The 72089-nt window shown below is 31.6% G+C and overlaps 4 protein-coding genes, 1 long non-coding RNA gene and 1 other non-coding gene across 24 annotated transcripts; 4 read left to right on the top strand and 2 right to left on the bottom strand.

Annotated features, from left to right (window-relative positions):
- Window positions 1-12956: 12956 nt before the first annotated feature.
- Window positions 12957-13063, top strand: LOC121212801 (small nucleolar RNA R71). Its single transcript, XR_005908175.1, has one exon. It is a non-coding gene; the product is annotated as a small nucleolar RNA R71 (small nucleolar RNA).
- A 13194-nt stretch (window positions 13064-26257) lies between these two features.
- On the top strand, window positions 26258-28267 carry LOC107913538 (B-box zinc finger protein 20). Of its 2 annotated transcripts, none has more exons than XM_016842159.2 (3): window positions 26258-26640; window positions 27497-27910; window positions 28015-28267. In XM_016842159.2, exons 1-3 carry the CDS (start codon window positions 26455-26457, stop codon window positions 28153-28155), a joined length of 741 nt encoding a protein of 246 aa, XP_016697648.1. In that variant the 5' UTR covers window positions 26258-26454; the 3' UTR covers window positions 28156-28267. The 2 variants fall into 2 exon arrangements, with proteins under 2 accessions (XP_016697648.1, XP_016697649.1); XM_016842160.2 differs by having other exon boundaries at window positions 26269-26640; window positions 27497-27905.
- Window positions 28268-29128: 861 nt separating this feature from the next.
- LOC121212176 (uncharacterized) lies at window positions 29129-30350 on the bottom strand. The gene is made up of 2 exons (XR_005907372.1): window positions 29828-30350; window positions 29129-29621 (listed from the first exon to the last, which is right to left on the bottom strand). It is a non-coding gene; the product is annotated as an uncharacterized lncRNA (long non-coding RNA).
- Window positions 30351-31926: 1576 nt separating this feature from the next.
- Window positions 31927-42358, bottom strand: LOC107913537 (kinesin-like protein KIN-7D, mitochondrial). 2 transcript variants are annotated; one of them, XM_016842158.2, is made up of 25 exons: window positions 41636-42358; window positions 41400-41497; window positions 41019-41108; window positions 40781-40833; window positions 39584-39649; window positions 39423-39476; window positions 39132-39191; window positions 38812-38890; window positions 38638-38705; window positions 38404-38460; window positions 38208-38312; window positions 37770-37874; window positions 37451-37558; window positions 37225-37356; window positions 36956-37135; window positions 36296-36511; window positions 35582-35719; window positions 35109-35228; window positions 34935-34985; window positions 34748-34795; window positions 34440-34586; window positions 33048-33791; window positions 32457-32586; window positions 32256-32372; window positions 31927-32183 (listed from the first exon to the last, which is right to left on the bottom strand). In XM_016842158.2, the coding sequence occupies exons 1-24, from the start codon at window positions 41974-41976 to the stop codon at window positions 32287-32289; spliced, it is 3276 nt and encodes a 1091-aa protein (XP_016697647.2). In that variant the 5' UTR covers window positions 41977-42358; the 3' UTR covers window positions 31927-32183; window positions 32256-32286. The 2 variants fall into 2 exon arrangements, with proteins under 2 accessions (XP_016697647.2, XP_016697645.2); XM_016842156.2 differs by having other exon boundaries at window positions 31927-32173.
- Window positions 42359-53444: 11086 nt separating this feature from the next.
- LOC107913536 (D-ribulose kinase) lies at window positions 53445-56951 on the top strand. Of its 12 annotated transcripts, none has more exons than XR_005907369.1 (10): window positions 53445-53628; window positions 53846-54087; window positions 54251-54390; window positions 54500-54752; window positions 54870-55002; window positions 55279-55370; window positions 55634-55911; window positions 56340-56409; window positions 56494-56714; window positions 56822-56951. XR_005907369.1 is itself a non-coding variant. In XM_016842154.2 (10 exons), the coding sequence occupies exons 1-9, from the start codon at window positions 53562-53564 to the stop codon at window positions 56694-56696; spliced, it is 1464 nt and encodes a 487-aa protein (XP_016697643.2). In that variant the 5' UTR covers window positions 53445-53561; the 3' UTR covers window positions 56697-56714; window positions 56822-56951. The 12 variants fall into 12 exon arrangements, 9 of the variants coding, with proteins under 9 accessions (XP_016697643.2, XP_040940432.1, XP_016697644.2 ...); XR_005907371.1 differs by lacking the exon at window positions 56822-56951 and adding an exon at window positions 56052-56152 and having other exon boundaries at window positions 56505-56575; XM_016842154.2 differs by having other exon boundaries at window positions 55282-55370; window positions 56505-56714.
- Window positions 56952-60809: 3858 nt separating this feature from the next.
- On the top strand, window positions 60810-65508 carry LOC107913535 (subtilisin-like protease SBT3.9). 6 transcript variants are annotated; one of them, XM_041084496.1, is made up of 12 exons: window positions 60810-60982; window positions 61072-61163; window positions 61569-61666; window positions 61762-61917; window positions 62002-62113; window positions 62672-63215; window positions 63394-63491; window positions 63584-63823; window positions 63913-64027; window positions 64098-64320; window positions 64406-64839; window positions 65162-65508. In XM_041084496.1, the coding sequence occupies exons 1-12, from the start codon at window positions 60896-60898 to the stop codon at window positions 65258-65260; spliced, it is 2298 nt and encodes a 765-aa protein (XP_040940430.1). In that variant the 5' UTR covers window positions 60810-60895; the 3' UTR covers window positions 65261-65508. The 6 variants fall into 6 exon arrangements, with proteins under 6 accessions (XP_040940430.1, XP_040940429.1, XP_016697639.1 ...); XM_041084495.1 differs by having other exon boundaries at window positions 61738-61917; XM_016842150.2 differs by having other exon boundaries at window positions 60811-60982; window positions 64406-65508.
- The last annotated feature ends 6581 nt before the right edge of the window (window positions 65509-72089 follow it).

Genomic DNA, 72089 nt, shown 5'->3' with positions numbered 1-72089 from the left:
ATACAGATCTACACAGCTAGTCCTTTACCCTTGTCACTGGAACTCTCGTGAGCTTATTAATCTAAAAGAAATATCATTATTATTATTAGATCATGAATCTATCAAAACTTATCATGCATGTAAGAACCAGTAACACACAAACAATTCCAACGTCTATGCATGTAGTACGATAAACACGTAAATTACTTCGATATTAACCTAAAAGTTCATTAGTAATTACCAGTGAGTTGGTACTAATGTAGATAATAGCTAAACACTACGAACTTTCCCTTCGGTGAAGTTCTTTTAGACTTGGGTTTTCTAGAGAATTACAAAAAAAAATCAAGAAAGAAGAAGATATAAACGTGACTCATGATAGCCATCGATACTCTTATATACTAAACAACAGAGACAAGGTTTAGTGGAGAAATCAACTAATCCCACTAACTCCTTTGATTCCTGTTATTAATCGCACTTAATAAGTTTTAAGTTTATCGTCTAATTCAATTCTAACTAAGTCTTAACTAAATCCCAACACGGACTATTTAAGTCTCAACTAAACATCCAGGGTAGGTAGATAGTTAACAGAAGAGTCCGCCAAACCCCAATGTTCACCAAAACTAAGAGTTTGCCAAATAGCAAAACACGCAGAAGACCCTACTTAGCCAGAACACGATACTTTACTTATTCGATTCTACCCTTAACTTTACCAACTATATTTCGAACCATAATAGAATACTAAGACTCCATCGGGTGGACTGTTAGAGGTTTGATGAGAGAAGATAGTCACTAGAGTTCTACATGAGTTAAGTCATGTAACACCCCTAGCCTGTATCCATCATCAGAATAGGGTTACGAGGCATTATCGGACTTATACACTAGCATTTGTACAAAACCAAGTCATAAATTTACATTCCAAATCAAAACTTTTCATATTTAACCATAAAGCCCCTAATATGAGCCTACGGGGTCCAATACATGCTTTGGAAATGGTTCAAGACTAAACCGGCAACTTTAGAAATTTTACCTTGAAAATAGGGGCACACGCCCGTGTGGCCAGCCCGTGTGGAATTCTGACTTGCAATTTCTTAAGTATTAAAGGGGCACACGGCCTGGGCACATGCCCATGTGGCTAAGCCGTGTGGTAAACTGATTTTTCACCATTTTAAAGCCATTTTCTCATGATTTTGACACACGACCATGCTTGAAACCCGTGTCCTTCACATAACCAATACATACGGCTGTGTCCTTTGCCCGTGTACTATCCTGACTTCATATTTAAGCATGTAGGGGACACACGGTCATTTCACATGCCCGTTGGTACGTGATATTTGCGACAGGTTTTAAAGATTTATAATTAATCATTATTGAAACTAACTATTATCACGATGAAGGCAAGTGTACCTATCGAACAGTAGTATAGCTTTAGCAAGACCAGATTGTCGAACCCAAAGGAACCAAGAAAACTAGTAATTACTTCCTTTTTATTATCTAGACTAAAATTAAGGGGTTTGTTTATCTAAACTAATTAACTAAACTAATGATACACAGAGAGAAAATTGGGAAAAAGCTTGAGAAAACTCGATTGATTAAGACAATACCCAAGGAAAAATCCACCTAAACTTCACTTGTTATTTGACTCTGAATCAGACGATCTATTCATTTGACTTGATCCGTAGAAATCCCTAAGTTATACTATTATCTCTCTCGAGACAAATGACGTCTAACCCTAGGTTGATTAATTGTCATCTCTTTCTAATTAACGCCCTAGTGTTGCATTAGCTCGATCTATTATTAAGTTTCACCCTAATCCGGCAAAATCTTATCACCCTATCCCTAGCGCAATTAACTCTGCTTAATTACGACAAATTTACTCTTAGACAGGATCTTTTCCTCCTTTGAATAAGAGCATTAACTTAAATCAATATCCTGAAATATTAAAACAAGAATTAAGAACACATAGTTAAGAACAAGTCAAATATTTATCACACAATTCAGATAATAATAACAAGATCCATCTTACGTTTCTTTCCCCTTAGGTATTTAAGGGGTTTAGTTCATAATTATAAAAGAAAACATCTCAGAAGAATAATGAATACAAAAAATAAAGAAAACCCAAAACCTCTGAATGGAAATTGACGTTAGATCTTCAGTCTTGACGATGAATCCGGCTTCTGAGATGGACCAATAAGCTTCCCTTGAGTAATTCATTGCCTCCTACTCCGTGTGTGTCTTCTAAGTGCCTCCTCAGGTGTTTAAATAGGCTTTAGAATGCCTAAGAGCCTTCAAAAGTGGCCTTTTCCGAATAGGATTATACTTGGGCTCAGCAGGGACACACCCGGGTGCGATTTCTCCAGCCCGTGGTCAAGGCTGCTGAATAAAACATGAAATTAAATAATTAGGAGCATCGAATTCACCAAATCCAAGGATAAACCATCCATAAATGTGCCAAGCATGGGATAAAAATATATATAAATTACGGTTTATCAAATACCCCCACACTTAAGCGTTTGCTTGTCCTCAAGCAAAATCCTCAACTCACAATCAAAATAAATTCTTCTCAATTTATAATCCCTATCAATAATATCTCAAAATAATCCATAAGTAATCATACATTGAAAATTCAACTAAAAGTACATCAAAGTTTCAAACATTCCAAGTTGAGCATTTTATCATGAAAACACAGGTGTCCCTCATCATCTAAGTAATCACCTTTAATCAAAATATCACAGAGTTTAACATCCTTACTAAAGATTCACTTAAATCATTCGAGGTGTTTAAGGACATCAAATAAAGCACTTATTAGTCAATATGAAAAGTTATTACAATAGGCTTGCATGAAAATCAAATCTCCACCACTATATATTGAGATGATACATCAATCAAGAAGATCGTTAGAGGGTTGTAACGTGGCTTTGGTTAGGGGGTGTCGTCAGAAGCTGAAAGAAAAGGTTAGAATCGATATCGAATTGAACAAATCACCTAACTGGTGTGGTCAGAAGCTGAAAGAAAAAGGTTAAAATCGAGATTGAATTGAACAAATCACTTAACTAGAAAAATAACTAATTATCAATTGAATACAAGTGAGCTTATTCTTAGAATATGGAATTAACACTCAAGCTAAAAAATAATGAATTATTACTAATATGTATGTAAGTATTGTTTCTTTTTTTTTAAGAATAAGTCAAATAACATAGAACTCAAGTGTTGCAACGAAGAATAAAACATAGCTAAGCAATTAATTCAAATCAAATCTCGACAAAAATAGGGATCAAATTAGGGGATTTCAACAATAATGGGTTATGGGTTAATATTGAGGGTAAATCAATTGATGGCTTGTTAGGTTCAAAGGGGTTCACTAAGGGTTAATTATGAAGGTAGGCTTTTGTGGAGTGAGTGGGTTAAACCTAAGTGCCTTTATCATCTCGACATATCAAATCAAATGGTGTGATCTTGACATGCATAATCAAGCAAGTTCTAGAATAAAAAATCAATGCTGACGTACTCTGTAACACCCCTATAACCTGTATCCGTCGCCGGAGTGGGTTATGAAGTGTTACCAATTCAAAACACTACATTTGTACATTCACATTTACATAAGTTCATTAGCAATTATATGCATAGCCAAACAAAAATCAAAGATCGAAATTCAGACTTATACCGACATTCAAAAGTTACCATATTCGCATGGCTTATATACAACAACTTCTCAAAATATCATTCATCTATAGTCTATTCTATACATGCCATACTAGATCCAAAACATAATAGTACCAAAATGATAGAGAGTGTGACGAGTTGGTGACGATCCCCGAGCAAGTGGCTAGAGTCAACAGTCTATAAAACAAAGAAACATAACAAATGGAGTAAGCTTTCATAAGCTTGGTAAGTTTTAAGCAATGCAAACAAATAAACTCAATTATACTTCGATCATTCAATTTCTCAAGAGGCCATTTTCTAGGTATATTGCCATTTGGCCGAATATACACAAGCACATAATGCACATTTAGCATTCTTATTTCACTTAATCTGAATTCATATAACATAAGTAAATCAAATACTTTCGCATACTTTCACACCTTGACCGAATGTATCATGATCATAGATATAGTTATAACATTTATTCGCATATGTATCACATTATATACTTATGATTCAATTCAAATCAAACTCACATATAAGTACATAATACGTACCTGGCCAACTTAACTTTTTGAATGTATTCATTTGTCGTTCTAACACAAGGTATCTTAGTCTTAGACTTTTATCAAATCACCGCCATTTAGCCTGCTATGTTTTAAACCTGAATTCATTCATCGGCATTTCACCTGCTAGGCTCGAAGCCCGACATCATTTCACCGGCATTATAGCCTGCTAGGCTCGAAGGCCCGAATAGTATCTCACCGGTATTATAGCCTGCTAGGCTCAAAGGCCCGAATAGTATCTCACCGACATCATAACCTGCTAGGCTCAAAGGCTCGGATAGTACCGTACGATATTCAAATCAACAAATTTCATATAACACAATCACACCAAATTAGGTACTAGCATCATTCGAATATATCATCCTACATTTTATTCACTTTTATTTCATTTCATCATTCACAGTTATCATTTGATAGTTTACACATAACATCTCACTCATATTCATCTAACACTTATCATTTGATCATAAAAGCATATCACATTTTACTTCCATATTATATTTTCCATTCAGCCATATATATACATTACAAGTAATACTTAATTATCATAATATGTCATGTCATTATCGAACATTATTTATGTTTAACTACTTAAAACTTACCTCGAATATTTTCGAACAGTCTCAGATCGGCTATTCAAGTACATTCTCTTTTCCCCTGTCCAACCTTGGTTCTCTATGTTCTTGAGCTAATTCAAACAAATTTAACTTATTAAAGTCCCATCATGCTAGCTTATGGCCGAATATGACAAGAAATTTAATAGGTCATATAGCTACTTTTAGCTCAAATACAAAATGGTCATACACATTTTTAATCACATTAAGCAATTTAATACAATTAATTTAACATTTCCTCATGTACACCTTTATGACCGAATACACATATCAAATAAGTAACTTACCTTAACACATAACCCACATAGCCAAAGTAAATATAACCCTAATGACCGAATCTGTATATCACCAAAATTCCTATGACTTAACCTTTAAAATATCACCAAAATTCCTATGACTTAACCTTTAACCTTCATAGTCGAATATTCATTGTATACCTAGTTCACATACACAAACACAAAACTCATATGGCTTATCATATTTTCATATACATATCTTAACCATATAGCCGAATATATAGCTCACCAAATAGATATTTATTCACGTTTCCTTAACACATATTGATCGATTAGTCCATGCATTAGCATTTGGCACATTCGGTCATTAAAGCAATAACCTATTTAACATTCAAGCATTTTATACTAAAATTTCTCCCAAGGCCGAATTCATATACAACCTTTAATACTCATACAAAGTTTATATTTTAAATAATTTATACACACACCATTAACCTAATATCAATTAACTAAGCACTTTAACAAATTTTCTTTAACTATACACACATTCGGCAATTACAAAGACAATTTAACAAACCTTAAATTCAACTTATAACAATATATACTCAATATTCAAATCATTTAACATCACTTCATCATAATTTTACATCATGGCCGAATGCTCCTTTTAAACCAATAACAAAAATTGAGTCATGGGTTATGAAAGGAGCTTAGCAATTAACTCAATTTCACATAAATTATCAAGAAATAAAATCAAACATACCTCTAATTATATTCACCAAGGCCGAATATCAAAGAGCCTTTTGTTTTACCTTGTTCTTTAGATTTCGACAAATGAAAGAAAGAATGGATGAAAACTTTGTTTTCATCACCTATTTACTTTTATTAATTTATATATTTCCTCTTATAAAATCATTAAATATTATAATAATAATATGGAATGCATTTAATATCCATTAAGTTATTATTTTACTAATACAAAATACATATATTACTTATCATCTATCATCATTGTCGTCCACTAATTTAATAGTGGTCCATTTGACATGCAAGTCCTCCTTGTAATATACCATGCATTATTCGGCCCTCTAAATACTACCTATCACATTTTTAAGTTTTATCACACAAGTCTTTTTTAACAATTCCACATCCAAATGACAAAATCAAAGCATGAAATTTTCACACATGTAATTTCACATATAATAGACATATTATATAACATTTAATTATTTTTGTGACTCGATTTTGTGGCCCCGAAACCACTTTCCGGTTAGGGTAAAATTAGGGCTGTCACAACTCTCCCCCATTAGGAATTTTCGTCCCCGAAAATCTTATCAGCAATAAATTAGGGTATCGTTCTTTCATGGAGTCTTCAAGCTCCCAAGTAGCTTCTTCAACCCCGTGTTTGACCCACAACACTTTCACTAACGAAATTGTCTTATTCCGCAATTCTTTCACCTCGTGAGTCAAAATACGAACCGGTTCCTCTTCATAACTCAAATCAGACTGAATTTCTATCTCTGATGGACTAATCACATGTGAAGGGTCGGATCTATACCGTCTAAGCATCGAAACGTGAAAAACATTATGAATCTTTTCAAGTTCAGATGCAAGATCAATCTGTACGCTACCGGCCCAATTCGTTCTGATATCTCATACGGTCCTATAAATCTCGGACTCAACTTGCCTTTACGGCCAAATCTGAGTACCTTTTTCCAAGGGGAAACTTTAAGAAACACTTTGTCTCTGACTTGATACTCTATGTCTTTCCGTTTCAAGTCCGCATATGATTTTCGACGATCTGATGCTGCTTTCAGACTTTCACGGATCACTTTTACTTTCTGTTCGGCATTTTTAATTAAATCAACTCCGAAGATCTTATTTTCACTAAGCTCGGTCCAGAATAACGGTGTACGGTATTTACGACCGCACAAAGCCTCGTAAGGTGCCATCTTGATGCTCGATTGAAAACTATTGTTATATGCGAAATCAACCAAAGGCAATTATCGTTCCCACGAGGCACTAAACTCAAGGATGCAACATATCAACATATTCTCGAGTATCTGAATAATTCATTCGGATTGACCATCGATTTTAGGATAAAAAGCGGTGCTAAAATGTAACTTAGTACCCAATGCTTCTTGCAATTTCTTCCAAAACCGTGATGTGAATCTCGGATCTCTATCTGACACAATAGAAGTAGGTACTCCGTGTAACCTTACAATCTGAGAAACATACAGTTCGGCTAACTTATCAAGTGAATAATCTGTACGTACGTGGATAAAATGAGCCGACTTTGTTAATCTATCAACAACAACTCAGATCACATCTTTCTTGCTCAGAGACAATGGCAATCCGGATACAAAATCCATCATGACTCGATCCCACTTCCACTCGGGTATCATGATCAGCTGAAGTAATCCCGAAGGTACTTAATGTTCTGCTTTCACTTGTTGACATATCAAATAGTTCGAAACAAAGTCAGAAATGCCTCGTTTCATACCGTGCCACCAATACTGACGTTTCAGATCATTATACATTTTCGTACTACCCGGGTGAACTGACATTCGACTGCTATAAGCCTTAATCGAAATCATCGGAATAAGCTCTGAATTTCTTGGAATACATAATCAATTTTTGAACCTCAAACAATCAATGCTATCAATCAAAAACTCTAAATTATCTTTCGAAACACATAGTGCTCATGTTGCAATTAAATCATCATCACCTTTTTAAGCTTCACTTGTTTGTTGCATCAACAACGATTTTGCTTTTAACTCCACTATTAACACATCACCAGCGGACACAGATAGGTGCACAGTCATTGCTCCCAAAATAAACAGTGATTTACGGCTTAAAGCATCAGCAACCACATTATCCTTTCTCGGATGGTAATCAATGACAAGCTCGTAATCTTTCAATAATTCTAGCCAACGTCTTTGTCTCAAATTTAAATCTCTTTGAGTCATCAAGTATTTGAGGCTTTTGTGATCGGAATACACATGGCATTTTTCCCCGAGCAAGTAGTGGTGTCAAATTTAGGGTTTAGGGTTTAGGGTTTAAAGATTTCTGATAATGATATAGAAGACCCCCGATACTTAAAATGTACATTACCCTCAATGTACAAAGATAGATATATAATAAAATATAGATATATAATCATAAGACAGGGAGAGAAATGAAACTTCCTGAATGATGGATGAACTCCTTAAATTGGAGTTATAGAGAGTGGAGAAAAATATTCCGGTGGTGGTAGAGGTTAGGTTCTATAAGTGCTGCGCCAAAAGAATATTATATCTTATGGTACCTATGGTCATGGTCGAGCAGGGCATGACAGTCGTGGAGAACCTTTTCCACTGAAGTTTTAAGTTCCTAAGTAACAGTGAGCTTTGGAGCTTTTTATAACTGTGATAGAATCAGGGACTTTTTAGGAAATATAAAGAAGAATAATTACTCGTAATGAAATAACCAAAATTATAAATTGTTAATAAAAATTATAAAACCTAAAAATGAAATATTATCAAAGAGAAATAAAATAAAAAGTACTTTCAGAAGATAAATAAAGAGAAAAGTGAAAATAAAATGAAAAAAAATAAATAAAAAGTTTTTAAACATTATCATCGCTGGATAGTTTGCAAGGTGGTGGTAGCGATGAGATATGAAGGTGCTGACAAATCTGATGAAAAGTGGCATGAATGTGGTTAAAGCACTAAAAACACTGCTGCTCAAATTCAGTAAGGAGCTTAGAGATGTTAGAGTATAAAGCTGCCAGATGAATTAGACGATGGATGGGTGGTGGCTGAGACGGTGGGTCCTCATATCATGGAGGGGCATCATCAGTAATGTCCTCAGGGTCCTCCTCCTCGGTAGACTGAATGAGACGGTACTGAGGAGGGTTAGTTCTACGTCGTTTTTCGATCATCCTCATATGTAGCATGCTTGAGATACCTTGTGGGGACATCTGGCTGATGAGAGAGAGGGAGGATGATTGTGTCACTGTGTTGAGAAGCCCGAAGTGCTGAGTCAATCGAATCATATAGGGGCCAATAGAGATGACTCATTTCCTATGCCACTCCGTTTGATGGCGAATGGCGAGGGCAATGAAATAGCTGAGGTCGAAGACACGCTTATTCTCCACACACCATTGAAAGTAGGCGTCGTGAGTGTTGACCATGCCGGTGCTCTCTCGTCTCCCTGTCAGAGTGTGGGCCAAGATGGTGTGTAGGTACGTCAAGGATGGAGGGAGAGCCGATACCTTGGAGCGGCTAGGATCATAAGTGGCCGAGGCAGGGATGAGGGCATTTCAGCACTTCGAGGGAGAGTAGTGGATGTGGCGGTGGAGGGTATTGAGTTTATTTTCGTCCATGAACTCCTTCGTATATAGCCCTAATACAATTCCAAACTCTGGGACGCTCAACTGGCGCACTAGACCACCAAGGTGAAACTGGACCATTCCAGGATCGTCGAAATTTGTCATGACGACTTGAAGATGGAAGGTCGAGTAGAGTTCCATTAGGAGCTCAAGGTATGTCGGCTCGATGTTCTCAAAGAAGAACCCCCACGGTTCAGTCATCAAGAGGGCTCGGACCGCGTCAGCCATTTGAATTTGCTCAAGTGCGGCCCACTCAATGCAACTGCCCACACCTAGGGGTCGGGCCTGTAATATCTGAAATAGTTCCTTATTGGGTCCAAAATGAAACTGGAGGAACGGGTGCCTAATCTCTACGGTAGGACCCGAGGATGACGCTACTCTTTTCCTCTTCTTCGAGGTGGGGACAACATTTTTCTTACCACGGCTTGTCATGATATCTGCAATGGCAAGACGAAATAAAAAATAAATTACTCTCCAACAATAGCATGGAAAAAAATGCATGGTAAAACTAATAGAGATACTTTATAGGAGTCATGTACGAAAGAACAACTATACTAAAATAATGCAATTAGAAATATTAAGTCATTACTAAAAAGAGGAATACGAGAATAGTGCCTAGTGAAGGAATGCATATGAGAATGATAAAATGGAATAAAGAATGGCAACACAAGAATGAATGTACCATAATCAATTACAATAGCAAGAAACAAAGAGCATAAGCATGGTTATTATTAGAACTATGAAGATTAATAGCCCAAATAGTCAAATAAAATAATAAAAAATCATAACCTAAGTAAAAGAATTGAAGGGAATAGAAGGAAAATAGTGAACAAACACAAGAAGGAAGAGCTTGAGTCGTCAAAGGTGGCGCTATGGTCGGCGCTATGGTCGGCGCACGGGCGTGGCAGGGAGGGCGTGTGAAGTTTCAGCGGCTAAGGTTAAGGATTTTGGGGAAGGGATAATGAATAATGAGGGGTTTATATAGATTTTGGGGTAGACAGCCGTGGGGTACGCCCGTGTGCCATAATTTTTTGCCCGTGTGTTTCGTAATTTTTTAAATTTAGGCACGTTTAAGACTCGCACACGCCCGTGCTCTTTGGGTGTGTTGGTGTACACAGCCATGTCGCATGACCATCCCCTACTTCGTTTGCCTCTCTCACGCTCGTGTTTCAATGAGCACGCCCGTGTTGTTTTATCAGTCTTGAGCACGGGTGGTGGGCACGGACGTGTTGCACGCCTGTGCTAAATTCTCAGTTTCAACCATGATTTCTGGACACGGACGTGTCGCACGCCCGTGTTGGTTTGACAGACTTGCCCACGGCCACGTAAAAATTTTTGCCCTATTTTCACACAGTCGTATTGTACGGCCATGTCTCCTCCCATGCTGTTAGCACGGCCTAAGGCACGCCTGTGTGCCTGGTCGTGTAGATTAGAAAACCTGTGTTTCAGTGACTCAGTTAGTGATTAGATGTTAAAAACTAAAATTTTAAATAGGTTAACATTGTTAGTGCTCGGTTTGCCTCCCGCGAAGCGCTTATTTATAGTCTAAGCTTGACTTACCTTTCTGTAATGGTCATGGTAATGCGAGGAGTTTACACTCCTCATCCCTGCTATCAATTTTATCAACGTAAGGCTTAAGCCGAGTACAGTTTACCTTAAAATACCGAGTTTGAGATGAATTACCTCGACTGTACCATATGGGAAAATACTGTGTATCGTAAGAGGGATTACTCCGTTAGGTTCGGAAGTGGCAATAGGAGGGTCTGCTACATCTAGCAGTACTTTGTCTCAAACCTTAAGTTAATTTGGTGCAACATTGAGCTCGTTATGGCGCGGTTTTGGTTTATCGTGTGTCCTCGGTTTATGTGTCCGCCATTCATCTAGTTTTTCAATTTGTAGCCTTCGTTCTTCATAGATAGGTCATTTGTTATTGTTTGAACATGGCTCATGTAGGTTCTTCTAACTTATTTCCTGCAAAAGAGGTTGCACTACATGGTCGGTTTTAGTAGAATAATTTATACAACCACCTTCAATTTTTGATGTGTTACTCGTATTACAAGCTTGAAAGGTGATTGTTTCGTCTCCCACACGAAGTGTGAGTTCACCTGTGCCAACATCAATTATTGTTCTAGCGGTTGCTAAAAAGGGGCCTCCCTAAAATTAAAGGAATATTATTATCCTCATTTATGTCTAGAATAACGAAATCAACTGGGAATATAAATTTGTCAATTTTAACGAGTACATCTTCAATAATCCCCCTAGAAAATCTGATTGTTTTATCGGCTAATTGAATACTCATCCTAGTTTGTTTGGGTTTCCTAAGACCTAGTTGCTTGAACATTTCGTAAGGCATGACATTGATACTAGCCCCTGAATCAGCAAAGCATTATTAACATCTAGGCTACCAATTAAACAGAGAATCGTAAAACTCCCTGGATCTTTTAATTTTTTGGCCAGCTTATTCTGTAGTATGGCTGAGCAAACCTCATTTAGCTCCACATGCGGTGCCTCATCCAACTTCCGCTTATTTGTTAAAAGCTCATTTAAGAATTTGACTACGTTTGGCATCTGTGAAAGAGCTTCAATAAACGGTAAGTTAATATGTAATTTCTTTAATAATTTAAGAAATTTACCAAATTGTTCATCTGTGCGGTTTTTCTTTGTCGCGTTGGGGTATGGCACACGAGGTTTGTACTCTTTACTTACTAGTTTCTGGTCATTGTGGTCCATCTCACCTTTACCTTTACTTACCACAGTTTATTGCCTCGGTTCTGGTTTAGGTGCAACTAACCCTTCCTCATCTTGAATGGTAATTGCATTGAGTTGCTCATTTGGGTTAGATTCAGTGTTTCTCAGCAGGCTACCTTGTGGTCATTCAGATATCAATTTAGCTAGCTAACCTATCTGAGTTTCAAGCCCTTGGATCGACGCTTGTTGATTTTTAAGTGCTGTCTCGGTATTCTAGAAACGAGTTTCTGACACCGAGATGAATTTTGTTAGCATCTCTTCAAGGTTCGGCTTTTTCTCTTGCTGGTAAGGTTGTTGTTGGAAGCTTGGATATGGTGGTGGTCTGTGATTCCCTTGGCCTTCCTATGAGAAATTTGGGTGGTTCCTCCATCCTGTTTTGTAAGTATTACTATAAGGATTATTTTGAGATCGAGGATTATTACCCATATAATTTAGCTGCTCGTTCTCCATGTTGTGGCCATAGGGTGGGTATTCTGAATTGTTGGATCCACCTCCGTTTGCTTCGCACTGCATTACTGGGTGAACCTGCGATGAACCAAGAAACTCGTCAATTTTTCTGTTCAAAAGTTCTACCTGATTAGAGAGTATGGTGATCGAATCGACGTTAAAAACGCCGGCTGTTTTCATTGGTTTTGTTTTCATGACTGGACACTGATAATTATTCAGTTACATCTCTTCTATAAATTAATAAGTATCCTCAGGTGTCTTATTATTGATAGTTCCACTAGCGGCTGCGTCAATCATCTGTCGAGTCGAAGGATTCAGACCATTGTGAAACGTTTGAACCTATAGCCAGAATGGTAACCCATGGTGAGGGCACCTTTTCAACAGATCCTTATATCTCTCCCATGCATTGTAGAGTGTTTCTAAATCCATCTATACAAAAGAGGAGATATCATTACGTAATTTGGCTGTTTTAGCCGGCGAAAAATATTTTAATAAAAACTTTTCGGTTATTTATTCCCAAGTAGTGATTGACCATTGTGGTAACGAGTTCAATCATTGTTTAGTCTTATTTCTCAATGAAAGGGGAAACAACCGATGGCGAATGGCATTATCAGAAACGCCATTGATTTTAAAAGTGTCGCAAAACTCTAAAAAAATTCGTCAAATGAGCGTTTGGGTCCTCGTCCTGCAAACCATCAAACTGAACAAACTGTTGGATCATTTGAATGGTGTTAGGTTTCAATTCAAAATTATTTGTAGTGTAATGAACCGAAAGTTACAGTATCGGAAATTGAGTCTTGAGTACTGTTTCCGTGAAATTTATTCATGAATATTTATTAGAAATATTTATGAATTATAGTTGAATGGTTATTTAATGTTTGGTTAAGTTAAGTAGCTTGAATTTAGAATAATGACTAAATTGCATACGGTATAAAAGTTTAATTATAGATTAAAGATTAGTAAAATGGACTAATCTAGCAATTAGACCCTAAGTGCCATGTGTGTGAATGTATGATATAACATGTGTAATAGTTGGTATATATGTGTAATAGCTATAAGATATTTTATGTTATAGCTATTACACATGTTAATTTTATATTTATTATAGGTTAATAATAATATAATATAGTATAATGAATAAAGAATAATGAGTAAAGAAACATAGAAAGAGTTACGGAGAGCAAACGTGAGAAAGAAAGAAAGAAAGAAAGAAAGAAATAGAAAAGGGAAATTTGAGGATTAAGGCCCTAAAGCTTGATTGGTAAGTTGTTTTAGCTCATTTTCTTATGATTTTTATGTTTATGGATGCCTAATTCAAAGTTCTACATGTATGAGGTTAAAATGAAGAAAAATAGAAAATTTTTAGATATTGATTTAGTTGAATAAATTGAGGTTTTATGGGTTAAATTGATAGGAATTGAAGTTAGAAGTGAAAATTGAGTGATTTATTAAAAGAATTCTAAGTTAGGTTTAAATAGGGATTAAGTTGAATAGAGCTCAAAATTTATGTTTTATAATGAATTTTATGAGTTAGAAATTGTTAATGAGTTGATTAAAAGAGAATATGAAGCTTAAGTTAAAGAAAAAAAGATTAGTAATGGAAAAAGGGCGAAATTGGAATTTTTGTAAAAGTTTGATAGAAAGTGAAAATGTGTTTTATGAATTAGTATATTGATGATTTTTAATTGTATGATTGTTAGTAGCAAACGTAGCACCGGATACGTCATCAAAGAAGGGAAAAGAGAAAGTGAACGAAGATATCGATTAAATTCGATAAATAGTGGTTTGTATTTCTATAAACTAAGCTTAATAGTTATTGCTATATTTGATATTTATATTATATGAAAATATGAATGAGGTAAGTATTCTTACCATATTGAAATGAATGTGATTTTGAATACCCTATTAACAGTGTCGGGCTAGTCGGATATAGTTCACATGTCATAGGAATTGGAAGTATTGGGATATTCCGACATTGAGTCGATGAGACACTATGTGTCGACTACTGTTAAAGTTCCGGATTTGTTCCGATGAAGCACTATGTGCTTATCCCGGAGTGTGGGTTGGATCCGTGTATCCGTTAGTATCCGAGTTATGTTAATAAGGGTAAATAAAGTAAAGGTTATTAAAGTACTGATTGATATTGAATAATAGCAATAATGTGTTTGAATTACCATGTTTTAAAGTTGATTAAGCTATTGTTTATAGAAATACCACTGAGAGTATTCTCAGCGTACGGTTTGTTTCCGTGCGCAGGTTAGGTACGAAAGTATAAGGACTCAGCATACAAGCCGATCCCCGAACTCAAATTGGTGAAGTTTCTATCTTTTTGGAAAATGGTATTGTACCTAGGATGTCTTTTGGTCATTTTGAAAGTATCTAAGTTGTTAAGTGATATTTTGGTATGTTTTGTAAATGTTACCAAAACCTTAAGTATGGTATGTTTTGATATGTTAGTGAAGAGTAATAAGAGGAATTGTTGGTAAATGTTGTAGAGAGAAGAAATGAAGATGTTATAAACTTAGTTATCAACATTTTATACTAAAACAGATTTGGACAGTAACAGTAGTCCAACTTTGAAAATATACCAAAAATAGTATAAAGTGAATTAGATGATGAATAAAATATGTAATTGAAGCTTAATGAATCTATTTTTATATGGAAGAAACAAAATAGGTAAAAGAGTTGTATTTTATGAGATATTTACGTTTTGGTGAAACAGGGTTAGAACAATTTCTGGATTCCCTGTTCTGACTTTAGAAATTCACCATAAATTGTGTATTAAGAATTAAGACTCAAACTTTATTTGTATGGATTCCTTATTGAGTCTATTTTTAATTTAAAGAAATGGCATAGTCATTGGATTTCTGTACAGGAAGAAATTTGATTCGTAGTGCACAAGGGTCAGAGTAGCCGAACCCTGAAACAGGGGAGACTTCTTCTAATAAACTGTACTAATTGGCCTGACCAAAAATTCTAAAAAAAAATTAACAAGTAGATATATGCGTCTAGTTTTAGGGAAAATTTACGGAATTGGATTTCGAGTTTCGTAACTTGAGATATGATTTTTTTAGCGACCGTGACGCAGATGGATAGTTTACTACGAAAACTGTTTAAGTGCTAAGATAAGTTTTGTAATGTCTCCTGCTTGACTCCGGCAACGGTCTCGGGTAGGGGGACGTTACATGTAGCAACAACAAGCCTAACTATACTTGACTCAGTTCCTATTAAAGTAGGTTTAGCATAATCTTACATAGTACGTGGAGCAGGATTCTGATTAGCAGCAATCGCAGGAGGTAGCGAATTTTCTTGGTTTTCAGTCATATCCTCGGTTGTGGTTGAAATATCGTCCTCTTGCTCTTCCTCTGTGTATTTTAAGCTTTGCCTTATTTCTCTTCGATTTCTGCGAACTATGCGATCGATCTCACTATTAAACAGCAATAGTCCCGACGGGTTTCTTCTAGTCATATACTATAAAAACCTGTTAGGAACGAATAAAAGAAAAATTAAAAATAAAAATAAAAATTTAAATTGCAAATAAAGTAAAATTGCAAATGTAATAAAAATCGAGTGTTCCTAATATCTTAGTTCCCTGGCAACGGCGCCAAAAACTTAGTACGTGATATTCGAGATAGGTTTTAAAGATTTATAATTAATCATTCTTGAAACTAACTATTATCATGATGAAGGCAAGTGTACCTATCGAACAGTAGTATAGCTTTAGCAAGACCGGATTGTTGAACCCAAAGGAACCAGTAGTACTATAAATTACTTCCTTTTTTATTATCTAGCCTAAAATTAAGGGGTTTGTTTATCTAAACTAGTTAACCAAACTAAGGATGCACAGAGAGAAAATTGGGAAAAAGCTTTTGGGAAAGCTCGATTAACTAAAACAATACCTAAGGAAAAATCCACCTAGACTTCACTTGTTATTTGACTCTGAATCAGACGATTTATACATTTGACTTGATTCATAGAAATCCCTAAGTTATACTATTATCTCTCTCGAGACTAATAACATCTAACCCTAGGTTGATTAATTGAAATCTCTTTTTAATTAACGCTCTAATGTTGCATTAACTCGATCTATGGATCCCCTTATTAGGCTTCACCCTAATCCGGTAAAATCTTATCACCCTATCTCTAGTTGTGCAATCAACTCCGCTTAATTACGACAAATTTACTCTTAGACAGGATATTTTCCTCCTCTGAATAAGAGCATTAACTTAAATCAATATCCTGGAATATTAAAACAAGAATTTAGAACACATAATTAAGAATAAGTCAAATATTTATCATACAATTTAGATAATAATAACAAGATCCGTCTTAGGTTTCATGCCCCTTAAGTATTTAGGGGGTTTAGTTCATAATTATAAAAGAAAACATCTCAGAAGAATAATGAATACAAAACATAAAGAAAACCTAAAACCCCTGAATGGAAATTGAAGGGAGATCCTCAGTCTTAACGATGAATCCGACTTCTGAGATGGACCAATTGGCTTCCCTTGAGTAATTCCTTGCCTCCTACTCCATGTGTGTCTTCTAAGTGCCTCATCAGGTGTTTAAATAGGCTTTAGAATGCCTAAGAGCCCTCAAAAGTGGCCTTTTCTGAATAGGACTATACTTGGGCTCGGCAGGGACACGCCCGTGTACTATTACTCTAGCCCGTGGTCAAGGCTGTTGAATAGGCACGGGCGTGTAGTCTACCCATGTAAGTCGTGCTTCGATCCTGCCAAATGGGCACGCCGGTGTGAGGAAGTCCAGGCCGTGTTAATTTCCCACGTAGGTCTATTTTCTCCGTTTTCGGCCCGTTTCTCGCTCTTTTTACTCTCCTATGCTCACCTAAGTATAAAACATGAAATTAAAGAATTAAGAGCATTAAATTCACCAAATCTAAGGAGAAACCACCCATAAATGTGCCAAGCATGGGACAAAAATATGTATAAATTACGGTTTATCACCCGTGGGCTTACCGTGTGTCACATACGGCCTAGACACATGCCCGTGTGTCTTACCTATGTGGACGAAATATGGCCATTCCTAGCCTCATTTCTCACCCCAAACCAAATCATTTACCTGCATAAAACCTTACAAGTATATACCAACCAATTACCAATATTCGAATTGATATGTCCCTATTTTCAATCATGCTTCTAAACTTACCTTTATATAAAATTTGACAATTTATGTTCATAGATGGTTTTACTTAACTTGTTTAACCAAAAACAACTCATGATACAATACCATACCATATCATCATTAAAACATACATTACTAGCCATTCCAATGGCTAAATTACAACCAACATTTTAAGTATTACTTGTCTACATTAGTCTATACATGCCATTATATTAAAATAAGTCTAACATTTATACCAAAATCAAGGGATTGATAGTGTGATGATAACTCCGACCCCAAATCCTACCTTCATGAGCCTTGAGTACTATAAAACAGGAAAAATAAACCTAGTAAGCATAAATGCTTAGTAAGTTCATATAACCAAAATACACTTACCAGTCAAGATCATCAAGTAATACATACAATAAGTAATGTATCCATTAATTTAGCAAACTAGCAAATATGGCCTATACACAAACATTCAACCAAATTGGTTAGTACAAAAACATTATTATGCATAGATGAGCTCATCAAGTCATTTCTTCTTATTTCACTTGTTAATACATTTTCGTTGAATCTTTGAATTTCTGATGGACCTTTCCTTTTCTAATTATACATCCGAGGTGCACATTCTCTTTTCAAGTCGTACACACGAAGTGTACATACCCTTTTCAATTTGTACACACAAAGTGCACATAACCTTTTCAAGTGTACACATATAGTGTACATTTCCTTGTCAAGTGATATACTCAAAGTATATCTTTCCTTTTCAAGTGGTACATTCCTTTTCATGATGAGATCAAAGGATTATTCTTTTGGAACAACCTTTACTGCAACATATGCAGGATCTCAAATATACGGTAATCTCCTGTCCAATCGAAATTCAATATTCAAACGGATTCATGTAATATTTCATCATTTTCATGTAAATTACAAATCAACATTGGTTGATTACATGTACATACCAATTACAAATCACGATGCACATAATTAACTATCAATTCAACACACTTACATGCTTAATTTAGTTATACAAACTTACCTTGACAATTGATCGTATCTACTAATCTGAAATTCTTTCTTTCCCTCGATTTTTTTCTTTGCTCGACACTTCTGGATCTATATAAATAAATTTAATCATCAATTCTATGACTTTTACATTCAATCAAGCCCATTTCACATTTTAGCAAAAGTACTATTTTGCCCAAAAACTTTTAATTAATTCTAATTTCGTCTCTAGGCTCGGAAATTGAAATTCATCCAATTTACTCCTTATTCGAAGCTTATTCAAAATTCTAATATAACTTTTACAGCACATGTATTTCATAAATTTCAGAATTTTTCTAAGAATTTCACTACTTTGCAATTTAATCCCTACACATGCTTTCATTAAAAACCACTTTGTAAAAGTGGTTTGTCTATTAATAATCTTTCATTTTCTAGCAATAACTTTCAATTTACAGCATATTCATCCATGGGTAATTTTCTAAACTTTTGTTTTCTTTCAATTTAATCACCCAAATAAAGAAATTAAGCTTTCCTGATCTAAAAAATATAAAAATTACTAAAAACGAGACATAGAACTTACCAATTCAAGCTTGAAAAGTTTCCTTTCTCTCTCCTAGGGTTTCCATGTATTTTATGAAGAAGAAGAAGATATAAAATGGGTTTAATTCTATTTAATCTTTTATAATATTTTATTTAATTCAATTTCGAATTTAGTCCGTAACCTTTTTCAATTTTTCCATGGATGACTCATTAAAAATATCTACACATTTTTCATCAATCGTCTAATTGTCATATAATGACTTCTCACTTTTATTTCTATAGCTATTTAATCCTTATAACTACTAGAATTCAACTATGACATTTTATTCAATTTAGTCCTTTTTGCAATTAGACACATAATTGATAAAATTTCTCGATAAAAATTTTCATGCAATATTTCTATAATAATACCTATCATTTTATAAAATTTAAATAATTTCATTTTTCGGACTCAGATTTGTGGTCTCGAAACCACTATTCCGATTTCACTGAAATTGGGCTGTTACAAGTCATATTAGTCAGAAGTGTAATTATGTCCAAGTCTTTTACAATTTGTTATCAACAAGGCATGTACATAAGTTAATATTGTATACAACAACTCTTTTAATGTGAGTTTACAAATGATTGTATTAATTCTTTTTACACGATCATTGAATGAGTTTTTGTAATTGAATTGTTTGACTATGGAAAATGATTTTTATTGGTTGTTTATTGTCAAAATATATTTCTTAATAACTGTAATTCTACATAAAGAAACCATAAATGCATTAGGGCATTCGGTGTAACATTTTTTAGCTAAAATCATTGATGATCCAAGTGAAAGGTGTTACATTAGATGTAATAATGACTAACAAAGCTCTAAATTTGAAAACTATACTAAAAAGCTAAGGAAGTTTACTTGCTTTTGTTGTTTACAAGGCTTTTTCTAGGGTAAAATCTCGAGTTAGGGGTGAAAAGACTAAAAAAGCTATCAAAATAAGAATAAAAATAATTCTAGAAAAGTCCAATGTCGTGGTCTTCTTGGATAGGATGAGATTTCATCATTTTTTTTTAGCTTTTTCATTGTTTCACATTTTCTAAGTCAATTTTTTCTCTCTCGAACTCGATTCAATGCTTACAAAAAGATATTACAAAAACTTATTTATTCAAAACCACTAGAAAAACATAAAAAAAAAATTAGAAATAATTTAAAACTCATTTTACAATAAATAGTTGTAAAACAAACTCGAACTACAACTAAACAAAATTACTAAAAAAACAATCCAAATGTGAGTGAATTATGGCCTAAAATGTGTAACCATATTCTATCATCAAGTAGCTGCTAGGGTTTTTCTCGGAAATTGATTTTTGGTTGGGCTTAACCATTGGGCTTTTTATTGTGTATTTTTCTAGGCTTTTGACCATTCATGTGTAAATTTGAGATTTTTTTCCTTTTACATATAATTAAAAATATTTTTTAATTGATTGAAAATATAATATAAATATTAAAATAATAAAATTAATGAGATTTGAACTAAAAATGTTACCAAATTTATTACAGAAAAGTACAAAATCTACGAAAATTTCCAATGTAAAAACATTGGAAACCAAAAACAAAATAAAGTCAATTTAAAAACTTTAGTGGGACCAAACATAAAATATTAATTATAAGGATTAAAATAAAATTTTTTAAAATTTATAAGACCTAAAATATAATCTGAAAAGTTTAAGGGCATCGGAGGCTTGCTCACCCCTTTAAATTTGCCCATTTTCAGGTTAAGTCCTCCAATAATGATGAAATTTGATTGAAAACCAAATCCCTTAATCACCTTCTTTTTCTCCTAGCAAGAGGATGAAAATGAATATCTCCAACTCTTAAGCATACCTCCCACTGTTTATGGACTTACAAGAAAATCCTAATACTGATTGCATAATCTCAAAATAAATAACAAATAATAAAACATATAATTTAAAATTGTCTATTTTTAAATAGAGTGATAAATTAATACTCGTAACATTACAACGATAGTTAAGATAATACCACAACACCGAATATAATTGTATATATATTTTAGAAGAATAATATATTAAAAAGAAGGAATGAAGCAGAACATTATCAACATGTAAACTAATTCAGCCTACAAGTTTATCCCGTACACCGGTTTTAACATTCGTCCTAAATCCAATATCAACATGAATATAATTAGAATACAAAAACAAAGACAAAACATAGAGGCGTGAAATCTCAAGTAACACGATGCGCATGTAATAAAATTGCCCTAGGCAATGAGTGAGTGCAGAAGCGAAGATAAATGGTGGCCCTCAAATTTGGGAAATGAGAAAATTTAATTAGATCTCTCCAAATTTTTGAAAGTTGTCATTCCTCTCTTAAAATTTTAGAAAATTTTAAAAATTCTCATTAATTTCTCAAAAATTTAAAATTTTTTAATTAAACCCCTAAATTTTTTCTCATTAAACTCTTAAATTTATAAAAATTTTCACCATATCCCTCAAAATTTAATCCCAAGATCCACAATGGAGTGAGCAATCGAGATAGCTTCTGATATATCATCTTGCATATAATAAATTAATAGAGGTGAAATTCAGATTTTAAAACTAAATTATCTCTAAAAATATTGCTCTTTCAGAGGAAGTTGGCTGTTTCATACACGACGGGCCAATTAATGGGCTGCTTCGGGGTATTTTGGGGGCACAAATTTGGGCTTACATTGAAGAAGAGTTCGGGCTTTTACTGTTTTTATTTGAAGTTTTTAGCGATTAATTTATAGTTTCAATGCTCAAATTTAGAAATTAGTTATTTTATTTTAATTTTGATATAATTTAATTTATTTATTTTTATAATTTCATTAATTTGTTTATATATTTTACACCATTAATATTTTCAATTGAAATGCTCACCTTTTTAACTCATCATTGTAACATGAAATTAGACTAATTAATTATATTATAAAAATAGATAATTGAATTATATTAAAATCATATGAGCTAAATCTCAAATTTGAATATAGTAAAAAGATCTTAAATTATATGAATTTTCCAGATTTTCTGCAAAGTTGGGAGACAAAACTTGAATCCCGAGATTATACCTACGATTGTTGCGGACCATATCAACTACTCGACAAACAATACTTTAAAAACTTCTCTTTGAAAAGCTATCCTCTTATATATCCCCTCATTAATATAAATAATTCTTTCTTATAACAAACTATTTCCATACAAAGGGTGAGTCCATGACCCACTGCAAAAAGCATTCTATTTCTACCTAAGAACACAAATAGGCCATATCTTTTTAAAAGTAGCGGTGAATTTAGGGGCTTGCAAGAGTCCCGATCCCTTTAAAATAGAAATTTTTTATTTAGACCCTTATATAATTTATAAAATTTTAAATTAGTAATAGTAAAATTGTATTTTGCCCTCCTAAAATGATAAATTTGATTTAATTCTTTAATATTTATAAAGATAAAGACTATTAAAATGGTAAATTTACATTTTTACTATAATAAAAATATACAATTTAATTCTACCCCAAAATTTTTTCTAACTTCGCCCTTGCTTTAAAGGCAATTAATATTATTTCAAGGGTATTTTCATCTTTTTCATACTTTTGTTTATAATTTTCAAATAAAACAACTAAAAAATATATTATTTAAGAATCAAACACAATAACAACACATCCGTATAAAAAAACCATTGCCACTCTACTAATAATCGTTTGTTAATATATTTTTATAAATATATTCTTTTAATATAAAATATTTCCGTACACCCAAAATGTGAGTGTGATAAAATCTAGTATATATAAAATAGATGACTAAGTTGATGTCAATAGTGAACTTTACATTAACTTGATTATGAAATTACTAAAATACCATTACTTTGAAGGTAATTAATATTATTATAAATGTATTTTTGTTATTTTGTACTTTTGTATAATATTTTAAATAAAACAATTAAAAAATTATTTCAGAATCAAACACAAGACCAATAAATTCAAATAAAAATCTTTTTACGGATCCACTCATAATCATTTGTTATAAAATATAGTATGCTATAAGTTTCTAATGGTTAAAATATGCTATAAGTCCTTGTACTTTTTCAAAATTAAGAATTGAGTCCCTATGCATTTATTTCATGGAATCTAGTTCTTCTACTTTTCATATTGCAAAATTTAGGTCCAATTATTAACACTGTTAATTTTTTTATTAAATTTGTTGCTACGACATTTTTTAAATAAAAAAAATCACTTGGTAGCCATGTAATTAAAAAAATAACTTTGTAATTAGCAAAAAAAAAACTATGTTAATAGTTGGGCTTGAATTTTTTGAAATTTAAAAAATAGAGAGACTAAATTTCATAAAATAAATGTATAGGGACTAAATTTATAAATTTTAAAAAGTACAAGAACTTGTGGTACATTTTAATTATTTCTAATTTTTTGTACTCTTCATAAATTTAGAATTTAATCTTTTTTTTTTAATTTTGAAAAATATTTTATTATTTTATTTTTTAGATTTTAAAATTTAAATTTAATTATTGACATTGTTAATTTTTTGAAATAAAATGAATACTTATATAATAGATATATAACTGAAAAAAAAAGTTATAATGAATTTAAATTTAATAAAAAATATAATTATATTAATAATTAATTTAAATTTAAAAATAGAGAGATTAAATTTTAAAAAATAAAGAGTAGTACAAAATTTAAAAGCATATTTAACCTAATATATACTTCCGCATGGGGGAAGGAAGTATTAAATTTAGTGTCAGATTTCATCTACCTACTGGACTAGAGCCTACAGGCGAGGAGGAGACTCCATTTCTGGCTTTCCTACTTAACTTTCTAAATTTAGTAATTTAAAAGTAGTTTGTGTATTGAATAGACGTAATCGTTAGTTGTTTCGAAATTAATTGGATTAATACAAAATTTTAAATTTCGATTCGATTTTAAAAATAAGTTTAAAATTTTATTTTAGTTCGATCTAAATTTAAAATATTAAATTTAAGTTTAATCGGGTCTATTCATATTAATTTTTTTAGATTATTATTTTTATATAAAATTAAATTTAAAAAATATAATACATTAAATATATAAAAAATATTAAAATAAATATTTTTTAACAAATTGAAAATACATTAAAAAATCTTTATATTTAAATAACATTAATATAGTTGCGACTTAGCAAACAAATATCTTTAAAACAATAGTAAAATTAACAATAAAACAAAAGTTATATAATATTCAAACAATAATAACAATATAGTAGCGAAACGACAACAAAATAACTGATTCAAGCCAAAAAATCCTACCAAGACTCGACCCATTTAGAAAACGAGTTTTATTTTTCATCCAGGCCCATTTTCAGATCTAAATTTTTATTCAAATCCTCTCACGTTTCGGACGAATCTTCGAGTTTGAACGTATAACCTGATCCATAACCAGATCTATATTCAACACAATAACATATTGACCAGCTCAAGAATTTAGACAAAATAATAATAAAATTAAAAAGACAGAAACTGAAAACGTGGCAAACTCCAGTATAGCTCATAAACACCGTTATGGCTGTAACTTTTTGTGGCGTTTTCCGATTAGCGCCATTAATGTATAACTTTTGCGGCGTTTTTGGTCTAAACGTCACTAAAAGCGTAATTTCTTGTAGTGTCCGATACTTTATTTGAGTTTTTAAAATATTAATATTTTATTCATTCGATTTTTCAATATACCTAATCATTAATTGGGTTGTTAAATATCTTACCAGAATACAATCATCTATTTAAAGACATTGAAGTGCACTTAACCCAGTTTTTTTTTAAAAGAATAAAAGGTGGGGAAAAAAGAAGGGGGGGGGGAGAGTTTAATATAAATGCAGGCCATGCAGGGCAATGGCCCCAAAGGCCAAAACTTACAGACCATAATTTCAGAGTGAGAGTGAAAGCTTCAGCAAAAAAAAACACAGGTAATTAAAACTCTACAACCCCCCAACTTCCCACTTGCATTTTTATTCAATGTAAAGAGAATGTGAGAAAAAGAAATAGGCAAGTCTCTAGACCATATCCCTTAATTTTGTATATAACATAAATGTATGATAAAATTTTAAAAAATAATATATACAACCCTCTTTCACTATATATTATTTTATATTTTTCAAATTTTTAGTTTTTTACTTTTCAAAATATATATTTTCAATCTTGAATTCAATTTTTTCTGTTAATTTCGATAAATAATTTAATGGTTTTTTTATTTAAACATGTGGTAAAATGGTATATGCATCTTCAATTTCTTTTTTATAGTTAGACAAATTATTTACATATTTAAAAAAAACAAAAGAATATAATATGAAAAAAATCTAACATGCCAAAAAAAAAATAATTGGTCAAATAAGTCAATTTTTTTAAAAATTTATGAAAATAGACCGTTTTTTAGAGAGAATGTAAAAGCGAGTCTAGCTAGGCACGCTTTCTGCATGGTTTACAAGAAAACATGTCTAGCTAGAAACGCTTTTCAATAATTACAAAGAAAACATGTCCAACACAGTTGGTAGGAAAACGCCTCAATTTGGTGAGTTTTTCTACTGACATGTTAGGAAAAGTTTGCCCAGTTAGACGCGCTTTCTTTGTAATTATTATAAAACATTTTTAATTGAGCATACTTTTCCTAACATGTCGACATGAAAGCACGTTCACACACTCTTTTTAAAAATAATTTATTTCCCTAAATTTTTACTTTACTAACATATTTGATAAATTTAACCCTTGTAAACAAATATTAGAAGAAATCAGAGTCAAAATATTTGATGAAATTAACACACACACAAGTTGTACTTGAACTTGAAACAACATATTTCAAAAAATAAATAGATTAAAAATGATTAAATTACAATAAAAAAATAAACCAACCAAAAAGTATAGTATGGGGATATTTCTACAAAATTTCACATTGGGTAGCAATATTTTATATATAATATATAATAATAGTAATAAAAAGATATAAAGGAGAAGAAGTAGAAGATCGTTGAACATGAAGTTGGCAGTTAAATCATTGCCCACCCCCCCCATATGCCCATAAAACCTTTGTCTCTATTCCCCATTTTCAGCCTTTCATCAACTCATTTTTATAGATATTAAAAACCCTACGACCAAATCAGAAAAAGGCAAACCCAGAAAAGAAAAGAAAAGAAAGGATGAAGATTTGGTGTGATGTGTGCGACAAAGAAGAAGCCACAGTGTTTTGCAGTGCGGATGAAGCTGCTCTTTGTGAAGGGTGTGATGTTGGAGTTCACCATGCCAACAAGCTTGCTACCAAACACTCTCGTTTCTCTCTCCTTCACCCTTCTTCCAATGAATTCCCACTTTGTGATATTTGTCAGGTAATTACCCCTTTGTTAAAATATGGGTAGTTTTGTAGTAGCAAGAAGATTATGTTGTAGGAACGATAACTTGAGTTAATCTTTTGCAATCTCATTTTCTACCCTAAATTATTAATATATATGGAAAATTTTATCGGTTTAGTAGTAAAAGTATTATGTTGTAAGCATGAGAATTTAGGTTAATATCAACCAAATCCGTTTCCCTCCTTAAATTATCAAAAATACATATATGGATAGTTTTTATAGTGGTTGAGTTACAATTTAGTCTATGTATTATGGTTAAATTCGAGATTTAGTCTTAATATTTTAATTTTATATAAATTTACCCTTTACTTTTATAATATTGTTAAGTTAAACATTTTTTACCCTTTTCTTATAGATATGAAAAAAAATATTTTTTAAAATTTTATATTCAAATTATAAATTACAAAAAAATTATATTAGGTATTTATTTATATTAATTTATTTTTTATTATTCAACATTATATCTAAAATAAATATTTTAATTTTTCTTAATATTTTTTAATAACAGTACTAAACAGTTAGAATTTTACATGAAAATTTCGAACAACAATTTTCAATCGCGATAATAATGCTAAACTAGACTTTAGTCTAAATAATAAATTTTTTTAACAATTTCGATTAAAATGCTGATGTAAGCAAAGGGTATTTAAAAGAAAAACTCCACACCACCATTTTATTTGGAATGGTTAATCTGTGTTACATATTTAAATTAAATATAAAAATAGATGACTAAATTGTAGCAAATCAAAATATATAAACTAAATCACAAATTTAAGCATAATAGAGGTAGCAAAACCAGAATTTGACTTTTTTTTAATATGAAATGTTGCAGGAGAGACGCGCGTTCCTATTTTGTCAAGAAGATAGAGCAATGTTTTGCAGAGAATGCGACGTTTCGATTCACAGAGCCAATGAAATTACCCAGAAACATAACAGGTTTCTTCTCACCGGCGTTAAGCTCTCTCCTTCCCTTTCGTTGAACCCAACTTCATCATCCTCTGAAACCAAAAGCTCTTCATCCCACTCTTCCAAGAGGTCCCGTTTTTCACTTCCTAATAACCAAAACTTCACTTCTCCAATGGACAAATCATTGGCTTCCACTTCAACCACTTACAGGCTCCAAGATAATGCTTCCATTTCGACGAGCAATAATATATCGGAGTACTTGATGGAAAAGTTACCAGGTTGGAATGTGGATGATTTTCCCGACCCTTCATCTGGTGGTGATGCTAATGGTTTCTGTAAGGTTTAGAATTTTAGATCTTGAATTGAGATTTAAGAACATGGTTTTGATCTTATCAAGGAAGGACCCATTTTTTTTGAATAATAATGTTTTGTTTGTGTGAGCAGATTTTTAAGCAAGGAAAGGGAGATTATTTGGGGAATAATATGGCTCCATTTTCATCATCCGAAGAAATCTGGGTATTTGAAGTTTTTGTTTGCGGATGGACAAGGACGACCACTTTTTTTTTCCATCTCTCTTTCGGTTAATTTCGCTAAACCTCCCTAACTTATTGTTTAGATTTTAAAATTAGTCCCTGAATTTCAAAATGTTCTGATTGTGTCTTCAAATTATCAGTAATAAATTAATCAGTTACTTTCATCAAGCTGAAAATTTAGGTGTTAAATATTAATTCAAATTTGATGTAGAATATATTTAAAATACTTTAATTAATTTGTAAATACGTGTGTATTTAATGCAATTACAATTTGGATATGATCATATGACATGCTAAAAAAAGACATGTCAGTAGGGGCGAGTGTTCAATCGAATCGAGTAAAAAAATTTCGAGTTAATCGAGTTGACAAGTCCTTTTTTATCATTCTAACTTGATTTGAAATTTTTTCGAATCGATTTGAGTAAAATGTTCGAGTTAAATTAAAAAATTAAACATGTCAAATTAAAATACTGTTACAGTATAACTAATCTCATGATGGAACACATAAAATTGAAACTATATATATTTGAAAACTTTTTCAAAGCAAAATAATAAAAAAATACTTTAGTTTCATAAACTTGAATCATTAATTAACGTATTTAGGTCCCAAAAAATATTATTCTAGAACTTTTAAAAATTTTTAATTTCCTTTATATATTTTAGAATTTTTATAAATATTTTAATTTTTTTTTGTAATTTTTGTTGAGAAAGAGATTAATTTGCTCATTTTTAAACTTGACAGGGACTAAAAGTGTGTTATTTGAATTAATCGAATTGTAAAATTTAACTCGATTCAAACTTAAAACTCGAAATACTTATTCAAGTTGACTCAAATAGTTCGAATAACTTAATATTCAATATATTTTTTTTGAATCGAAACTAGTTTTTCTCACCCTCCTACATGTTATTAAAATTTAAGATAATTATTATTTTTTGAATAAATTACACCAATAAACACTCTAAAATAAATTTTTCCTTGTTTTAATCACTCTAATATTTTTCTCAATTTAATCCCAATAGTTATAGGAATCGACAAAATTACCGTTAGTATTGTTGATTTTTTTTAAATATTAAATAATATGTCTTCTTTCTCTCTCTCTTCCGTTGACTACCACCACTTGCAAAAGAAAGAAAAAATGGATATTGTACTCTCTAACATCTTCTTCCTCATATCATTGCCGCCATTGTTTCTCTTGTTGATCTTCTCATTCCTCGCCATCAAAACCGTCGCCGTAAAACGATCCCGATTACCCGCAGGTGAAGGGCTCCGTTTTCGATCAGCTTTTATATCTAAACTATCTTTACAACTACCACGCGGAAGCACCCAAAGAACTGGCAACTTACGGGCTACCAGCGAAGGCGCTGGCCGTGTCCCAGGCAGTACTTGATGCAGACTCGATTAACATAGAACCACCTGAAGCAGTATCCAATGGAACCCACTCACAGTTGATGGTATAATATCCAGACCCGACCCATCGATTACATCTTGCTCGATCCATCAATTGTGAACTGAACATCCTGCAATCCCGAACAAAGAAGTTACTTTGTAATGACGAAAAATCTAACACATACCTCTGTATGACATTATGGATTTGACATGGGAAAGCCAAATTTTCTTGCAGCAGGTTTATATGTTTGTTTACTAATTGTCTGGATATTACACATCAAAAAAGAACTAGAAGCAAATACACTAAAAGGTCAAAGGTAGAAGAAGATTATACAACCTGTTGTAAATGATCCATGGTTCTCAGTGGCTTAGCGAACTCGAAATAATATGTTCCTTTCTGACCTTCTGTGGAATAAGGATTGTCTTCCTCTACAAAACCTGTTAAAAGTTTGTGAGTTTAAGGTTGAGCATTTGAAAGATGAAGTATTTACTCTGTTCTAAAACCAGTAGCCTGTAAGTTGATCGTTCTTTAGCTGCTTCTGCTTGGTAGTCGTAGAGATAGTTTAGATATAAAAGCTGATTGTAAACGGAGCCCTCCCCCGGCGGGTAATCGGGATCGTTGATCTATTTTCCGGCGACGACTTTGATGGCGAGGAATGAGAAGATCAGCAAGAGAAACAAAGGCGGTAATGATACGAGGAAGAAGATGGTAGAGAGTATAATATCCAATTTTTTTCTTTTCTTTATTTTAGTCAATGGTGCTAGTCAACGTGAGAGAGAGAAAAAAAAGAACAAATATTATTGAATATTTTTAAAAAAATTAGATGAATTGCTGAGTTAACAATCCGTCAGTGATTAACAGTAATTTTAATGAAAGTATTAATTTAAACAATTATTTTAATTAAAATTATTAAATTTAAAAAATTAATGTGACGAAAATAAGAAAAATTTTATTTTAATGTAATTATTGAAATAACTTATTTTTATTTTTAATATGTGATATTCAAATCAACATGCTTTAAATTTACTTCACTTATTTGAGTTTTTATTTAATATTCGTGTTAATAATTAAATTAACAAATCAATTGAGTTTTAGTTTTATTGGTATGAACATTGTTACTAATATAACTCTTGTAAGTTAAAATGTATTATTTTTCTATTTATAAATTAAAAAAATTAAAAAGAACGAATATGACTCCAACTTTTACCGAGAATATTGAAAAAATAATAAATAGCGAGGGTGAATGTGGAATGTTCAATTCATTTTTCTTTGGATATCAATGCAGTGCCCTGTTTCGCTCTATTTTTCGGCCTTTTGTTTTGCTATTTTATGTAATTTATCAATATCTTTCAGAGTAATTGCTAATATATAATATATATATATATATAAAAGGATATAAAATTATTTATATCACTATAAGTGAATTACTCTTCAATTATAAATTTGATAATTTGGATAGAGGTTGTTTATATTTTTTATATTAACAGTAAAATTGATATTTGATCATTTTGAAATATTATTACAAAAAATAATAATTATTAATATTCAATCACTACTAATCCATTTTAACATATTCAAACTTAATTTTTTTTTATTGTAATAACAATAATTCAAATTTAATCGAAGTTCAATTGATAAAAATATATATTAATTACATTTAAATTATTATTTTTATCAATACTAAAAACACTTAATTGAAGTAACAGATTAACATGACATCAATTTAATTAGATAATAAATAAAAAAAGTTATAATAAAAAAAATTGATTTACTAATAATGTTATATAGATAACTTATTTTTAAAAAAGAAAACATAAAATAAAAAACTACTCTCCCTCTTTTACTCTTTAACCAAAAATATTTTATTTTTTTCCATAAAAAACTAATTATATTTTTTATTATCTTATCAATAATTATTAATTTTTAAAAAATATATTTCTTAAATATTCTTTTTAGTTTCTTTGACTCATGTAATGTGTATAATAAGATTAATTTTTTCACCCACTAACTAATTATACATTATCAAAAGTTTTTACAAAAAAAATTGCACTAAAAGAGGTGCATTGTTTGCACTAAAAGAGGTGCATTGTTTTTTTTTTTTCTAAGTATGCATTGATATTCTAAAATTAATAATTGCTGCACAATTAATATATAATTCTCCTACATAGTCAATAAATATATTCATCATTACAACAAAAATTAAAAATTCATTAAAATTATTATTTAAGTTTAGAGTTTTTATTTTTTATTTTTTTTTGAGTTTAGAGCTTAAAGATTTAAAATTTTGTTGTAATAAAAGAAAGGAAAAAAGGGAAAGGAATTATAATTAATATTTAAATATATTTAAATAAAATTATTAATATTTATTTATAAATCCTCAATTCTCAGTGGTGATTAAACAATTGAAAATTGAAAGTTCGAAAACACGGACACCCTTGCAAAACAGAGCAACATCTTGTTTCTGAACTTTTGGATATAATAGTGAATTTACATTTCTTTTTTTTTTCTTCCTTTCTTTTTAACCTTTAATCTCGTTCTTATTTTTACAGCCTTTTAATGAGTAGAGACTAGGGAACAAACTATTGATATGGATATACCTTTTTAGACTGTTTACATACAGACTAATGAAAGAATTGCACCCGCTTCTCACATTGAAAATATCAAACAGGTGGTCACGAACCCCTGCAGATAGCTAAAAAAAAATGTCAACATTCATCTGAGAAACTGAAAAATAGAAAAGAAAAAAAAGAGCGATTTACATTACCTTCATTAGGAGGGTAGAAATAGGTTGTGTATCAAGAAGGGAATGCAAAAAGCCTGTCTGATATCTTTGTGCGACATATTGGACACTCGGAACAAGCAAGCGAGCAAGATTTACATACTGCCAACATCAAAATGGATGCATTTTCAGAAAATAGTTTATTAAGGTGTGAGAATTTAGTTATGGAATTAGAAAGGGACTTACAATAGAAATGCCGGCAAGGGAGAAGAATTGCTGCAGTTGGTGACTCGAAGCATACTTTACACATATGGGAATTGGCATCTCCATTTCCCAGGGATTTGAGCTCTTTTTCCTTCATCTCTTGCATTCGGGCCTACAAGTAGTAAAGATATTAAGTTGCAGTGGTGTATGTGAAACCATTATAGCATTGGAATAATCATACACAGCAAGCTCTTTCAAAAAATTCTCAGTAATGAATCGATAACAAGTTCCTAACACTATCGACATTAGCAATATTATTCAATAATGCAAGATATACTCAGAATACTAAAATGTATGATTTGACAAGATTAAGAAAAAAACAAAGCACAATAACTACTAAATAAGCATGAAATAAGAAAAAAAACAAAGCACAATAACTACTAAATAAGCATGAAATAATTAACATAAGGAAAAATGAGCCTATGGCTAGATGTGCTGCATGTTAGTATGACTGAGCTTAGCTCAAAAAGAGGGGCAAACATGCTATATATCAGAGAATCTTAAAACAGCCTATAAGTGAGTAGCAGAGTGAAGGAAATGAGCTAGGGTGGTACATGAGAAATGAGAACAAACCTTTAGCCGAACAACCAGGGGTTCTTCCTTGGGTATTTCATTGGCTGGTTTTGATGACACTTCTGAAACTTGTCGCTCTTTCAGGACATTGTTACTCTCAGTGTTGTTTGCTTTTGGATCTTCAACATTATCCATTCCATGACTATTTTGCTTATCTGTATTACTCTCAAGTGTAGCAGATACCTCTTTCTTCAACTTAGCAACAAGCACCCACATGTTAGCTAAGTCGTTCTCTAGAGATTCCTCCTTCTTCTTTGCTTCTTCAATCTTTTTCCTGTATTCATCTTCTATGAATTCCCTCTCAGCTAGTGTAGCTTCAAGAGCTGCCTCCCGTTGTTTCCTAGCCTGCAGTTCCATCTTTAGATCATCTAGATCAAGATTCCACGACTCAAAATCATCACCAGCTGCTCCAGATAGGTCATGAGGGCGGCCAGAGAGCCGTCCCTTCCTCCCAGGTCTCCCACTGTCACTGTACTTGCGGTTGAAACCATTGACAGCCTGATTAGAAGAAGCTCTAGTGTTTGCCGACTCTCGAGCAGCCAATAATTCCTTCTCCAGTTTTGCATTCTGTACTGAGAGCTTTGTCACCTCACTAGCCAAATTCTTTAACTCAACGGCAGCAGCAGACGCCAATTCTTTTGCATATGAAGCTTCTTCAGCCAGTTTTTGGTTTTGGACACGCAACCCACTGTTCTCCTCTGAAAGCTGTACCTGTTCTAGTTTTAGTTTTTCATTCTCAGTCCCCTGCATAGATAAGCACAACTTAGTCTTAATCAGTTCAAAGGTGCAAGGAAGACAAAGGACCATGCTAAAGACAAGCAAATCTTTCTCTTAACCCGTAGAAGTTATAACACACAATTATGAACATGAAAAGGCAAACTAATGAACCATCTTAATATAAAAATTCATCCAATTTTAAATTGTGAAGAAATATTTAAGAACAGGGTAAAGCCCAACATTTGTGTACCTTAGAATTTCATAGCAAGGGTCTTAAAATCAACCAACAAATGCAACTGATTTACAGGTAGGAAGTAGAATCAACATTCAATAGGAGAAAAAAGCAGAGAAATGTCTAAAGATATTGCAGTGCTGCAGTAAGATATCAAATGGCGTTGCAAAACTTTAATTGCAACTTGCAACTTATTGTGTAAAACATTCCCAAGGTATATGAAACAAAAGAAACAAACAATTGATTGACACATGATTAAAATGATATTCTTCGCAATTATCATAATGATGAGTTCTGGCAGAAGCATGTTGACAATATTTCATGAAATCATATAAGAAGAGGAAATACTACTAAATGAAAATAAAGCAGTTGAAGCCCAAAACTTGTGACAACAGAAAACTAAAGCCATTAAGAGTTGGACAATCCCAGCAATAAGTGTTTACCTGATATTGAACCTTTTTTCTTAACTCATCAGCATATTCTTCAGATATTCCTTGTTCAGAGGACAAGGATAATTTGTCACCAGACAAAGATGCCAACCGCTGCTCCAGGAGATTCACCTTATTCTGCAATTCTTCATTCTCAGAACACTGCAAACATCCAGAACCGCAAGTCAAAAACATATGTTTGCTTTAATAGAGAAGCTAGCACCTTCTAAAGATTGACCAAATTATACTCTAAAATTTATATTAGAGAAATAATGTCATTTTGTGAATGGAGGAAAAAAAGACATCAAGCACAAAGCTTTCACCTTGTTCTGCAATTGTTCTTGGAGGATACGATTATCTGCTGATTTTATCTGTATCAAAGAGAAGAATCAACATGATAACACAATTAACATAAAGAATCACTGTTTAACAAGCCTAATCAATGGCAGAACAGTGCCCATCAAATGCCTTTCAACTCCATAAAAGAGAAGAAGAAACCAAATCACTCACCTCCAGCTCAAAACTCTTTTCGTTACATTGTGTCATCAATCTCATAACTGTCTGTTGCAACAAAAAAGCATTTAGAATTTGTTAAGCCAATGCCAATGGCATTAGTTCCCTAACAAATTAACATAAGTTTGAAATATTACTATGGACAACATAATAAACAGGATGCAAAACTACCTGCTGCATATCCACAAATGAAGCATTAGCGATTGAAGCTTCACCACTCTCAATTATACGCTGCTCTAACACCCTCATTTGCCTTCTCTTCTCCTGAATCTCTCTTTCCAAATTCTGAATCTATATGTAGAAAAACAATAAGGACCTTAAAAGATATATGCAAATTTACCATCGAGTAGATAGATACAGAAATACTAGAAATGATAACACTCCTTTTGCATTATTAGCTTCAAACTTAATCTTATAACCTCATGTACATCCAGATAATATTAAAATTTATAAACAGCCACTAGAGTAAGTATTAATAAATAATAATAGATCAGTACAATCTTTCCTTTTTGCCACAGAAATATAAGACACACTTGCACCTAGAATACCGAAAAAATCCACCAATTCATCCAGCTACAAGAACATCTATTGGTTATGCCTCTGAATTAAGATGCGCTATAAATGTAAGACAGAGTAAAGAGTACCTGAGCTTTTGAGCTATCAGGATCATTTACAGACTGGTCCACCAGGCGTTTCAGGGTACTGGTGCTAAATGCAATCTCTCCAGCAAGCATCTTAACTTGCTCAACAAGAAGGTCCATCTGATCTGATGTTATCCCACCCTATAACCACAGAAGAGTTTTATTTTATCATTACAGAATCAACAATTGAGGAAAACTAGAAAGATTAAACCAATGGTGAAGGCAGCACTGATTTGTGATACAATGAAGCAATGATGGAGGATGGTATGTTATTATATCTTGATTTGCAAGAATCTTCACACAAATCTATTTGTGTTGATGGCCAGGGGATGCCAAATTTCAGCTGCAGCTAAACTAGAAAAGGAATACAGTAATAGAGTCAAACTACTATCAGCCTCTTGCTGAAATGATGCTCCTCCACCAAAAAGCAAATGTCTAAAATGGCAACTTAAGTGCCTGATGATTTTCACACATTATATTGCCTAATGTTAGCAAGATCCATTTATAGCTCATTTGTATATATCATTCCCCCCAAAAATTAACCTAATAGGTCTAAGGGCGCATATTTCTGGAGGCTACTAAACAAAAATAAAAGAGACTTAATACCCTTATAAAAATAACCTTTTTTAAAAAAGGATCTAAGAGGACTGAAATTTCAACAAAACTTCGCAAAGTGAGAGTTAAAATATAGAAATAACCGAAACAAGTGAAGCTTACTGCCAGCAGTTTAGTCCCACTAATAAGATCACCCGATTGAGTTGCCTCAGGGATAGAACTGCTAGATGGTGAGAGCTCATTATTCCTCCTGCTGGAGGATCTTCGGTGTTTAAACTCATAAGATGGATCAGAAGCAAGTGCCTCACGAGAAGATAAAGAGCCTTTTTTATTCTCACTATCTATGAGTATGGTACCATCATCCTGTACATCCAGTTTCTGGTCAAGGAAAAGTGCCAAAAGTGAGCATCACAATCATTTTACAAGAGGGAAACACGACCTACAAAAAGTTCTCATGGCTAGATAATCCAGTTACTACTGAAAATCAGACAGGGATAGCTGTAAACTCAATAAACGAGATATAGGTTTAGAGAGACAGATGCATAGGTGAAGTATCAACACTCAAAATTTCCAGGTTATAGAACATAATTTGTTTCATCTTATCATTGGAGCATTCCCCTTTTCTGTGAAATAGATAAAGATATACATACCCTTTTTTGGAAATAGATGTGGATATATCTATTTTGTTCAAAAAAAAAAAAAGAAAAGATATGGATATATATATACAGACGTGTGTGCCTGCTCTTTGTGTAGTCTTACTTCATCAACCATCAGTATAAAAGAATCACATTTTTGTTTGGCCCATTTATAATAAAAACTTACATCATCCTCACAAACAGAAAGACTCCGTTGAGTTGGTAAATCACTCAAACATCCAGGAATTGTATTTTTGGAAGAAACAAGTATAAGCTTGGTAAGCCTTTGAATTCTGCTCATCAAAGCAGCTTTGGCTTCCTCTTCTTCCTCTAGTCTTGACTGCATTTTCACCTGACCTTCTTCCAACTGTCCCATGCAATACATAGCATGAAGAATACAGTAAATAGTTGTGCCATCAAATAGAACAATATGACAATGGAAGGAAAATGCCAAACCTGTTGCCTTAGGATCATAAGTTCTTCATGATTAACTCCAACAACCATTCCCTGCCTTAGTTGATCAAGTTCCTGTTTGAGGACTGAAATTTCCTTTTGATACTTCTTAATCAATGATTTTTCATCAATAATCTGTAAATAATTTAGTTTTGAAAGTAGCATGAGATTAGGTCCTAAATATATGTGTGTAACTAGACAATAGAAATAACGCATAGGCTATAGAAACCTTATTACGAGAAGCGTAGATTTCGACATGCTTTGCCCTGCTAGCAAACTTTAGGGTATTATGAGTTTCTTCCATATTACTGGAAGCAGGTGTAACTGTACAAATGAGCTGTAATTTAAAGGGGAAAAAAAAAGGTAAAATAGATGAATAACTTTTTGTCAAGTATTGATAAGGATGATATAATTGCATATCAAAATTAGAAAAATAATTTAAAGATGCAAGAATTTTTTTTTTTTTTTTGTTTTTCGGTTGGAGGGAGGTAAAATCAAATAAACCTAAATAATTATTAAAAAAAGTTCAAATAAAATGAACAACTCACCGAAACATGTCCATGCCCACTAAGTGAAGATTGCAAAAGGCGGGTAAGCTTGGAGTCTCGATAAGGAACATGGGATGCTTTTCCTTCACTTAACTTTCCAATTACCTGCAGATTGAAACAAGATGATTTTATAAAACTAAATATAATAGTCATAGATACCAACCACGCAAAACAAGTCTGCAATGACTTCTTTGACCAGAAACTTTTATCCACTCCAGGATGCTAATGCCATCAGTAATTAATTGAAACTATTGGAGAAAATAAATTTGAAGATTCTCTTCATACTTTTCCTACCAACTTAACAGAAACCGTAATCCTACAGTGCTGTTTAAGGGACATACTCAAGGCTTTCTATAGTTTGCCCTTAGACTACAGTGCAGATGCAGCAAGGGGAGATAATAAACATTCATCAATACAAAGCTTATTCAAGGCACCTACAGTTCCAAGAGTCAAAAGACTTTTGTTTATGTAAGATCCTTCCTTTCTCCTTAACCCAGTTGTCTCAGTTTTTGAACTCTCAGATCCGGCTAAATCAATCAAGTTCTGGACAAAGGAACCAGGAAAGTAGCAAGTCAAGCCATTTATCAGAGAGCAATATTCTTTCTTGAAAAATGACAGATGAATTAAATCATACAAGCTGAGAGAAGACCACTCCATCATAGTCATCACCGTGAGCACTACTCTCAATCATCTGCAAATTTGCCAAGAGTTAAAAAAGGCATATGCAACATAAGTATCTATTGTGGTGAAGCAACAAGAAACCAGACATCCAAATTCCTTAAGATAAACTAAATGAACGAGCCAATTTTGAGATTTATCCAAAATTTTGATAGGGAAATGAGTAAGTTCCTAAATCAAGAATGTTTACCAATGTGAATATGGTGTGACTTCGGCTACTGAACAGATTGAAGTTATTTGAACCAACATGACGATGCTCTACCCACAAAGAAACAAATTGGAAATTAGTAGAAAAACTCTCACAAATAGATCATTCATTTCATATAATAGGTGGGAAAACAGCAATAAGAACCCCAGAAAGCACCTTCCCCTGCAGCAATAAACGAAAGGGCATGCCCAGGAGACAAAACCACTTCTTCTTTTATGCCCTCAACGTATGTTCCCTGAAAAAATAATGCTAACATAAGCAGAAGTACAAAACTGATTACATTGATTGCAAGCATTTAAATCAGCAACTTTATTGTATCATTGACAATCTCAACCTGGAGCCACTCGGGATCCTTTAGATTGATATTACATGTGACAAATAGTGTCTTTGCGTTTCATGTCACTTTTTGAGAAAATAAGACCGAAGTCATAAGCCAAACAACAATGCAAAATTTTTTAAAAAGTTGAGAAAAAGACCTGGGCATCTTCTCTAACACGCAAGTTTTGACCAGTTGGATCAAGTAAGTCATTTATCACCTGATATAAGAAGCAAATACCACAAAATCAAACCAAAAACAGTTGGTGCTTAGAAGGAAAGGAACTGAAGGCCTGATATTGAACCATAGGGTATACAATTAATAATTGAACAAAACCATTCTCACATCTCACTAGGCCAAAAAATAAACAGCAGTAACATATGTGAAAACTGAAATTCTAACTTCAAGGCCATTTCATAAATATAATCATAAACTTAAAAGTGCAACTCACCTCGTTGTAGATTTCAAGATATGACACACGTAGCAAGAATTCTCGCCCTGGAGTCTGAATGATAAGCAGAGTTGGTCAATACTTGATGAAAAGGAATGGAAAAATGGCGTCGATCTTGCAGTTATCCAGTTAGGCCTAATAAATGATGTTATAGCACTTACATCTTGGATAATGCTGAACACATCCTTTATTGCCAATGGTATAATGCCAGGAGCATTATGGTCTCCCTGTGTATATATATGATCAAAGAAACAAGTCAAAGTAAGATGACAGGAATGATCATATAGTTATGTGATAGGATCACACACATAAGACCCATACTGAAGAACATAGGAAAATATTGAAATTTTTAAGGATGTATCATGCCAAGCTTGTTAATATTAATTGGATTGGAATAGTAATATAAATAAAAATCCTCAAGAGTATACTACTAAAATCAGTTTTTCTTTTTCAGAAAAACGGTGTCCAAATGAGCATACAGCTCTATTGCAAAAGTTAGACGGTAAATATGAATTGAAACACGAATTCAAAATTCCTTTTTAGTTTCGTTTCTCATGGTGTATAAGAGATGCAGACAGTATAAAATTTTAAGCTGACAATGAAGACACGGTTCAGTTCTTTAGTATTTATATTTAAGTAAAAGATGTTCTGATCAATGAACAACATGATGAAAGCAAATTTAGGAGTTGGATTAAGGTTCTCAAATTACAAAGCACAAAGTGACAAAAGAACAGAGTGCTTTCAAACAACTCAAAGGCAGTGCTTATGCCCAGAAAGAGGTATTGCAAATTTGATTGTGTAATAAATCTACTGTTTGCAACTCGATATTTGTATTGTTAAGTGGTGTCATGACCTATCTGCTAAGTATTGAATTTCCTGTGGACTTATATCAAAGTTGGACCTTCCACCTATTACCAATTATTTATAGACAACATCCTTAAGATGATATCAAAGCACAAGATTTGTTATGCTGTTCTTTCAGCCCCATTTGAGGTTGTCCACATCAAGGAAGTCTTAAGTGGTGCTATCCCATATTTATTGCCAATAGATTTTAGATTGTATACTTGAAAGGTACCATTTGGGGAAGAAAATCCATATTATGGTTATTTATCTTAGGAGTTCCCTTCCGCAACTTCCCTATCAAGAAAATTCAAAAAAATGTAATATAAACTTGTAACTTTGCTACAGCTAAAATACTATGTGTACAGTTTTACAACCGAATTTGATACTATAATAAAAAACGATATCTACTTCATACAAAGCAACAAAAGTTGACACGACCGGATTATAGGAGTTCTGATGACACTCCCATGAAAAATAGGAAACAGTAGATGAAAGAAGTTTGGTGCGAAGCTTACATGCATGGTGTGCGTCTTCCCACTACTTGTAACACCATAAGCAAAAACAGTTCCTATAATTCCAACCAGCCAATATTAGCTTCAATTGAGAACGTAATATAATTTCAGAATTGACGCAAACCAACAAGATTGAGCAACATGACAATAAGTGACTTCCAATCAATTAATCTTTTAGGTTTTTTTTAAACTTTAATTAGAAATTAACTTAAACAAATCAATATTTAATTCATTTTCATACCATTAACACCTTCCATTGCAGCCTTCACTACTGGTTTAGCAGCTATTTCATAAACCTCTTGAGAAGTTGCATGAGATCCAAATACTCTGTCTATCAAAAAAAAAAATAACCTTCATTCGTAATCCACATCATCGCAAGGGTTAAACATCGTATTCATACTAAATCAGTTTTAACAAAATTATAAAATCTTTATAAATTAAACTTTAGTTTACCTAATGCAACACCGCCAAATCGCCCAACAAAATAATATAAATCACTTCATTTAATTGCAGTACTTTTCAAAAGGGATAATTAATCAATTTCGAAACTGACACTAAAAAGTTGGGGAAACTATCGGCAGTAAGTTTCAACAGTAAAAGTGAAAAGCAATTAGGAAATTACCAAATGCGTAAGCTGTTGCTGGATTATACTCATTTCTCACAATCTTATCCCCGTCCGCATACCACGCGATCTCGTCCCCTCTCTGAAATTCCCTTTCACTATAATCAGACAAAATAAAAATGAGTAAATAAATAAAAAAACACATTCATTACCTGAGCATAAAACACTGACAGCAATATAATCGAAAAAGAATCCACTACATAGATCTCACCAGCTACACTCAGATCTACACTTACTTCAATGGCCGAAACCGAATCGTAACCGAAATACTATCTCCCGATCTCGACGCTTCCATCGGCTCGCCAACTATCTCCTCCGGCGCGTAAGCCACCGGTGAGTGAGCATTGTAACCGCGTGAACCCTGGTACGTCGAATCATACCTGGACCGACTCGGCGTAATGGATCGAGTACCGTATCCACCTCCCGAATTGAAATAGGAAGACGCCGACGAAGAGCACGTACGAGGCATTAGTTTGTTGCTCATAAACGAAGAAGTTGAAGAAGTTGAAGAGAACGGACTGGGAGTTTTCCGATACGAAAACGGCGAACTGCTCCTTGCTCGAGAAGAAGAGGCCATTTAAGAAGCACTCACTGAGTCGGTAACTTGGTAAAGAGAATGCGTGAGAATATGAAGAACGAAGAACAAGAAGCGAATGTGTCAGTAAGTTCACATGTCTTGACACACAAAAGCGAATAGCATTTCCTTTTCTTTCTTTTTTTTTTTCTTTAAAGAGAAAATTTATTTAACGCTTTATTGCTTGCAAAGATAATAGAAAGCAAGAAGACGGGAGATGGTTTCTTCTAGTGACTTTATGACAAAAAAATGAGTTGCAGAGAGACGAAAATATTTTTAAAAATGAGTTGAAGACATGAAATTTAAAAGAAGGGATTCCAATCCAAAGGACCCACTGGTGGGAGAAAGAGGACGATGGGCTTGTGTGTCTCTGTGTGTGTGTTTTAATGTAATTTTTCTGATTTTGAAAATTTTACAATTTTGAAATTATTACTTTTCTTTAAAAAAGTGAGTAAGTGACGTGGAGGTTGACGGTGACGTGGAAGGTGAGAGAGTAGCTGGGAGTTTAATGGACCCTCGAAGGATTAGTTGAGGGATTTTTGAATAAAAAGTAAGTGACCAAAACGAGCGGGAATAGCCGCGGGGCTGAGATTAGGAGTAAGACAAATTGGAAAATAAATGGTAAAATTCTCTTGGAAGGCCTTTATTAGGAGTAAATTAATTATTGAATATTAGATCAATGAGTAAATTGATTATTTATATGGTTGAAAACTAGTATGACTAATAGAATAACCTGACAGTTACACCTAATATGCCGCATGTAATTTATTCTGATATGAATGAATTTTTAACTAATAATAATGGATAATTTTTTTAACAGAATGACTAATTTGCTCTTTAATCTAATGTACAATGACTAATTTGTCTATTTTTTTAAGTAGAGAAGATAAAATGCAATCCAACTTGTAATACAAAAACCTTTATAGTACTTTTACTTACAAATATTTTAAGCATAGTTAATTAATACCAAGGGAATTTTCAATAGATAATTATTATTTTAAAAATTATTAATTGTTGGTAATAAGGTAATAAAAATGTACAAGTGAAAAAATTTAAAAATATAAAAGTAAAATTTTGGAAAAGCTTTCTGTATAATGTTTAAACTATTCGTAACCTTTTCATATTAAAGAGGAAGATATTACACACTTAAGTACGTTTAAATTGATGTTTTCTTAAATTGTTATAATAATAACGAGGTTAATTTAACTTAAGCTTAATTAGAAGATTTATTATATATTGATTTATTATGCATATATATTATGGAATGAGTGTTTTTTCAAATTTGATTTTTATATTTGGTTTTTTTAATACGATGAAATTATTATTTTAATTTTAATTTATTGATTAACTCAAACCATCGATCTAGCTCGGAAAAATATTGACAGATTTTATTGTAAAATTTTAAAAGGTATAAGTTTGAACATGTAAACACATAATCTCTTTCAATTTAGAAAGTTTACGATTTATTTTTATCATGCATCATAAAAGAACAATACAAGATTTTACTTATAAATTAATAAATATTAATAATATTATTTAAATATAATTTTTAAATTTCAAACTCTAAACTCCATATAAATTTTAAATCTTTATTTTTATTTTACTTAATAATAATATGTCGTGTTTTTATATTTATTAATGATGAATTCATAATACATCAAATATTATCTCGTAGTGAAATTTTTGTAAAAAATAATAATAAACGGTGGAGATGTGGAGATGAGAGATATTCTCCCATGTGATGTTTGTCTTTACCCGTTACGCGTTACGCGTAGGATTTAAATGAGTGGTGATTCGAGGCCCCTCGCCACAGCCACTGTCGTCCATTTAAGCTTTGTGTGAATTAGGATGCAGCAGAGTTAATGGATGTGTTGCATATAGGAAGCGATTATTCCAGTACAACCACATCCGCCATAGAATCAAGATCATTACCGCTCATATAGTGAAGTATTAATGGCAGTATTTATAGGCCAATTTCAGATCAATTAATCAACACTCACAAATCAGACTGTGCATTCAAAGTGAGACTGGTTTTCAAGTAGAGCGTTATAATTTGTATTCATTAAAGTGGTTTATTAGTAATAATGCCAGCTTCTTAATTGTTCTTTTTTTAATTGTTTTTGTTTGCTTCTAGTTCCATCCAACAACCAGCATATCCTTTCACCGAGGTGAAACTGAAGCTTATGAGAAAAATAAAAAGCAAAATAATTCCTTCAAGACATCTCAAGTGTGAAAAATTATTCGGCTTTTTTTTTAAAATAATTCAAATTAATTATGAAAATATCCGATAGTGACATAAAAAAATTGATTATTTTTTAAAACAAGGCAATGATTTGCCCATTAAAAAGGATGGTGCCGTCAATGGCAATGGCGGCACCGAGGTTCACTGTTCAAAACGAGTTTATTTTCGTACATGATTTTATAAGTAAGTTATTTTCGTAAATAATTGATTTATTTAGGTTATTTCTGAAAAAATCTAAATTATTGATTTTGTAATTTAATGTTATATTTGAATAAAGAAATATAAAGAAAAATAAAAGGAAATTATATATGTGTATTTGTTTCTGCAGTTAAAATTAGTAAATGGATGGAAAGTAAAAGATTTCTCACAAATTTTGTTCGATTAATTTGTGGAAGTTATTGATGCAAAGATCCAATAAGGTGATAATACGCAAGTAATCGGCGGTTCACTTGGCTTGAGGCATGGAGAAGAGTTGTTGAGAACGATGATTGAAAAAGGTCCAACGATGTAGGCGGTTGTGAGAGAGGGAGATTGGTCCAATGTGATGGGATCTGGGATGATTTATATATGGCGGTTATAATCTCAATATATCACATACTCTCAAGTTATTGGTGATTGAAGGTGATTACGTTAGGTGTGACTTTAGTATGATTTATATATGAACATGTTTGGTTCAAGGAATTCGTGTATTTGGTGTTTCGAAAGATGATGTGTCAGGAGGTTTCCCCAACGTTTTGTGATTGCTTCTGTAGGTGGGTCTGAATTTCCAATAAGTGATATTCGTGGAGTCTTCTCGAGGAGTTATACCTAAATAGTGAGAATTACAATAGAAATGAAAAAAATGATTATAATTATTATTTTTTCAATAATATTCTTTTAATAATATAATTTATGTACAAGATTAACAAGATAAAAATAATATTTCACCTTAAATATTTTTTTTCAAATTTTCCGCAAATTAGAGTAAACAAAAATTAAATAATTCAAGACAGAACATTGAATATTCAACTCCCTTTTAACTTCTTTGCTTAAATAATGATAAATCCAAACAAGGGAAATGGTGTAGCGTTCTCCCACTCTCTTTCCCTTTTTTTTAGTCTAATTTAATATTTTAATAATTAGAGTTTTAATAATTAGAGTAATAATCAAATCGGTCAAATCGTTAATTCGATCCAATTGAGTAATAATTGAATAAATAATTTTAAAATTATAAAATCGACTCAATAATTATTTTTTTATTGGTTTTTTATTTTGACCGACTTCAAACAATTCGTTTAGAAACTAATTCAACCTTATTTGTTTGAAATTGTATTCCAACTAATTCATGATTCAATTTATCTAGTTCGATTCCAGCAATGCTGGTAAATTTTAAAGATAGGATAAGAGTCGGTAAAATTAACATGGAGATCTTTTGTACTATGAGTCAGATTACAATTTGTCTCTTATACTCAAAACATGAACAAATTAATCATTGCACATCAATTTAAATAGTAAATTGGTTATTTTTTAAAAAAATTCTATTAATTTTTGCTATTAAAAACTAGTCATTATAAATCAGCACAAAGTACATGCGCCCCTAAAATAGAAAAATACTATTTAGGCCATTTAAAAATTTAAATTAGTAAATATAAAATTATATTTTGATTCCCTAAATTTATAAAAATTTGATTTAATTATTTAAAAATTATAAATATATAAATTATAAAAATTTAAAAATTCATTCAGTACCCCTAAAAAAATTATGGCTTCGCCTCTACACACCATGTGTATCTATTTGGTTATATAATCAATCATCTCAGTTTTTAATAGTAAAAATAGATGAATTTTTTTACAGAAAAAATTAATTTACTCTTTAATCTAACGTATATAAATTAATTTATTTTTTCATTTGAATAAATAATACAAAATCTCTATAATACTTTTACGGATAAGATTACAATAATTTACACCTACTATATTCCTATTCACAAATGATTCTCTCTTTTATGCTTTTAACGATGTTTCTGGTTTGGATACCTCTTAAATAACTACAAAGGCTTCATTTTCGTTCTCTTCACACTGTTATATTTTTCATATTTCATTTACTTTTTCCATATAACTGAACTGTCATTGTCTGACAAGTCTTATGATTTAACGTTGAATGTCACATAAATTTAGACCTTATGGTATAATTTTAGTAAACCAAAGTTGTACAATGATATTATATGATACATTTGTATTAGACTTAGACAGTATCCAATGCCTACAATTTTATATTACTAGTAAAAGCAACCCCTCATATTTTTAGTATAGTTTTATAACCCTAGTTACCCAATTGCGTAGGCGCACCCGCAGATAATATAGTTTGCATTTTGGCGAGCATTCCGTTATTACAGCCTATTCGTGCCCAACTATTACGGCTCCACATCCCTAGCCTGGCATTATTATGTTCAAATAACTTCATTTCGAGGTGGACGCTACTGTCCTCCACTCCAGCAACTGGCTTCCTTATTTAATGCTTTCAATAATTTCAATTTTTAATTGCATCAAATTAATCTAATTTCTTTTTTAAAAACTATAATCTCTACCCTTAAATAAAAAAATAATACATTTCAACACATTCAAATTTACATCATTTTGTATTAACAATATCAATTGAATTAAAACTCGATTAACTCAACGCCAGTGATTTTAAATCTCCCGACATACCATATAATAACTATCATACCATATATATGATCTCAACCACATTCAAAATAATTAACATCTACCTTTATTCCTTATTTCATGGTTATTTGTCTGTTATGTACTATAATCAGTTTCCACCTTTTACGATTGTTTCAATATTTATTAAACTCGATTGATTTACTTAATTTTCATTATTCACCTATTAATTAAACTTCAATTAAAGTGATTAACATCTATAAAATTCATTACCATATGTAATTGCTAAAAGTCGCTTGCATTCAACCTTTTGTTGCTGCAAATGTGATTCAATTTCATTAAATATTTTCTTGAAACAAAAATATATGTAAAAAAATAATCAAAACATTATAATCTTGATCCCCATAATTAACCATTATCTTGCATATATTTTCATTTGTCCAACAACAAAAACCATGCATTAAGGCATGCACTACATCCAAATACTAATGCATATGAATAAAAGTCACTAGATAAAATATCAAGGGGATTAATTCGATATGTTATATTCTAAATAGTTTTATACTTACAGTTGCATCACTTGATAGAGAAAACTAGTAATATTAATACTTTTAACTATAATGTTTTGATGTTTAGGAATAATTTAAAATTTGGGTGATTGATCGAGAAGTTTGATACCTTAATAATGACAACTTATTTTAGAGATTCTTTCCACTATAAAGTTTGTGGTCTTTTTTCAATTATTTAATGACATTTCATTAATTTTTTTCATGTCATTGATACATAAATTGGATAATTTTTTTTTATTTTGAACTCTAAACCCTAAACCAAGAACTCGGACATTGAACACTAAACACTAAGCTCTAGACCATAAACCCAAATCATAAACACCAAATCCGGAACCCTAAACTCCAAACATCAAATTATGAACAATGAACCCTAAACATCGATTCTTGAACCTTAAACCCCGACCATGGACCTTAAGGTTTAAGGTTTGAGTTCAAGTTCAAGGTTTAGTATTCATGGTTCAAGATTCAGAATTCTAAGTTCGAGGTAAAAATTTACCAAAATTATGCATCAATGACACGAAAAACTTATTGAAATATCATTAAATAATTAGAAAGGGGCCGTGAATAATGTCTATAAAATATATTTTCCCCTAATAATATACTGTTAAGTGAAAATAAAAAAATAAAATTATAAATAAAGAAGATATTAAAATCAAAACCCTTTATTTATGGTCTAATAGTACTGCCGGTAGATTAATAAACTTTCATTACCTATAACTTCATCCGTAAGCTATGGTCCTAGAAGAATTAAAATTATATATATATACATATTATTACATATTTGGTTTTATCATTCTTGGATCATACTCACAATCATGAGCAATTTCATAATTAATTTATTTTTCAGTGGATGTCTTCGTAAAAAAAATCTATCTTTGACCAAAGTAAATGTTTAGGGTTTAGGTTCTAATATTAGTATTAAAATAAAATGAAAAAAAAATCAAAGTGAATGCTAACAAAATTTAAAAATGGCTAACAAAAAATGTAATATTGAGCATAAATTTATTTCTATACGTTTTGATTTGTTTAGGTATGCTCTTGATATTGTATGTTTGAAAATTAATATTTTATTTTATTTTTAAGATTTAAATCTCTTCATTATTTTAATTTAATAATCGAAGTTTAATTGAGTGAGTTTTAGCTCAATTGATATGGATATTGTTGTCAATGTAGGAGGACGTGGGTTCAAGTGCGTTGAAGCGCATTATCCTCCTATTTATGGGTTGATGAGAGGCTATAAATAGTTCTAAGTATTTTTTGTGTAAAAAAAAAAGTAGATATGATCAGAATCACTTATAATGAGAATCGATAACATTAAAAATTTGTTTAGGTAGTCAACTTTCACTCTACTTTTATTTTTTTAAATATTATTTATGTTCATTTTACGGTTCATATTTGAGGTTCGTAACTACTCCTCTCAACAATGTCATCTCTAAGATTTCGATCTTAAATATTCCCATTAAAAGTATAATGTATCTTACCATTACACTCAATCACTTATTGATAAATTATCATTTTTTATATATACACATAAGACGAGAACGACAACGAAAATGAAAACGGGAGACGGGAAACACAATAATAATAGTGAGCTGATGTTAGAAAAAGAAGAAAATAAAGGTAAAGTATTTGATTGTTTGGATGGAAAAAAAAGACAATGCTTTCATGATTATTGCTTTAAAATCAAATATGTGATGCAATATTTATGTGAAGGGAAACTTAGAGATGGGGTCTATGACAACAATGAAAACCTCAGGCTTAAAATCAAGATCAAGAACTGAAAATGAAAGGATTTCGAGTAAATAGAGAAAACAAAAAGGCTGAAGTTTTGGTGTAATGCCACCATTTTAGAATTTTTGTAGTTTTAGATAATTTCTTTATTTCAAATTGAAAAATTCTTGAAGGCATTGAAAATATAGCGAAAGTAAACTTAAAAAGAAATAAGACACAAATCAAGTGTTCGAGTAAATGCTCTCAAAAGTATTCTATTATCTTAAAGGTTTACAATCGAGTGCTTAAAAATGAAGGGAAATGCCTCTATAGTTGAGCTCTCCCAAATTCAATGGTACAGATTAAGTTATATCGATAGTCAAGATTTATGCATATCTACAATATGAGAGTCTTAAGGGATTTAAACTCTATACATGTCTATTCCTTAGTATTTACATCAATTACTCTGATAATTCTAATTTTACTAGAGTGTTTTATTAGACCACCAAAACTTCAAGTACATAGGCTTCTCCATATATTTCACAAGTTGAAGCAGTTTAAACAGGTCAAATAAGCCCTATCTGATTAGTAGACATCTATAGAACTTTATGAATGCAATAATCACGAACTTTATTCCGTGACCCATGACATAAGGACAAAATTAAAATGGCATTGGTGCAATTTCTTTTTTCTTTCTTCTATTTAAGATTAAGACCTAACTAAATTTATCCAAATTTAAACATAATCATGCACATTATTGAATCTCAAAAATAGTAAATATGTGTGGGTCCAAAATTAAGACTGGGCTAAAAGGTGGGTTCCTTTGAACTAACCAACCACTTAGGGATAAAAACTCATTGCAAGTTAAAAGCAGACAAATATGTAAAAGAAAATCAAAAGCTTGGACCAAGATTTTTTAAACTTAAATCTTGAATTAAAATGTCAAAGATAAAATATTCGTAATTCGATTTTATTATTTATTAGTTTTATTTATATATTTAATAATTAAATTTAAATAAAAATATTTATTATTTTATATTATTTCGCATCAAGTCAAATAAATTTAAAAAAATTACCTAAAATTCAGCTCTGGCTTTCCTATAATTTAAGGTTGTAAATGAACAAAGCATCTCATTTCTATTTATTTATGTATGTTTATCAAGTTAAACAAATGAACACGAAAAATATTTTGAGACTTATTTATTAAACGAAATACGAACAAAATATGACCAATTCATTTATATTCATAAAGTTCATTTATTGTTAGATTATTATATAATTAGAAATATTACTATTACTATTATTATTTTTATTTATATCTAAAAATAAAAAAGATGTTTATCGGTAAATTTTATTTTGGACACGATTCCTTCTAACATTTCTAATGTTGCTAAACACATTTAATTATATATTTATGAATATGTTCATTTAATGTTCGAACACAAACATAGATTTGAAAATTTTTGTTAGAGATTGTGTAACCTGAATCTCATCACAAATTAAATTCATATAGAACTATTTTATTCTATTTGACTTTTATTAGAATAGTATTTTTCAACATTTAAATATATGTAGTTAGAACTTCTCTTATATCATCCGCTTTTCAATATGAGTAAATTTCTCTTCTTCTATCCGTAGTTTTTTTTACCGCCATTATCGACGTTTAATTTTTCAATTTTAATGAACACAAATCAAACATGAACAAAATAAAAAATAAAGAAATAAACATGAATAAAGGTCGCGCTCTTTATTTAAAACCCTAGTTCCAACCCAATTTTGGCTTTGCTTTTCCACCATTCGTAAACTTCGTACAAGATAAAATCAATCCTCTCGTGTGCAAAAACTTTTTGATGATGCCATAGAAAGAAGTGCAAGCAAAGAATGGGGAATAATGGTAAAAGGGTGAGAGCAGTGTGAGGTTATCATTTCCATTTTACTGATGAGCATGTGCAGAGAGGAGCTTCGTGTAGGAGGGGGGGGGTCCTCTTGGTGGCCTAATGATTTCGAAATGTGAACTTTAAGTGCTGGCATTGTGAGCCCTGTGAGAGAGCATAACCCTCGTACCTGTCACCTCTCTCTCTTTCTCTCTCTTTTTCTCTTTGCTTTTGAGTTGCTAACAGCAATGGCTCACATGCTAGACCTTACCTGTCTCGTTTCACATGTTGGATTTGGGGGGGGGGGGGGTTCCACTTTTGATGTATAGTCTATATTTTTTCATATCTCATCTATATAATATCTCATATAGAGTACTTCATAGGGTTACAAGTATCATTTCCCAATCAATTTGTCAGTAGGAATTCTGATATATCAAGTTTGGTTTGTTGCCTTGAATTGGCTAAGAATCAACCACCTTACTACTTTTTTCTCTTATGTTCTATTCATTGAGAAGGAAAAGATATTAACACCTAGCTACAACCCAAAACAGTACTAAAAACATCAAACCCTACCTATTAAAAATCTAACCTCTAAAGTATCTTTCGATATCTATTTTCAGTATTTAATAACGACATTAAATTTCAATTAAATATAAAGTCGAATGAAATTAAATTTATAAACAAGTGACGAAGCTCTCGAAATGTTATTTTCTTTATCTATAATATTTGAACTTAAGAAATTACTTACATTTTACTCGAATAGAACTCGGTGATTTTTTAATATTTGCAAAAGTAAACAACCTTTTTGATCATCTTTGATCCTATCATCCAAAAAGAATCAGCATAAAGCACGTAGGTAGACAAAAGAGTAATCCCAAAAGACCCACCACAAACCATATAAAAGTGTAGCCACATTAATCTTTTAATTCAATGTTTAATTATAAATTTAGTATTAATGATTTGATTAAAAATAAAACTATTATTTTTTACTATTTAAATAACCATTAATAAGATTTAAAAATTAATTAATACAACTGTTTAAATTAAAATATTTTAAAATCATTTATTTCACCTAAATATATTGAATCGTTTTAAAAATATTTAAAGGATTATTGAGTTTGTATATCAAAAATCAACTCAATCAATCAATTTATTTAAAGATCTTATTTCAATAAAAAACATTTAAAAGCCTTGTTGGGAATTAACCCGTGTTATGCAATGAACAAGTAAATAAATTATAATAAAAAATATAGAATAAGTAAATTTTACGTGAAAAAACTCCTTAAAAGAAGAAGAAAAATCACGGGCAAAATGAGATTTCATTATAATAAATAAGAATATAAAGATGGGGAGAATTAAAGGAAAACCTAAAGCCCCAAAAGAATAAACTCTTCGAAAACAAAGAATACAATTCTCTCAATCTAAATATTTCTGTTGTATAAAATATAGAGTAACTATGGCCTATTTATAGGCTGAAATTTATAGCAAATATGATTATAGAAGAAAATCGAAAACACTTGAGTTGCACATCGCCACGTAATGACGTGGCAAAGCGTTGTCAGGGCAAAAAACATTTCTTTATTACGATATCACACACTGTTTGTTTGAAAATCCGAGACATAACTCTACAAGCCTTATAAAATTATATTAATTAACAGGTGAGAATATTTAATTATTTTTTATTCAAAAGTACAAAACAAATAGATTTTATTTTTTAATAAAATTTTTATTCAGTTTTTTTCTTTATCAATCACTGAAAATATTGGACATGTTATTAGATATACTAAATTATTGTAGTCACTGGAGAGAGTAAAAAATGTTAGCAAAAAAAAAATTATGTTTTGAAAAACTATATATATATAATTTCAAAGGTTTATAATAGATTGAGAAAAAATACATAAAATCAATTACTTAAATTTAATGTGGTTTCAATTTAATTATTACTTAAATATGTTTGGTTCAATTACTTTTTTCGATTCACAAGATTAAATCCAAATATTATTTAAATCAAATCAAAATTTTTATTTAATTCATAATTAATTTTAATATTTATAGTATAAAAATAAATATTTATATATAAACTTATGAAAATAACTTAAAAATATTTAAAAAAAAAGTTGATTGAGTCTTAGTTCAATTGTCATGAGTATTATTGTCAATGCAGGAGTGAGTTCAAGTGCGCTGAAGTGTATTATCCTCTTATTTATAGGTTGGCAAGCTTTTGAATATTGTGTCAACTACTCGTAGTCCCAACCTATAAATAAGAGAATAATGTGCTTCAGAGCACTCGAATCCATATCTTCCTACATTGATAATAATATTTATACTAATCGAGTTAAGACTCAATCAATGAGAAAACAATGAATTGGACTAAAGTGCCAAGCCTGTTTATCTAGCCCAGTCCAATTAAAGGGTGGAGCTTAAAGCACACACAAGCAATCAGTCCAATAATCTAAGTTCCAACAACGGTATTCAATAAATTTCCCCATTATCCGTTGCAAGCTCACAGTGTGAAAGACAGGAAAGCCAGCACATCAAAGGTGCCAAAACATGCTTAGCTCTATTACCCATTCATCCACCCTCTCCATCCTGCTTTATCCATTGTCCCCAAAACCAGGTATTTTTTTTCCCTCTCAAGTCTCTCTTAATTCGTGTATGTTCTGCATATTAAGATGTCACTGTAAAGTTTTTGTAAGTTGTTTATTTTAGTAGTAGTAGCTCTTTGACATCCAAAAAATTCGGGTCCAATGGTCATTCACTGATTTGAACGGTGTATATAACATGATGTCTATTGCCAAGGATTGATTGAGTAATCGTCTGCACCCTTTCTCCAGGATGTTGTAGTTCAAGGAAGTTGAATGTAAGAACTCATCCATGGGAGAAGAGTGTAGAGAAATCAGTAAAGCTGAGAACTATGGTTGTTGGATGTAAGATTGACAATCAAGAAATGGGTTTTCAAGCTAGTGAAAGGCTTTATCTTGGAATGGATTTCGGTACATCTGGTGCTAGGTATGCTTTGATTGACAAGCAAGGGACAATTCATGCTGAAGGAAAGAGAGAGTACCCTAATTACATGGTAAGAATTAAAAAGAAAAAAAACCCTTGATATAATGTTTCACGCTAGTTTTTAAGTTGCTTGGATGATTTAAATTGTTCCTTACAAATTGCATGTGTTTAAGAGTTCGAAAACTTGGATTTGTCATCATATTTGATGAAGCTGTTTCTCTTTGTCTAGAAAGAAGGAAGACTCCCTGGATTGGGCGCTGTCATGGAAAACAACTCTTTTCTCATTGCTTGAAGATGTTCCGGTTCATCTCCGACCTCTTGTCTCTTCCATCTCTCTCGATGGGACTTCTGCCACTACGCTGATCATCGACAGGTGATTATCTGAAAGAACTAAACATTACCATTTGCTGATCTATGTGGCATTTTCCTCCTCAATTACTGGATTGATTTTCAATATGGTGTATGAATTTTATCACCTGCAGCAAAACAGGAGAACCATTAGCCAGACCTTACCTCTACAATGAGAGTTGTCCTGACGCTTTACCATTGGTAAAGTCCATTGCTCCTATAAACCATACAGTGTGCTCTGGTTCATCTACTCTGTGCAAGCTTGTTTCATGGTGGAACAATGACGATTCAGACAAAAAATCCACAATGTTATTACACCAAGCTGATTGGTTGTTGTGGCTTCTTCATGGTCAGCTTGGAGTTTCTGATTATAACAATGCTCTGAAGGTCTTGCATGCAATAACTCGTTAGTCACTGTATAGGATTTTGATTCCTAACTGGTAATCTACAGCTAGAACAAATTTAAGCAATAAATGGCTAAGATATTGCTTCATGTGTGTCTAGGTTGGTTATGATCCCGAAGCTGACTCCTATCCAGATTGGTTGTTATCTCAGCCTTATGCTCAACTTTTACCTACGGTCAAGGCGCCGGGAACTTCAATCGGCCATTTGAAAGGCGATATTAGAACACAATTTGGTATGAATTTGTTCCATTAAATATCTTTCTGTGCCACCCTAGATGGTTCAAAGGGCAGGAAATTTCGGGGTTTAAGCATTATACTTTTCACTCCTCAGAATGTAAGATTTTGCATTTACATTGGGAATAGTTCAATTTGAGAATTAGCACCTGTTAAAGAGTTAAGCATTATGAAGTGATGATAGCTCTGAGTTTTATATTTATTTGTTCTGATTGTTGTTGATTCTTTGATTGCAAGTTAAACCTGCCATTAATATTTTACTAACACTTTCATAGCAGGTTTTTCAGAAGATTGTATTGTATGTACAGGGACCACTGATAGCATAGCGGCCTTTCTTGCAGCACGAGCAACAAAACCCGGGAAAGCGGTTTGTATTTTTTTTTCTGACTTACACTTTAGTTTGTGTTTTATCAGGAAATGGGAAGCGTCTTTGTTTTTTGTTGTAATACATATATTCATTAGGCTGTGTCATATGGGGTTCATTATTGCCAAAGTAACTATAGACAAGCATCTTTCTGCTATAATTCTGTTTGTAAAATTATAAGGCTCTTGTCTATTGACTGCCATGGTGCATTTTGCAGCTGTTTTTTGGGGACCTCAACAGCAATTTTGGTTATTATTTTTATGTAGGTTACCTCTTTGGGTTCAACCCTTGCAATTAAACTACTAAGTACAACTAGGATAGAGGATGCAAGATACGGAGTGTACAGTCATCGCCTTGACGATAAGTGGCTTGTTGGAGGAGCTTCGAATACTGGCGGAGCAGTTTTAAAGGAAAATTTCAGTGATGAGCAATTGGAAAAACTGAGTGAACATATTAATCCCATGGAGGCCTCTCCCTTAGACTACTATCCCCTAAAATCAGTTGGAGAGAGGTTTCCCGTGGCAAATCTGAAGATGGAGCCTAGGTATTTAATCTCTCTCTCCACATTAGAACATTGTTATAGGATACTCTACAGTTCTCGATAACGATGTGTTATTGAGAACTGTTGAGGATTTTGAAGTTAGTTGACTGCATAAGAAATCTAGTGACTGGTATATTCATTAGGTGAATTGTGAAAATGCTTGTTTGGAACATGGAAGAGGGGGGAACCATGTTATTTGGACTCGGGTGTGTCAGTGTTGGATAAGGATATATATCTTACGCAGGTATTTTTAGTTTTCTAAGTTATTCCTTATATTTGGAACGTCTTAGAGAGTTATATCCCCACAGCCATGTACGGGTATACATTATACATGGACACTTAAAGAAAAAAAGGAAGAGCCAGAGATCAACATAGCTTTTACAAACATTGCGTTTGGATCAAAATGCTATCGAGTTTTCGATTTTGTTCAGGTTACATCCACGACCGGAAAGTGATGTGGAGTACTTGCATGGCATTTTGGAATCAATCGCCCGTATAGAGGTACAAAGGGATAGCTCCTTGTTCAACATTCTATTTGCTAGTACAGATGAAAGCTAACTCTAAATTGCACTTTAATTTGGCGAGATATACATTAGGCAAAGGCATACATGTTGTTGAAGGATCTAGGTGCGACCCAAGTCGATGAAGTGTTCACCGCTGGAGGCGGTGCAAAGAACGACAAATGGACAAAGATTCGAGAGAGAGTGCTCGGTCTACCTGTGAGTCGAGCAACTCAAACCGAGGCTGCCTATGGAGCTGCATTGTTGGCTTTGAAGGGTTTCCAATAGATACAGTGTGGCTAGCGAGTGTGTATAGTCATTATTTTTGGTGAACTAAGTTTATGATTATGTGCCTATTTAGCATTGCATAATCAGTTTTAATTTCTTCATCTCATTCCCTCTTTGTATTTTAGGAGCCATGTCAAGGTAATTTCAGCTACCTGTTTTACCAAGAAAACCTGGTACATGCCAAACCAATGAACTTGAGACATCATTCTGTGATTGATCAATGCTTGGCGATAAAAAGGTCTAATTCTGGATTTAGTCCTTTTATTTTAATTTGATATAATTTGGTGCCTTTACTTTTATAATGTTATGACTCGATTCAAAATGATAATACTATTAGATATTGATCTTTAAGTGATGATATGAATATTTTTTAAAACATTCTTAAATATTCAACTAGCATATAAATTTATTATTGGTTGAATGTGGTTGGCTCGGATTGTGTAATCAAATGATAGTAAAAGAATCCTATGCCATCTCTTTAATGTTAACAACTAATGGCGTTATCAAATTGGACTTAGTAAAATGATATTACAAAAATAAAGGAATCAAATTTTGTGAAAGCCAAGAAAAAGACTAGTGATTAATACAAAGATAATGTATAATAGAGCATGGTATACTCACGATATAGGTGGAAAAAATGTGAAGAATATGAAAATTGAACGCAGCTTTGGTCGAAATAGTAAAATTGAGATAATGAAGATCACGATGGATTGGGCTTAAATCACATTACATGAATGCATTTTTCTAGATTTTATATAAAAATGTAAAAAAAGAAGAAGATAAAAATACCCTCAAAATAATATTTATTTTTTTATAAAAATAAGGAGTTTTTAGTAATTTCACAATTGAGTTGGATCTGATTGACGGGCAACACTAATTAAGACAAAATCTTAAATAATAGTATAGACGTGAAATTCATTGAAATATATAATTCAAAGGGTGTTATACCAACTAGACTTGTCCAATAGTTGAGTAGCTTGCTTAACCCGACAGACCCAATCTAACTTGAGCAGGACTTAAGACAATAATTTTTACATCTTAACCTGAATTCAATTTAAATAATAAAAATTATTTTTATTATTTAAATTTAATTATAAAAATATATAAAATATCAATTAAAAATATTTTTATTATTTTGTTATTTTTTAAACAGTGAAATGGGTATTTTGAATAGGCCAACCTAAGAATTATACAACCAAAAGGCTTAATATATTGACAACTAACGAGTAACACTAAGTTAACCTCTAGGGGCGATTTTAAGGGAGGCCCTGCCCCTAAAAATGAAAATCATTCAATTTAGTTTCTTTATAAATGATGAAAATTTAAGTTAATATATGGTAAAATTATACTTTGACCCCCTCAAAAATAAAAATAAAAAATTTAGTCCTTTGAAAATGATAAAAAAATAACAAATGATAAAATTATATTTTTAACCTCTTAATTTTTTTTAATTTAATTTCAACCCTACTAAAAAAATTCTTGGATTCATTATTGGGTCCAAATTATAGCTTTCAATAACAACATTGATGCATTGTCAATAGCACACATTGTCCTACCAAAGTTGTCCACCAAAGACAAAAGCACTTCACCAATGCCTTGAGTCCCATATTAATCTCAAGTATTTTTTTTCGATTCTCATCATCTTCTCTATCGAATCGTTATTTAGCTTTATCTTCTCTAAATTTCTTAATTTATCTTAAGGGTGGGTTTAGATGTGCAATTGGGTGCGGCGCGGTGTATTTAACTTACTTTTTGCCTCACACTACAGTATCCCTACAATATTTAATCTAATCACTACTGCTGTTTTACACTGACCGTAGATAAACGTACCATCCATCCAAACCCACTTTAAATATTTCATTGTTAGAAAGTATCTAGAGTACCTATTCTGACACCTATCTCACTTTTCTCTCGCAAGTCCATCAAAAATCCAATCAAACTTCAAAACCCCCACATCTTGCAATCAATTCAATTCCATCTCTAAAATATGTACTACAAAATATTGAGATATAATTTAGAGTCTTCGAGAGAATTGAAAATGATAAAGTGGAAATTTTAACTAGTATAATAATAATTTTAGTCCTTAATGTTTATACTTTATGTCAAATTTATCCTAGTTATTTATAAAATAATAAAGAATATAAAGAATGATATTTTTTAAAAATTTGAAAATTGTAAAAATAAAAATTTCAAAAATAGATGAAGTGAGAGAAAAATGAGTACAAATTGTTTTTAAACCAACCAAAATTTCTCTCTATATTATTTGTATAGAAATATTCAATACCTATTCTTTAAAAAATATAAAAAATGAATAAAAACATTAAGCAAATTTTTTACATTTTTTGTTTCTTAACATAGCTTTTTTGTTATGAGAAAAGAAAAAATTTAGAATATGTTGATATTGAGGGAGGAGACAAGGAAGAGATTGTGGTGGAGATAAGGAGGTTGGTTCACTTGAGTTAGGCGAAAAGCCGGTGTATGGGAAGGGAGTTAACGAGAGGAAAGGGAGGTTGTGTACTAAGCAATATGCTTAAGGTTGTTGAAGAAATGAATGAAGAAGAAAAAAAAAATCCTTTTATCATTGTGCCCTAAGGTATTTATAGAGAGAAGGCACCCATGCCAGGTGGTGCCATGGCATCGATAGTACACAAGTTGTAGTCAGCTTATGTGGCCGTCTAGGTGGCATGTTCTTTACACGTTCGTTGTCATCAAGTGGGAGTCTACTCTGACATTTCCTTTGCTGAGATATTACGAGATTATTGTGCTTCGGTGATCCCTTAATGATCCCTTCTTGAGGATAAGTTGTACCCACTACTAGCGAGTGACCTTATAGAGGATTCGCTGATAGTTAGTAGCCTAGGATGATTGGCCTTATAGAAAGTCCGAGGCATGCGGATGGTTGGTCACTAGATGACCGACTAGGTAGTGAAAAGTGAAACCGTCTGTCTATGGGTGTTTCTCATGAAAAATGTAATCAAAAATGTAATATTCTAATAATTTATATTATATAAAATTTAAAACAATTTTTTTATAAGTAAAACATTAATCTATTAAATTAAAAATTTCTATCAAATATCATCATTACTCCTTTCGTTTACTAAAATATTCAGCCAACCAAAATTCAGTCAACGTTTCTTCTTCCACTACGAAATTTCAACTTAAAACGAAGAAAAGAACTGCACACACACAAACTTTGTCCTGCTCTTATTATGGTTCTAGTCCCTTAACTATGTTAAAATTTTAGATTTAATCTTTTTATTTCAATTTGATATAATTTAATCCTCAACTTTAAATTGATTATTAACATGACCGGTTGCTGATGTTAAAGTGATAATATGATCAGTTTAGTGCTTGAATATTTGCAAAGTTTTAAGTTAATAATTGTAAAATTATATTTTGGACTCTCCTAAAATTTTAAATTAAATTATGCCCTCTCCAAAAATAAAATTTATAGTTTAATCCCTTGAAAATTGTAAGCTTTTACATCAATACAATGGCTAAATTACATTTTTAGCTCTCTCGGAAATTTAATAATTCAAATTCAACCCCTTTAAGAAAAATTTTGGCTTTGCCCCTGGGAGACGATTTTGTTAAGATAGACATCCATGAATAAGGCGGAATGCAAAGGGGTAAGTAGGAACCATGACCCCCCCCCCAAAAAAAAAGAAAGAAAAATGTTTAGTCCTTTTAAAAAAATGATAAAATCATAAATTAATACATGATAAAATTACATTTCGACCTCTCAAAAGTTTATAATTCAATTCCAGCCCCTCATAAAATTATTTATAGATTCCCACTGTCCACAAACCCCAAACATATATAGTAAAATAGAGGGACTAAAACCATATATAAAAACAGCATAAAAATTAAATCTCTCAAAATTTGATATAATAGAGGGACTAAAACCATAATTAGACCCTCAGGCTCCAAATCATGATGACACTGGAGATTGCAAACAAAACAATGGCCATAATCGGACAAACGACTGATCCATGGGGCAACCAAAGCGCCTTTTAATCGTAAATGGCGGTAGCAGTGCAGTGGAACAGGTATCAAATGCGGTCCCCGCAATGCTTTGTCTATATACGATCAAATTCTCAACTTTTACCTAGCAAGCAGCTCATCATATAAATCACTGTGTACTGTAAATCTTCTTTCATTCCCTTCTCTCTTTGATTATCATATTCCTTTTCTCTCTTATGGCTTCTTTTCCTTCTTCATGGCCGTGTGGTGTTGTGCTCGCTTTGTTATGTTCATTGTTTCTTCTCGGGCTTGCTTCCAGCAATGTGGGTTTTTCTTCATTATTTGTTTCTTGCTTCACTTCATCATCATTCTTTGCCTTTAATATAAGAATCTTTGCTTTTTTTTTTCACAGGTTTATATTGTATATATGGGGGAGAGACACACTGATGAGCCAAATCTACTGGAAGATTCTCATCATCAGATTCTTTCAGACATTCTTGGAAGGTTTCAATTTCAACTGTCTTCATCAATCACCACTAGTTATTCAATAGCTTTTCTTTTCTGTATATTTATTCATATTATGGTTTGAATCGACCCCATAACCTATGGCGTATAGATGGTTGATATGCTAGCTCTCGAGCTAGCTAACTCATTATATAGTGAAAAGTTGTTCAATTATGGAACTAGTAGCAAAAAGTCCATTACTGATAAATAAGATTTGATTTGCTATAAATATGCATACACTTATACTCCATTGGTACAGCTTTATCCTTAATTATATCATTCAAGAAGGAAGCGTGTCTTGGTTCTGTTAGTACTTTCGCTTACAAGAATAAACAAACTTTGTTTTTGACAAGTTGATTGGAACATGGAAAATAGTAAAACTGCTATGATCTCAATTGAACACAGCAAAGAATCTGCCAAGGAATCCATTTTATACAGCTACAAACATGGGTTTTCAGGGTTTGCTGCAGTCCTCAGTCAGTCTCAAGCTAAGCTTATTGCAGGTGTAGCAATGTTGGTGAACTGTAAACTCTGTTTTGTTCTCCTTCATATTTACCTCAAACTAGTCTTTTAGATGATTTTTTTGTCGCCTATGCAGATGTCCCCGAAGTTGTTCATGTAGTTCCAAATAGAATCCTAAACCTGCACACTACTAGAAGCTGGGATTTCCTGCAAGTAAAGCCTCAAATTGTGGATGGTATTCTTTCAGAAGGCCATTCAGGCTTGGGGACTATTATTGGGGTCATGGATACTGGTCAGCCTACAACTTCTTTTTGAAAGCTATATAACTTTGTTGTTCTAGGAATTTGATATTAATCATACATTTTTTCCTGAGAAGGTATATGGCCTGAGTCCGAAAGCTTCAAAGATGATGGCATGGGAAAGTTTCCATCTCGATGGAAAGGGATATGCCAGGAAGGAAACAGATTTAACCGTTCGCATTGCAATAGGTATAATTGCTTTGATCAATACTCTTACCATTTCTTGCTCTAACAATTTTTTTTGCTATCCTTTATCAAATCAATGTCAAGATCATGTGCATCATGTTGCAGGCAACAACTTGTTGAATAATTTCAAATAAGCAAAGGAATTCATATCTGTCCACTCTTGAATTTAGGGGTTACCACTGGAATTTTTATCTAATGAGTTTGAAAATAGGAGAATTTCTTAATATTCCTTTATTAAGAAGCAATCTCCTTTCTTTTTCGCATTTGTTTAATCCCAGATTTTCAAGAATGAATGCAGTTTGATGCCATATTTGGCTTAAGTTTAAGAAGACCTGCTGTCTGTTGACAATTACTATTCCATTGTTAGTACTATGCTGCCGAATTCATATAGCTTATGTATCAAGACCAAATTTTCTTTTATTTTTCAAAGTTCATTGTCAAAGTAATATCTAATAAATTTGTTAAAAGGGAACATTTCGAAGTTCAAATGAACTGTATGTTGTGTTTGGTGTTCTGGTTGGCTGAAGTATAAGGTGTCTAACTCTAGGGTTTTCGAAGCAGGAAAATTATTGGTGCACGTTGGTACATTAAAGGGTATGAAGCTGAATTTGGAAAGCTTTCCCCAAGTGATGGAATTGAGTTCTTGTCTCCTCGAGATGCTGTGGGCCATGGTACTCACACCTCATCTACTGCAAGTGGTGCTGAAGTAAAAAATGCAAACTTTAGGGGACTAGCCCAAGGAATAGCCAGAGGAGGTGCTCCTTCATCATGGTTAGCTATCTACAAAGTTTGTTGGGCTACTGGTGGCTGTAGCTCAGCTGACCTTCTTGCCGCATTTGATGATGCTATCTTTGATGGTGTGGATATTATTTCGGCATCTTTGGGCTCACCACCTCCACTTTCAACTTACGTTGATGATGCGCTGGCTATTGGTTCTTTCCACGCTGTAGCAAGAGGAATATCTGTTGTATGCTCTGCAGGCAACACTGGTCCTTATCCTCAAACTGTCATTAATACTGCTCCTTGGGTTATGACTGTTGCTGCAAGCACTATTGATCGAGATTTCCCTGCAGTGATCACCCTGGGGAACAACCAAACTGTAGTGGTAATTCATAATTTTCTTCTCAGTGATCAAAAAAATTTTGCAAGGTTTTACTGACATGTTTTGCTCGTGATGGAACTACCATCTAGTGGTAGATATTCGATTCTAAATCGCAAGTCATTGATAGAAAAATACAATTGTATTCTTTGTTTATTTAGCTACTTTTACGTTTTTCATACAGGGCCAGTCTTTCTATACAGGAAGGGGCTTGAACAAGTTTCATCCTATTGTATATGGAGCAGATATTGCAGCCACTAATATTGATGGAACCAGTGCAGGGTAAGACTGGTACTTAGGTTCTTGTTCACATGAATCTTTGCGATCTAGATACGGACTACGATTAAACATTTTGATATTGTTTACTTTTGCAGAAGTTGTGATTTGGAAACTCTGAATGCCACTCTAGCAAGAGGAAAAGTAATTCTTTGTTTCCAATCTCGGTGGCAGAGGTCGGCTGCCATTGCTTCGAAATCCGTACTTGAGATCAATGGTGCAGGGGTTATATTTGCACAGTTTCCTACTAAAGATGTCTCTTGTCCATGGAGTTTTCCCTGTGTCCAAGTGGACTTTGAAGCTGGGACATCTCTGCTGACTTACATGGCTGCAAGCAGGTCATTTGCATCAGATATGAGTTGAACCCTATGTCTTGAGATTCCATCAGAAGGTCTCTGATATATTAATGAACTCTTTCATGTAACAGAAAGCCAGTCGTCAAGTTCAGCTTCTCAAAGACGGTTATCGGACAACAGCTAGCCCCAGAAATAGCGTATTTTTCATCACGAGGACCTAGTTCCCTTTCACCATCAGTGTTGAAGGTATTAGCAGTCTTTTTTCATAGAGAAGTTACATAGCCTTCTGTTTTAACATATGTCAATGCATTTTCAGCCAGACATTGCTGCTCCAGGAGTTGATATATTGGCCTCCTGGTCACCTGCTTCTTCATACAAGCTACTCAATTCACCTCAAACTAAAGCATCTCCATTTAACTTTAAACTTGATTCGGGAACTTCCATGGCTTGTCCCCATATATCCGGCATTGTTGCACTTCTCAAAGGAATCCATCCCAAGTGGAGCCCTGCAGCAATTAAGTCTGCACTAGTAACAACAGGTAAGAAAACATAATTTTTTCATTTCTGGTTTGCTTTTACAACTTGTTAATGCAACACTCTTTTTTTCTTTATCGGTTCGAGAAGCTTCTATGAAGGATGAATATGGCCAACATACAGTAGCTGAGGGAGCACCCCACAAGCAAGCTGACCCATTTGATTATGGAGGTGGCCATGTAGATCCAAATAAAGCTCTAGACCCAGGTCTCATTTATGACATTAAACCCTCAGATTATGTCTGCTTCCTTTATGCAATGGGTTATAACAGCACTGCCATCAGGTTAATGACTAGGGTTCACACCCCATGTCATAAATCAGCCAAGTTCCTCCGAAATCTAAATTTGCCTTCTATAACATTACCCGAGCTTAAGCAACGTATGACTGTCTCAAGAACAGTTACAAATGTCGGTCCAGTGAACTCCATTTACGTAGCCCGCGTTCAAGCTCCTGCAGGCATTGATGTGAGTGTCGAGCCATGGATTTTGACATTCAATTCAACAACAAAGAAGCTGAAGTTCAAGGTAACCTTTTGTTCTCAACTAAAAGTTCAAGGAAGATACTCGTTCGGAAACCTATACTGGGAAGATGGCATTCATGTAGTAAGAATTCCTGTGGTTGTTAGAATTGTCATTAACAATCACTTGTACTCAGAAACATGATTTAGAGATGCCAATGCCATAGCTAAAAGTCTGCATCAATGAACAAATAAACATAGTAAATCAAATATAATAGTTACTTTGTCTGGTTGCTGCAATCTTTAAAAATGTACTTGATGTATCAGATTCAAAGCACACACACACAAGGCAACAAAGTTAAATGGTGGTTCCTTTTTGACCATTGTAGGGGTCCATTGTGGGTTTGTGGATGAGGGTCATTGAGCCAAGGGAGTTAATGTACATGTGCTCAATGACGAATGGGAGAGACTTTTCTTTTTGGATTTGATGCATTGAACATGTTGCAAAAACTAGGTAGTGGCCGTTATGTGAGTGATGATAGAGTAGCTAAGCACCCAAATTAGATGAGGGTGAAAAAACTATGTATGGATTGTGGGTCCTGACATTCTTGAATATGCTTCCCTCCTTGCTAGTTCATTGTATGATATATTAAATTTTAGATTGTTTAGTATTTTAAACCCAAATTAGCTATATGTATTAGTAGTATTGAGTACAAATTTGAGGATTTTGTTTTCATCTTTGAGACTAAATGTTTATTTGTTTGGTGGAAAAAGATCAGAAATAAAAAAAAAATTAGGTATGGCGAGTTTAAGTTTAATTGAGATATTATATTAGTAACTGGTTTGAAACAATTTTGCTACATGCTATTGTCATCATAATTCAAAATTTGGTAAACAACCAACTCATTCAAGCTCGGGTCGGGTTAATGTTAAGATCGAAGTCAATAATTTATCTCATTATAAGTTCTTATCATATTTGCTCTTTTTTATAAAATAGGAGGATAATGCTCTTCAACGCACTCGAACTCACGTCCTATTGCACTGACAATAAATCGATATTAATTAAGCTAAGACTCAATTGACGATAATTTTTTATTTTTAAATTTGAATTACATACTGGGTAAATTATATATATATATAAGTTTACAAATTAAATTTAATACAAATATATTTATAATTTTTTTAAAATAATTAAATATTTGATGTAACGAGAATTTATAATAATTTAGATATTTATTATAAATAAATTTATTTTAAGATTTACTTTTTTCATAAAAAATCACATGAATTGAAGTATTGCAAATTGCATGTTTCATGGACTCATGGAGTAAGCTACGTCTAAAAGGATCAAAACAAATAAAAAAAAATAAGCAAATGTTTTAATTAAAAGTAGATGGATAATTTTCGATTGAGTCTTAATTTAACTTTCCATTTAAGGGTTGAGTTAAGTTATGGGTAGACTTGTCCATGGCCCAACCCAAAAGGTCGCTCAAAAAGTGGGAGGGTTTTAGAAAAAAATATAAGCTCAAACAATGAGCTTAGGCAAAAAAATAAGACCCGTTTAGAAAACGGGTCGGGCTTCAAGTAAAGTTTTTTGTCCTCTGACCTAGTCCAGCTCGAATTTGTAAAAAAAATTATTGTTTTATTGTTGTTTTCCCATTGTTTTACTGTTGTTTTTTTTATTGGTTTTCATTGTTTTGCTATAATTTCACAATTATGTTGTTCTTATATTGTTGTTATTGTTTAGATATTGTATAACTCTTATTTTAATATTAATTTTGCTATTATTTTTGTAGGTATTTCCTTGTTAAATAACACATATTATTTAAGTACAAAGACTTTTTTAAATTTTATTTTCAATTTGTTGGTAAACATTTATTTTAATATTTTCTGTGTTTTTGAAATATTATGTTTTAAATTTTTTTTAGATAAAAAATAAAATTAATACTGTCAGGCAGGGCTAGGCCCGAGCTTATCAATCGGGCCTAGAATTTTGTTAGGACCCAGTCCGGCCCATGAACAACTCTAATTATGTGTAGTTCTAAGCATTGTATCAACTTAAAAATTTTTAGATACTTTTACAATTGAATTAGATTTAAAAAACAAAAAAAATACATAAATAATAATTATTAATATATTGAGATAATCTAGTATTATTCATCTCATCGTATTTGTATTTAAATTTTCTATTTTCATTGAAACTTTGTTTTATGTCAAAATTAATAACTTTTTAATTAAAAAATTTGTCTGTCATTCTAGAGTTTATTTCGATTTAAATCTCACTTGTTTTAGTTTTTTATCATCCATTATAATAATTCGTAAATGTATTATTATTTATGCATTTATGTTAAAGTACTCAATTTCTGTTATGCGTAGACTTTCGCAAAGGCTCGCTCAAAAAATGAGAGGATTTGGATAAAAATATAAGTGTAAAAAATAAGTTTGGAAAAAAATAAGACTTATTTAGAAAATGGGTCGAGCCTCAAGTAAATCATTTGTTTATTAAGTTGCATCTATTTTATTGTTATTTAAGTATAAAGACATTTTTTTAATTTATTTTTAATTTGTTGGAAAACTGTTATTTTAATATTTTAGTATATTTGATGTATTCTACTTTTTTATATAAAAATAATATAAAATTTTTTAATATAAACGAGCCGGGCCAAGCTTAAAATTTTTTTTATCTAGATCAAACTTGAATACTCAACCTGACCTGGGCATGATAACCTCTAGTGACACCTTAATATCCAAAGCTTCCATATACAGTAACGACAAATAAATTGCTTAGCAACTTCTGACCTAATTACATTTAAAGGCTCGTGAGTTGGGATATTAATAAATATTAAGCATCCCCAAATTTGGGTTAGTGTTCTTAATTGTCCAATTAAATATTAATTATTACGTTAACCCTAAAACCATTTTTCTTTCATTATTCATTTGTCTTTGTAGGACCATAACAATGCTACTTTTATAAAATAGATTAAGTGGTAGATTTAATTAGTGTACTTTAATTTTATACTTTTTGTTGTTCAACTTTGCAAATTTTGGAAATTTGGACTTTACCCAAATGGTAGCATTAATTTCTTGAAGTTAAATCTCGTTGTTTATAAATATTGTGTGAAAAATATATATTATTGTATGTGTAATGTTATATTAATTTGTTATTTTTTAAAAATATTTACAAAAATATCACGTTATTTTAATTAATTTTAGTGACTACCATTTAAATCGTGATTAAAATTCCAAATTTTAAAGAGTAAATATTAGTAGTTTATGATGTTGATAGTAATAATATTTTATCATATAGAAAAGTCAAATAAATTATAATTATTGACCAAGTAATTGTGTTGTAAATACATAGTTTTTGCACGTAAAGTTATCTTATAAAGATAAAATTTTAAGTAAATATGTCTTATAAAACTATACAATTCTATAAAAGGGTATCTCATTAAAAGATATATTCATAGAAAAAGGTATCTCATGGAAATATACACCTATTTGTTGTCTATATAAAAGTCTTTTCTATTGGTCCTTTTTAGGGGTGTATTCATTTTAATTTGATTTTTGGACAAAAATTGAACCGAACCATTCCATTCAGCTTTTCACTTTTGAAATCGAAACTGTATAGAATAAAAACCGAAATATCTGAAACCGATAATCGCGGTTCGGTTCGGCGATTTTTAACAAATTTGAGCTTTGTAAAAAAAAACCAATCACCTCGTTTTGAGCCCAAAAAAATCTAATATTGCAATTCTTGAATTTATTTTTTCATAACAATCATAATATATGCTCTAGATTCATTTATAAAGTGAATTAAATAATTAATTAAAATCGTATTCGTCAATAACACTATTTAAAAAATTATTTTAAGTTATTAAGCTAATAAATCATTTAAAGTTGTTAAAAAAAAAAGGCTAATACATAAACCATTAGTTATAATTGAGTGATTATAATATTCATAACTATCAAATACATAAAACTGTGAAAAAATTGTTTCTTTTATAAATAAAATATTATAAAGTTTAATAAATTATTTTCCTAATATTAGAATTATACACTTATTTATAATAATTATATTTAAGAAATGATTCACTTACTCTAATATAAAACTACAATTTTACAATTTTTTATGAAATATTTTTATAACTTTATCTTTTTGATTGATCCTATCTAGTTGCTTATAATAATAGTATTACTTTAAACATAGATTTTCTTTTTCATTCAGTTTGATTTCGATAAAACGGAGTCCATGTAGAAAAATTGAATCTAAATCGAATTGTGCAATTTAAGTGATAACACCAACTTGAAACTGAACAATACAAAACTCGAACCAAACCGAATACATCGGTTCGGATCTGTCTTCTTGATTTCTTTGCTCATCCAATCATTTTTACTATTCTGTTCGGAATGCAGAAGATTTTTTTGTATCTTGAAAGCATATAGAACCCTAAGGAATGTGTTCTACATGCCCAAAAATCATTATATTTTAATTATTTTATTTTATTTTTCCTATTTCAATTTTTTATTAAAATTCAAAAAATTATCATATAATACATAAAACAAATATTTGATTTGGGATTTTAATTTTGAGATTGTAATTTGTCAAGGTTTAGGTCACCTGCATGTCTACGTGGACTCTAGAAGTGGGGTGGGTTCATCACTTCAAGTGGATTTGGGGTTTAGGCATTGACAACAAAATAATAAAAATTATATAAATTTATGCACTACCAATAAATAAAAATATGAAAAATTATCATAAAGAATATGTATTAACGATTTTATTTAAATATAATTAAATATTAATAGTAAATATTATAAATAAATATCAATAATTTTTGAATTTAAAATCTTGAATTTAGAGTCTAAAATCTCAAATTTAGAATTTTAAGATTTATTTATAATTAATTATTATTCAATTATGTTTAAATAAGTTATCAAGATTTTTTATAAGTCCTCCATTTTTCTTTGTTTTATTTGATGACGAGGGATCATGTTCTTATTCAATGACTGTGCATGGGACTTATGCACGACCGTGCATTAAATATTCTCCCTAACCTTAATTAATATTTGACTTAATAATAAATTTGGCCACTAATATTTGCATGTTTTGTTAAAGTGGTTCTAATTATATTTTTGACTCTTTTTTTGCTATCAATCTTTGAATTTTTTTTTCAAATTGTATTTTCTAACAAATTTAATGAATAAATTCAAGGTTTTCATCTTTCTTTTCTTTCAAAAGGTTTTAATCTTTCGTACATTTGTTTATCGAGAAGTTTTTCTATTGAGTTAATTTTTTTAATATAATTACGTTTATTTTCTTTAAATTAAGAGTAAATTTTTTAAAATTAATATATTATTTATTTTTTTTATTTTCCACATGCAATTATCTTATTGGGTTATCTAAGTAATAGATTACATATTGTTAAAAATATTCCACATATGAAATTCCTTATTCCCATTAACTTTTTAACGGTACTTTCATTAAAACTATTAAAAAAAGTATTGAAAAAAAAAGAAAGGTTGATGGCCGAAAAAGACTCAAAAATACAATTAGTATCATTTTGACAAAACGTGCTAACGTTAGAGATCAAATTTGTCATTAAATTTTAATATTTCGATACAAGTTGATATTATTATTTTAACAATAAATTTAGTCTTTAACATTTATATTTTATTATTTTAGTTTTATTTTGGATTTTAATCTTTAAAATTTAGACAATTTACTTTTTTTTTATGAAAAAACTTCTTTGAATAACTCGTGTCGAAGTTTGCTTGAGCTTCATAAAAATTTATTTAAAATTTTAAAGAAAATCAACCAATTTGACATGTTGAATTGCACATTTTATAGATTTTGATCACATAACTCATTCCCAATCCATAAATACAAGGATAATATGTTTCAGTGCACTTGAACCTACGTCCTTTTGTATTAACAATAAATATCTATACCGATTGAACTAAGACCCGATCAATTTAAAAAATATTCTTAAAATCTCTTAATAAACACAAATAAATAATAACAAAATAAACCTTCATTTTACAACATGAAATGCAGAGCTGCAAACTCAGTAGCCAGTGAACTAATGTAATAAAGTCAATTAGTCAAAAAAATTGTACTCGAAATTAGACCAGCCAATTGTGGGCCAAAAAAAGAAAAAAAAATTCAAAGCATATGAAAAACAGTTTAAATTATTTTTTATTGTGATTTTCTTTTTCTTTTTACTGGGTTGTAACAACACATTTTTGTAGTTTGAATGTATGGCCTTTAAATTATTTGAGGTTTTTGATTGTTGAATAAGCGAAGTGATGAATTTTAGGGTGAGGTTAGAATTTTTTTTGTCAGAATTATATTTTATTTTTTATAAAAAATGTGATTTTACTATTTTAATAATATATATTTTTTAATTTTTGAAATATTAAATTAAATTTTTATCATTTTAGAGTTAAAATATAATTTTACCCTATAAGCTATAAATTAAAAACTATAAAAAAACTTTAATAAAAAAATTTTAATTTTAAGAGGAATCGGAGCCCTTTTCAGTCACCCAAGTTTCTTTTCTTACCCCAACGAAATATTAAAAAAAGAGTAAATTATAAAAATAGTCATTTTTGTTTGTCTTTGATTACATTTTAGTCATTTGTATTTAAAATATTGCATTTTAGTCACTTTTGTTCTGCCATTAAGCTTCGTTACCTCCCTAACGACAATCTTACATGGCATTTCAAATGGGTTTTAAATACCAACTTGAATATCCAACTAGGATGAGAATATTTTTTTAAGTTAAAATAGAAAAAAGAATAAAAAAAAGAGACAAATGGTTTTTCTTTCCCAATTCAAGGTGTAATTAATTTAAAATTTTTAATTAATTAATTTTAATTAATTAAAAATTTATTTTCGTCCCAATTGGACATCCAAATTGACATTTAAAACTCATATGGGCTGTCACGTAGGATTGCCATTAGGGAGGTAACGGAGTTTAACGACAGAGTAATCATTTTGTAACAAAACAATAGTGTAAGTAACTAAAACATAATATTTCAAACATAAGTGACTAAAATGTAATCTAAGGCAAATAAAAATTACTATTTTATTATTTACCTAAAAAAAGTAAGAAATTATATTTAGATGAAAATTTCCGTCTGATATTATTATAGGGCTAACGTGGAGGTTATTTTTGGTTACAAATGTGAAGCGTGTGAGCAAAAATCAAATTTAAATAAATAAATAAATATCACGACTATCAGCTTCGAAGAAGTGAGTAAGACTATACCTTGACTTTAACAGATGCGATTATATTTTCTTTTTAAGTTTTAAAA

The sequence above is a fragment of the Gossypium hirsutum genome, chromosome A13, assembly GCF_007990345.1.
Source record: "Gossypium hirsutum isolate 1008001.06 chromosome A13, Gossypium_hirsutum_v2.1, whole genome shotgun sequence".
Taxonomy (NCBI): Eukaryota; Viridiplantae; Streptophyta; class Magnoliopsida; order Malvales; family Malvaceae; genus Gossypium; species Gossypium hirsutum.
Note: the sequence above shows the minus strand (reverse complement) of the source record. Positions and strands in the feature narration are given on the sequence as shown.

Excerpts from the sequence above, each read along its gene's own strand:
- LOC107913535 (XM_016842148.2), top strand. The coding sequence starts at position 60,896 with ATGGCTTCTTTTCCTTCTTCATGGCCGTGTGGTGTTGTGCTCGCTTTG. Across the intron at positions 61,164-61,568 it reads CTTTCAGACATTCTTGGAAG|CAAAGAATCTGCCAAGGAAT; the intron begins GTTTCAATTTCA and ends AATTGAACACAG. Across the intron at positions 61,918-62,001 it reads TATTGGGGTCATGGATACTG|GTATATGGCCTGAGTCCGAA; the intron begins GTCAGCCTACAA and ends TTTCCTGAGAAG.
- LOC107913536 (XM_041084498.1), top strand. The coding sequence starts at position 53,562 with ATGCTTAGCTCTATTACCCATTCATCCACCCTCTCCATCCTGCTTTAT. Across the intron at positions 54,753-54,869 it reads ATTATAACAATGCTCTGAAG|GTTGGTTATGATCCCGAAGC; the intron begins GTCTTGCATGCA and ends ATGTGTGTCTAG. Across the intron at positions 55,003-55,278 it reads CGATATTAGAACACAATTTG|CAGGTTTTTCAGAAGATTGT; the intron begins GTATGAATTTGT and ends ACACTTTCATAG.
- LOC107913538 (XM_016842159.2), top strand. The coding sequence starts at position 26,455 with ATGAAGATTTGGTGTGATGTGTGCGACAAAGAAGAAGCCACAGTGTTT. Across the intron at positions 26,641-27,496 it reads CACTTTGTGATATTTGTCAG|GAGAGACGCGCGTTCCTATT; the intron begins GTAATTACCCCT and ends GAAATGTTGCAG. Across the intron at positions 27,911-28,014 it reads ATGCTAATGGTTTCTGTAAG|ATTTTTAAGCAAGGAAAGGG; the intron begins GTTTAGAATTTT and ends TTGTGTGAGCAG.
- LOC107913537 (XM_016842158.2), bottom strand. The coding sequence starts at position 41,976 with ATGGCCTCTTCTTCTCGAGCAAGGAGCAGTTCGCCGTTTTCGTATCGG. Across the intron at positions 38,891-39,131 it reads GTGTTAGAGAAGATGCCCAG|GGAACATACGTTGAGGGCAT; the intron begins GTCTTTTTCTCA and ends TTATTTTTTCAG. Across the intron at positions 37,875-38,207 it reads GTCTTTTGACTCTTGGAACT|GTAATTGGAAAGTTAAGTGA; the intron begins GTAGGTGCCTTG and ends TTCAATCTGCAG.